A 72,089-nucleotide genomic window follows, 5' to 3' on the forward strand; every position below is an offset into this window, starting at 1 on the left:
TCTCTGTGTACAGCCCACTGTTTGTCAATACTCCACTGTGTGCATATACCATATTCTCCGAGTCTCATTATGTGTAAATAATCCACTGTGTGTGCATGTCATGTTCTCTGTATAGCCCACTATGTGTCAATACTCCAGTGTGGGCACATATTCTGTGTACAGCCCATGGCGTTTAAATACTCCACTGTTCATACATGTGATGTTCTCTGTGCACAGTCACCTGCCAAGGGGTCCTTAGGGTGCTTCTGGCTTCATTGACTATGGTGAGCAATGTAGTATGCACATAGGTGTGTGTCACTGCCTTCTGCTGTTGTCATGCACTTGGGAGCTAGAGGTGCATACCATCTCCCTGCACCGCCATTTGGAAAACAAGCCTCTGCTCTGTAAACCTCCAGGAAACTCTAAGCACATCACCTCTTAGAATCTAGCACAATCAGTCCTCTCTGATTTTGTCACTTTAATGAATTTAATGTTAATTTGGATCCACATTTCCCTAATCACTGGTGTTGGGCATGTTCTCCCTGTACCTCTCATAATATCCACAGGGTCTTTTTTGACCTGTTGGATGAATTTTGCCTAATTTTTACCATGTTTCTTATTGCTACCTTCAAATAGTTTTACAGAAGAGTTTTGATTTATGTGCATAGCGCTTCTTCAACAATCATTCTCCCTCCATCAGTTTCTGTTCCTGCACCTATCCCAAACCCAAACTCACCTATCTCATTCAGTTTCCAAGTTCCATTTTCACATACATCTATTGAGACTGATATGTACATTCTCCCACCATTCTTCTCTCTATTCATTTCCACTCCCATTAGCATCCACCTGCTCTAGTCAAGACACATTTCAGTTTCTTGATAGTCATTTTTGTTAAACTATTAGCTTTTTGATGGGGTTATGGTATGGAATCTCACTACAGCTTGTACCATACTCTAGTCAATTTGGTATGACATATATATATATATATATATATATATATATATATATATATATATATATGTAGATATACATATATATCTACATATATATGTTTATGTTTTAGATATATGTCATGCCAGCTTATACCATAGTAAGTTTGGTAAGACCTGTATGTATTTATATATATTTGTTTTAGGTGTAAGACCCACATGTGTTCCAGGCACTAGTGGCTTATGGCCATAATTCTAGTCACTTGGGAGGCTGAGGTCTGATTGTAGTTCAAAGCCAGTCAGGCAAGAAAGTCTGTGATATTATTATCTCCAATTAACCAGCCAAAACCTAAGAATGGAGTTGTAGCTCAAGTGGTAGAGGGCTAGCATTGAGTGAAAAAAATTAGGGACAGCACCCTGAATTCAAGGTCCTGTATTGGCAACAAAAAAGAAGTTTAAAAAGATTTGCATATGAGAGAAGACATGAGCTCCTTATCTTTCTGAGCCTGGTTGCTGCACATCAGATCCATCCATTGCCCAGCCAAAAACAAAAATTCTTCTGTATGTGTGTGTGTGTGAGTATGTGTGTGTGTGTGTGTGTGTGTGTGTGTGTGTGTGTGTGTGTGTGTGTGTGTGTGTATGCATGTACGTAATGGTCCTGGGGTTTGAACTCAGGGCTTGGGTACTATCCCTGAGCTTTTATACTCAAGGTTATCATTCTACCACTTGACTCATCTCTGCTTCTGGCTTTTTGGCGGTTAATTGAAGAGAAGAGTCTCACTGACTTTCCTGCTCAGGCTACCTTTGAACCACAAGAAGCATCAGATCTCAGCCTTCTGAGTAGGTAAGATTACAGATGTGAGCACCAGAATCCAGAAGAAGTATTTATGATTTTACTGTTTTTTTTTTTACAGGAGTCTAAAGTTCCCTGAGCCTTATAAAAGACTTTATATTTAGACTCTTGACCATTGTTGGAACTGTTAAGACTTTGGAGAGTCTTGGAGAATTTGCCTTGTGAGAGGAACATGAGCCTGCAGGGCCCAGGGTCAGAATGTTATACCTTAATATGAAATGTCCCCCACCAGCTCATATTTTCAAGGCATACTGCTCAACTAGTGCTGCTGTTTTGTGAGACCATGGAATCTTTGGGAGGGAGGACTGCCTGGAGGAAGTAGGTTACAGGGGAAGTTGGGCAGCGCGGAGGCTTTGAGGTTATACAGGGTCTCCAGTTTCCTCTCCTTTCTCTGCATCGTGGCCTTCGTGATGTGGGCTGCTCTACTCTATCCCACCCTCAACCATGATGAACTAACATCTCTAATACCATGGATATAACTACACAAAAATGACCAACGCAAATATCTCAGCCGTACATGATGATTGGGCTCCCAAAAGATGGTTCTGAGAGATCCAAATGCTGACTTTGTATTTTTTTGCTCTAGCTAAAAGCTTCTCAAGTTTTACAGAGCAATGGAATTTCCTAGGGATGTTATAAAGTATAAATTCATATTTGGCAGCTCTTAAGGTAGGCCTGAAATTCTGCCGGTCAACAAATCATCCTTGGAGGAGAAAGGTATTAGCTTACTTCTGAACACAAATTTGAAATAGATGTAGAATGGCAGCTATATTTCAGCATCTTAGACAATCCAGCATTAGCAGTGACCTGGTATAGTTTTCAGATAGCAAAACAGTATTTTGGAGGATCTAAGTATCTTGTCTGTACCCACTAGCTCCTTTATATAATTTGGATTAATGATAGAATTATGGATCTATACAGAAGTCTGCTTTTAAGGTGTTTCTGAAAAACAGTACCTCCAGCTAACAATATTGTTTGTTCCTTGTTTACATAGGCCTTCCTCCTCCTCCTGCTCTTGCCCCTCCTTCTCCTCCTCCTCCTCCTCCTTCATTTCTATTTTTATTTTTGGTTGGTTGTGAGGCTTTAGCTTTTTTGTTCAAGGCAGTGTTCTACCACTTGAGCCATACTTCTTTTTCTGGTTAATTGGAGATAAGAGTTTCATGGACTTGTCTGCACAAGCAATCCTCAGATCTCAGCCTCCTAAGTAGCTAGGATTACAGGCTTGAGCACTGGTTCCCATTATTATTGTAAATAGGTCTTTAAGAAGAGCTTGCCCTACTAAAACCCCAACTTTTAGCTCAGTGCTTATCACTAAAACACCAGGTCAGGAGAGAAGACTCAGTACACTCTCCCTGGACTGACAAACCTAGCTCTTCTTCTTAGAACACTCATGCCACAGAACATGGGGAAATGAAGGCATCCATGTCATTAAGGAGATACATGGATTCCACGAGCAGGTCAGAAGTATGACTGGCACTTAGTAGGCACTGTATAAGATTCAGCTGCAATTACCAGCAAAAATAAACAGTATCACATCCACTTGATCCTGTGATGTATCTTGTTTGTCATATATTAATTTGTTGAATTTTTATGCTTTTTTTCTTTTTGCCTGTCCTGGGGCTTGAACTCAGGATCTGGGTGCTGTCCCTGAGATTTTGTGCTCAAGACTAGTGCTCTACCACTTGAGCCACAACTCCACTTTGGGCTTTTGGTGGTTAATCGAAGATAAGAATCTCATGGCCATTCCTACCTGGGCTAGCTTTGAACCTTAAACTTCAGATCTCAGCCTCCTGAGTAACTAGGATACAGGAATACGTCACAGGCACCTAGCCCTTTATATAATTTTAACACATTAAAAATATTTGCCTTGAGCAAAGACACACAAACAAGAAATTCATTCATCCAGAGAATAAATAATTACAGAAAGAAAGGTGACTTTCAAGGCGCTTGAAGCTGCTCTTCGTTGGCTTCACCAAAATGTAATTGCAAGGAGTAACTATTGAGAGTTGAACTCTCAATTGAATTAAATTCTAAGTCTATCTGAAGATTTTGGCACCAAGGCTTTCATGTAAGGCTTGGGCACTGCCTCTAAGCTTTTCAGCTTAAGATTTGAGCCATGGCTCCTCTTGGGGCCTTCTTTGTGGTTGATTGGAAATGAAAGTCTCATAGACTTTCTGCCATGGGCTGGCTTTGAACTACAATCCTTAGATCTCAGCCTCCTGATTAGCTACGACTATAGGCATGAGCCACTGGTACTTGGCAATTTTATATTATATTTAATGAAACTTTTGAAACTCAAAGCATTTTACATTTTGTGTACAGTTTACCTTAACTGTGTATCCATTGGTTGTAATAACCACTGGGATATATATAATATTATATATATATTTTCTACTTCATGGGGATGTGTGTATTTATTTATAATTACTACAGATCATTTTCACATCTTGAGTTATTTGATGTTTGCAAAATTGATCACATCAAACACAGTGTTGTGAGTAACTCATGCTAATGCAGTCTGATTGTATTTCATGAATGTATTTAAGATTGCAATCTCCCAGCAGAAAAATGATCATTAAAATAGGTGAGACCTATTATTATAAGGTCTACAGTAAATTCAGAAACCAGTGACCAGATAATATCAGCAAGAGACAACTTATCTCCATTTCAGCCATCTTAAAGCAGTTCTTAGTTCTGAAGCAAATAGGATTGGTTTACTTACAGTTATTATGGTCCTTTGTGATTTGGACATTAAGATTCAATGCTCATAGGACAAGCCCTAAGAACTTGTATGCTAACCTTGCTGGAAGGAAAATAGGAATAACTGGGGGACGTTGTCTGATTCCAGAAGTCCAATAGTAAAACAATAACTCCTTCTCTCAAGTGGATGGTTTTATGGTAGTATAGTGACAGCTTAAAGGTACCAGAGACAACATTGGCTTGCTACCGTTCTTCACAAAGTATGGTCTCTTGTACAGGTATTAATGTTGTTGCATAAAGAATCTTCAGGATGGGATGTAGCTCAGTGGCAAAGTGATTGTCTAGCAAGCACAGTGTCCTGGGTTCAATTCCCACAACCAAAAAAGAACAGACCAAAAAAATAATCTTCTGGTAGTTCACACCTGTGTTCACACCTGTGGTCCTAGCTACTTAGGAGGCTAAGATCGGAGATCAAGGTTAGAAGCCAGCCTCTGTAGAAAATCGTGAGACTATTATATCTAATTAACCAGGAAAAAGCCAAAAGTAGAGCTGTGGTTCAAGTGGTAGAATGTCAAACTTCACAAAAAAAAGCAAAGCAAGAATGAGAGGACCTGAATTCAAGACCCAGTATCAGCACAATTCAAAAAAGAAAACTTCAGAATTTGGGTGCTGGTGGCTCACACCTCTAATCTTAGCTACTCATGAGGCTGACGTCTGAGGATTGAGATTTGACAATGGATGGGCAGAAAAGTCCCCATGAGATTTTTATCTCCAATTAGACACTCAAAAACTGGGAATAGAGTTGTGTCTCAAGTGGTAGAACACTAATCTTGAGCACAAAGAGGTCCAGCGACAGCGCTCGGGCTCTATGATCAAGCCCCAAAACAGAAACAAAAACAAATCTTAAGAAAATTTAAGATGACTCTATCTGCTATTAAGTCTGACTGAAAATTATGTGATCGATGATGAATGACACTAATAACATTTAATAACAAGACTTCTCATGATGAGTTATTATGTGATGGCACTGTGCTGATCACTGTATATGAATGATCTCATTCCAACTTCAAAGTAGCCCTTGGAGGTAGGGACTGTGATGTCTCCATTTTATGGATGAGAAAACAAGGCCAAGAAATACGTGTCCAAAATCACAGAGTTAATGGGTGGCAGGACAGGGTTCAAATCTTGATCTGGGTACAAAGTACATTTTCTCCTTAAGTTGTGGTTAAAAATTATTATTTTCACAATGTGAAATGTGTAAATCAGTGACATTTAGCAATTCACAATTTTGTGTTACTGTTGCATTATTTCTGGAGTATTTTTATTACCTTACAGAAGACCTATTAAGGAGTAATTCTCCAACATTACATTGCTCCTAATTCCTGTTAGCACCAATCTACTCTGTCTCTATGGATTTGCCTGTTCTACACATATTTTATATCAGTGGAATCATACAATAAATGGCCTTTTACCTCTGGCTTCTTTTAGTTAATACAGTGTTTGGGAGGTTAACTATGTCACTGCATTTATCAAAACCTTTTGTCCAACCAGAAGGCAGTGGCTCACTTCTGTAATACTAATCATAAGGCTGAGATATGAGATTCTTTTTTTTTTTTTTTGGTGTGGTCATGGGGCCTGAACTCTGGGCCTGGGCACTGTCCCTCAGCTCTTCAGCTCAAGGCTAGTGCTCTACCACTTAAGCCACAGTGCCACTTCCTGCTTTTGTCTTTTTGCTTATGTGGTGCTGACGAATTGAACCCAGGGCCTCATGCATGCAAGGCAAGTGCTCTACCACTGAGCCACCTTCCCAACCCCAGTCTATGAGATTCTTATCTCCGATTAACCACCAGAAAGCTAGGAGTGCCAGTATGGCTCAAACTGGTAGAGCACTAACCATGAGAGAAAAAAGCTCAGGGCAGCAAGCAGGCCCTGCATTCAAGCCCCATGACCACAAAAAAGTAAAAACTGAAACACGCCTTCTGTCCATATTATCTTTTTCCCACTTTATTTTATTGGTGAACTTATTTAATGACAAGTAGGGAGGTAGGGAGGTTCCCAAGTGGGTTAAGTTGGAAGTACCAAAAAATTCAGGATCTAGGCTTTCTCCATATGTGTAGTTGCAATGAAGGGTTAGTTGGAGAGAAGAGTTTTTTCAAGACTTGTCTGCCCAGGATGGTTTTGAACCACAATCCTGACATATTAGTCTTCTCAGTAGTTAGGATGCTAGGCATACCACCCGTACCCAGCTTCAATTTCTTTTTACGTATAAGAAAAGCTTGCCCTGAATTTTCCCCCTCCAATCTGCTCTGCCAGATATTCAAGGCAACCTATTCCTCAGCAGTTGCTGGCAAAGAAATGGAATTACAATGAATGATGTAAGATTAATGAAGGTTGAGGCTGGAAGGGGCCCTGTTTCCCCTGTGGTCCACAGTTACCTGATACCTGAACAAAATCCAAAATGTAAGAGAAAGTGATGTCTGTAAGATGGGGCAGCCACTAGTATGTGGGAAAGATTTCCTGAAAGAAACCCATCTGTTCTGAGCTCCAGGCCTTAACTGAATGTCTGAAATGACAAACAAAACTATCCAATCACCAACCTCAACATGCCCAAGATGAAACTCATGGTCCCTTCCCAGTGTTGTATTTAGTTGTGACAAGCATTCCCATTTCAGATGCCCATGCCAGCAAAAGAATCATCACATCAGCTTTATCATCCATACCAAACACAGTCCCAAGTCCTGCTGATCTAGTCACTCTTACTTATATCCACTGCTACCATCCTAAGTCCAAGCGACCTCATCAGTTCTTCCCTGGATAATCCACTGTAGTTTCTTCACAGCACAGTTAGAGTGGTCCTTTCAAATATAAATTGGTTGTGTTTAAGGCACTGCTCCTGGAAGAAAGACTAAAATTAGGTCTTTGTCTAATCCTTCTAGTCCCAGTCACACTGCTTTCCTTTGAGCTTAATAAGGTTTGCACTCCATCCCACCTCAAGACGTCTTCATCTGCCCCTTATCACTTTTCCCTTTCACCTTAACCTTCATTTCCAAAGGAAAGCTTTCCCACGCATCCTCATGGTAAGACCCTTGCACTAGGAATCACATCTTGATGGTCAGATTCTTGTACTAGAAGTCATGTCCTCATGCTCAGACCCTTGCACTAGGAGTCACGTCCTCATGGCTAGACACTAGCACTTGGAGTCACATCCTCATGGTCACATTCGTGCATTAGGAGTCACATTCTCATGGTCAAACCCTTTCACTAGAAGTCACATCCTCATGGTCAGACACTTGCACTGGGAATCACATCCTCATGGTCAAATCCTTGCACTGGGAGTCACGACCTCATGATTAGATCCTTGCACTTGTGCTGGGAGTCATGTCCTCATGGCTATTTCCTTGCACTAGGAATCACGTCTTCAAGGTAGAACCTTGGACTGGAAGTTAGAAAGGATTCCTTCTTTTTTCTCAGTATGCAGACTAAGGTCTAAGGTCCATAACAAGAAGCAGCTGGTGCTTCTTCAACAACACACTAAATGCTAAGTACATGGCTGTTGAATGGCTATGTTAATGTGTAACCTTAACAGAAGTGTGGCAGACATGGAAAGTACCCCAATTCCATGCGGTTACAGGATAGCCAAGACTGACCCCCTGGTTGGCAGTGCAAGTCACCTGCGTCCATCTGTTGTGGTTTCACCTCTGGCCCCACCTCTCCGGAATGGGCCGGGGGTGGGGTGCAGAGGTCAAGTGAAGTAACAGCCACCGGCCTGTGATTGGGCTCTCTGGCTCGCCGGTTGGGAAAGGGGAATGTCTCTGGGTGCTGATTGGCTGTCTCACTGCGGTTGGGTAGGCAGCGGTAGCAGCAGTGGCAGGGGCAGGTGCTTGGAGGGACTGGACAGAGCCCAGCAGAGAGGGAGGAGGCAGGCGGAATGGGTCCTTGCCACAGGATGTGCTGAGCGTTGCTTGTGTGGGCTGCCAGCCTAGACCTGCAGTGACCAAAGCTGGATAAGGGTGTTCTGGTGCCCTGTGACAACCACCAGCGATTCTATGCAGGAGAGCTTTTGCTGGGTCGTGGCCAACCGCTTCTACCAGCTGCTGGAAGGTGAGTAGGACCAGTTCCACATCCTGTGCGATGCCAATCGCTCTCGCCAGCAGCAGCAGCTGCATAGCCGCAAGCAAGACAAGACCGCCATGGTGGCTGCAGCTCCGGTGGAGCTACACAGGAACTTAGGTTCCCAGGCCGGACGCTGGCGGCAGCCACAGGGAGTCTCAGAAGGAGCTCAAGAGCCTCCCGGTGCCCGGTGAGCCTTGGCAGTACAGCCCAGGCCCTCAGCCACCAGGTACATGGGTAGGAGAGGAGAGGAAGGGCACCGGGTGCAGGACAACCAGGCCAGCTGCCTAGATCCTCGGCATGAGACCAAGGCACTGTGTGCAGCGAGGGTGAGCGCCCTGGAGGCATTTCATGTGCCAAGAGTGCTCTTGGCCAGGAAGGTGGGAGCCTATGAAACGTGGAGCCTGGCTGGCGCCCCAGGTGGTCCTGGGGTGCCACCGAGCCAGCAAGCAAGTCTGGAGCGCGCTGGTGCTACCAGCATGAAGGGAAGGGGGTGGCCGGTGGGGGGCCACAGAGGACGGGGGGTGGGGTTGCCTTTCTCTAACTGGCGCTGGCCTGGCTGCACTTGCATTCCTGAATCACCCCTGACTGCTCTAAGACAGGCGTTCCTAACCCTGGCACCTCCAAGCTTCTAGATGTCTCCTGCCTCATCAGACCATGGCCTGGTGCAGGAAGAGGAAGGGCACCTCAGAAAACACTTCCACCTGACCCGCCCTGGCCTGAGGCATCTGCACCTGCCTCCCACTTCTTCCCTGAGTGCTGAGTGAGGCGAGTGGTTGTCATGAGGTGAGGTGTGTGGTTGTCACTCTTCTGATTGTTGAGGTTAGCTGTGTGGTTGTCACTGTCCTAGGTGTTGAGGTTAGATGTGCAATTGTAACTGTTCTGAGTATTGAGGTTAGGTATGTGGTTGTCACTTTTCTGAGAAATGAAGTTAGGTGTGTAGTTGTCACTGTTCTGAGTACTGAGGTTAAATGTGTAGTTGTCACTATTCTGAGTGTTGAGGTTAGGTGTGTAGTTGTTACTGTTCTGACTGAGATTAGGTGGGTAGTTATCTCTGGTCTGAGTCGAGGTTAGGTGTGCGGTTGTCACTGTTCTGAGTACTGAGGTTATGTGGTAGTTGTCACTGTTCAGAAAACTGAGGTTAGGTGTGTATTTGTCACTGTTCTGAGTATTGAGTTTAGGTATGTAGTTGTCACTATTCTGATGACTGAAGTTAGATGTACAGTTGTTGCTTTTGTGTGTATTTAAGTTAGGTGTGTGGTTGTCACAGTTCTGAGTGCTGAGGTTAGGTATATAGCTGTCACTGTTCTGAGTAGTGAGGTTAGGTGTGCAGTTGTCATTGTTCTGACTGTTCTGATATTGATGTTAGGTGTGCAGTTGTCACTTCTGAGTTTTGAAGTTAGGTGTGTGGATGTCACTTTTCTGAGTGTTTGAGATATGCAGTTGTCACTGATCTGAGTACTGAGGTTAGGTGTGCTATTGTCATTGTTCTGAGTATTGATGTTAGGTGTGTGGTTGTCACTGTTCAGAGTACTGGGGTTAGGAGTGTAGTTGTCACTGCTCTGAGTGTTGAGGTTAGATGTGTAGTTGTCACCATTCTGAGTGTTGAGTTTAGGTGTTCTGTTGTCACTGTTCTGAGTATTCAAGTTAGGTGTGCAGTTGTCACTAGTCTGAGTATTGAGATTAGATGTGCATTTGTTACTGTTTTGACTGTTCTGAATATTGATGTTAGGTGTGCAGGTGTCACTGTTCTGAGTACTGAGGTTATGTGTTTGGTTGTCACTGTTTTTAGTGTTGAAATGAGGTGTGTACTTGCCACTGTTTTGAGTAGTGAGTTCATGTGTATATTTGTCACTTCTGAGTATTGAGGTTTGGTGTGCTGTTGTCAGTGTTCTGAGTATTGAAGTTAGTAGTGTGGTTGTCACGATTCTGAGTATTGAGTATAGCTATGTAGTTTTCACTGTTCTGAGTATTGAGGTTGGGTGTGTATTTTTCACTGTTCTGAGTACTGGGGTTAGCTGTGAAATTATCACTTTTCTGAGTATTGAGATTAGGTGTGTAGCTGTGTCTGTTCTGAGTTGAGATTAGGTGTACAATTGTCACTGTTTTGAGTGTTGAGGTTAGGTGTGTAGTTGTCACTGTTCTGAGTGTTGGGGTTAGGTGTGCTGTCATCACTGTTCTGAGTATTGAGGTTAGGTGTGTGGTTGTCACTTTTCTGAGTAGTGAGATTAGGTGTGCATTTGTCACTGTTTTGACTGTTCTAATTATTGATGTTAGCTGTACAGTTGTCACTGTTCTGATTACTGAGATTAGATTTGTAGTTGTCACTTTTCTGAATGTTGAATTTAGGTGTGCAGTTGTCAATGTTGTGAGTACTGAGCTTATGTGTGTAGTTTTCACTGTTCTGAGTATTGAGGTTTGGTGTTCTGTATTCAGTTTTCTGAGTATTGTAGTTTTGAGTGTGGTTGTCACTGTTCTGAGTATTGAGATTAGGTGTGCAGTTGTCAATGTTCTGAGTACTGCAGTTAGGTGTGTAGTTGTCAATGTTCTGAGTAGTGATCTTAGGTGTGTAGTTGTTATCGTTAGCAGAGCTTGTTTGCCTATTCCTGGCTTGGTCAAGACTCATCCACTGCTTTCTAGGCAGCAGAAGCTCACGCCTGTTCTCCTAGGTCTTCAGGATGCTAAAACGGAATCAAGGTTCAAAGACAGCCTGGCAGGAAAGTTCAGGAGACACTTACCTCCTGTTAACCATGGTGGGGCTGCAGTTCATTGGTGGAGTGACAACCCTGAGCCAGAAATCTTGAGGGACAGTGCTCAGGCCTGAGCATGGACATGCGTGCACACTCACATATACATGTGTGCACATACACACACAAAGTGTGAGTTCATGCCCTGTCAGAAAATTTTAAGTGCTAGCACCTTGACTTGTGCAAATCGCGACTCTACCTTTATCTGTGTGGAGAAGATTTGTTGCTTGAGAATCAGAAGTCTGTAAAATAAAGTCTGTAAAATAAAGATGCTGAAAACCAAATGCTATTCGGTATGTCAGTAAGTGTATGACCTTACTTAATCAAATGAGATAATGCACTTTTACCTTACTTTTTTTCTCAAATTAGAGAAATATAAAATTAAATGAGGCAAGGATTCTCCATTTATTTACTGATCTACGTAGTTTTTGCTGTAATAGTTTGAACTGATGGCCTCACTAATTTTTAGATATAGCTGTCTCCCTATGCTTCCTACAAAGCTGAGATTAGAAGTGCATGCCATCATGACTTCATGTCTAGCTTCATTTTTTTAAACAAATGAAAATGTTGTGTCCTTTAGAAGAGTGTGACACTGCAGCTAGTATTGCTAATAAGCTGACTTTTCACAGTTTTCAATTTTAAAATAAATTTTTGTCATTTTTTTCTTATAGTATTGAGGATCAAACTTGGGGCCTCAAGCAAGCCAGGCCAAAGGACATTATCAATGAACTATAGTCCTACCCTGTGGTGGAAATTTTAAACATGTATGACATTGAATGAACACCCTTTATTTTTCCTGACATCAGCACTGTGAATTTATATACACAAATTTAATTACATAAATGCACAGTGCTTTTTCTTTTTTCAAAACTTAAGTGATATAATCTGGGATGCAGTCCACTTCCTGCCTGACAGTGCACTACCAACTTTTCTGTCCATTTAGAGTCTAGGCAATCTGGCTTTTGAGATATATATTTACAAATCTTGAGGTAATTTTATAGGTAGAATAACATTGTAGTTTTTTTCAAGGTGCATAATAGAAGAAAGCACCTCATTAATTTCCATTTATGTAGTTACTGTACTAAATTTATCTGTAATGAGTGTTAAAGTTCTACACAAATTTCTGTAAGCCCTGTTATGAAGGTCTGTGATTTTCTCTACTTAAATATTTTATTTATTTATTTTATTGTGAAAAAACCATACAGAGGGGTTACAATTACATGGGCAAGATAATGAGTATATTTCTTATGAAGCCTTGTTGCCTCCTCCATTGTTTCCCATTCCCGTCCTTTCCCCTTTCCACCCCACCCCCACCCCTGCCAAAGTTGTAAAGTACATTTTTCAACATAATGTATTGTAAATCTCATTGTTGCAATGGGTCCACCTGTATCCCTATTTAAACGATTTGTTTTTTTCCTTCCCCTTTAAAATTATACATGTTATGCCAAGGTCACAGGACCCCCACCAAGAAGAACTCTACAGCTGTTTTATTTAAACAGGCTGTAGCTTGGGCCTCATCTTACACTCTGACACAGTGGCGCTCAGGAGGAGAGCACTGAGCTAAGGATGTGCAGGTCTTATAAAGGTACACACCCAGGTGGTTTATCACCACCTATTGCTCTGCTACAAACAAGCAACAAGTGGTCACTGCCTCCAAATTTTACCCCTTCATTTCCTCCCCATTGACTTATAGTTCTGAGACACAATCTTGTAGCTCTGGGCCAAAACTAAATTCCAATACCTCTCGAACTTGAACGGGTATAGTCCCTCTCTGACCTTAGCCATAATATTAAACAATAATATCAATAACAATCAGTTTATTTTTCTTTTCTTGAGGTGTATGCGGAGTGGTTGGGTAGGATGCTTGCAGACTTCTCATGTTTCCCCACGGTCATCCAGGGCAAAGGGTTCAGCTGGTCTGGCATGGGAGCAGTGGATCCAAGCAGCAAGGGCAGGAGGAGTAGTCAGTAGCACCATGTAAGGTCCCTTCCACCGTGGTTCCAGAGATCTCAAGTTGTGCCTTCGAACAAACACCCAGTCCCCTGGTTTAAACAAATGGGGGGTAGGAATAGAAGCAGAATCATAATGCTCTAAGCTGGGGCCACATACTCTTATGCAACAGCTGTAAATAGTCAAGCTTACACAGAAATTCAGTATCATCCAAATCAGCAAGCAATTCAGTCTGAAGACTAGGGATAATGGGTGGAGGGGGTCCATGCATTATTTCAAAAGGAGTAAAGCCAAACCGATAGGGTGAAGTTCTTATTCTAAACAGGGGCAAAAGGAAGGAGTGATACCCAATCTGCGCCAGTCTCCAAGGACAATTTATTTAAGGTCTCCTTTCTGATTCATTCTTTCTACCTGCACTGAACTCTGGGGTCTATAAGCACAGTGCACATTCTAATCCATCCCAGGTGCTGTGGCTATTCCCTGACTTACTTTTGAGATGAAGGCCCATCCATTATCTGTCCCAACAGTGGATGGGAAGACATACATGGGTAGGATTTCTTCCAGGATCTTCTTAGCCATGATTTTCACAGTCTCATGTTTGTTGGGTAGGCTTCAACCCATCCTGAAAAAGTGTCTACAAAAACTAGCAAATATTTATATCCAAATTTTCCAGTTTTAATTTCTGTGAAGTCTACTTCCCAATACACACCTGGCCTATCTCCACGGAGGCAAGCTCCTTTTGTAACCAGTTGATTGGGGGCATTGGTGAGCTGACAGGCTTCACAATTTTTTTTAAATTTAATTTTATTTTATTTGTTAACATACTGTACAGAGGAGTTACAATTACATGGGCAGGATAATGCATACATTTCTTACCAAACATTGCAGCCTCCTCCTTTGTTTACCCGTCACATCCCTTCCCAGCCTCCCCCCTCCCCCCCATCCCAATCCTATTCCTTCCCCCCCCCACACCGACGTTGTAAAGCTCGTTTTGGACATGACAACTTGTACTTCTCATTGTTGCAACAGGTCCACCTGTATCCTTAAACAACTGGTTTTTCCCCATCTTCTCCACAAGTTATACTGACATCAAATATAGTGAAAGCAGGGGTTATACTGTGGAGGAGGGACATACAAAGCAACAAAGAGATAATCTTATAAATGCGTTAGAAACACATGCATGGAAGAAAAAAACATTAAAATACACATCTAAGGGTTCATTTTCCTGACATCACATTATCTGACCTTTTCCGCTTGACTCATATATATACTAGATATTACAAATAAGGGAAACCATGGGACCTATGTTTCTTGGGCCTGGCTTACTTCACTTAATATAATTTTTTCCAAGTTTTTCCATTTTCTAACAAATGGGGCAATGTCATTCTTTCTGATGGAGGCATAGAATTCCATTGTGTATATATACCACATTTTCTTGATCCAATCATCTACTGAGGGGCATCAGGGTAGGTTCCATATCTTAGCTATGGTAAATAATGCTGCAATAAACATAGTTGTGCTGGTAGCTTTAGTGTGGTCTTGTTTGTATACATTTGGGTAAATGCCCAAAAGTGGGATTGCTGGGTCATAGGGGAGTTCTATGTGAAGTCTTTTGAGGAACCTCCATACTGCTTTCCAAAGTGGTTGAACAAGTTTACATTCCCACCAACAATGAAGTAAAGTTCCTTTCTGTCCACATCCCCTCCAGCATCTGTTGTTGTTAGAGTTCTTGATTTTTGCCGTTCTAACTGGAGTGAGGTAATATCTCCATGTTGTTTTGATTTGCATTTCTTTTATGGCTAGGGATGTTGAACATTTCGTCATGTGTCTATTGGCCATCCTTCTTTCTTCTCCAGAGAAGTTTCTCTTTAAATCTTTTGCCCACTTATTTATTGGGCAGTTGTTTCTTTGAGGATTTGTTGTTGGGGGGTTTAATTTTTTGAGTTCCAAGTATATTTTAGATATGAGACCCTTGTCAGTTGTATGGCTAGTAAAGATCTTCTCCCAATCCGTGTGTTTTCTATTGATCTTGCTAGCTATGAGGCTTCACAATTTTTAACAATATCCTTGATGAGTTGATTTTTACTTTGGAGTGTTGGAGCATGTCCTGCAGTCTTCGTGTTCCCATGTGAGGGACGCAATGGATTCTCTTTAGAATCCCCTTCCCCAATCTTTTTAGCAAGATAACTTTCCCCTCACCAGTTTTCCTTCTCTGTCCAGAGGTTTATAGGCCATGGGAATTTTCTTTATCCACTGCAAGTCTTCTTGGGGGTACTGAGGCTCAGGAGGCAAAGCTCGTGGCCCTGGGTCTACTAGAGTCAGCTCTGGGCTGGAGGGCCAACTCCTTAGCTGCCTGATCGGCCAAGTTATTTCCTTTGGTTATAGAATCAGTTCCCTTTTGATAGCCAGGGCAGTGCATAATGGCAATATTTGCTGGTTCCCATCTGGCCGAGGCTTAAAATTTCTTGTTTGTTTTTAATATATTTTCCCTCAGCTGTCAGCAGCCCCCTCTCTTGGGAAATGGCTCCATGGCCATGCACGTTGGCAAAAGCATACCGACTGTCTGTGTAAATGTTTAGTCTCTTCCATTTTCCCATTTGTAGGGCTTTTGTTAGTGCCACTAGCTCTGCTCTTTGTGCAGACATTCCCTGGGGGAGTGCTTCTGCCCACACTATCTCAGTGTCCATGATGATTGCTGCGCCTGCGTATCTTGTTCCATCTCAAATGAAACTGCTGCCCTCTGTGAACCATGTATGCTCAGCATGTGATAGTGGCGATTCCAACAAGTCTGGCCTCTTTTCCTTTACCCAGTCGCTCTTTTCACGCTCAATTTCATGTTTTCTGTCCTTCCTTTCCTGTTTTTGCCACGGCTACTAGATCCCTAATAGACCTCTCACCGAGAGTCAGATTCTACAGCTGTTTTATTTAAACAGGCTGCAGCTTGGGCCTCGTCTTCAACTCCGACACAGTGGAGCCCAGGAGGAGAGCCCTGAGCTAAGGATTTTCAGGTCTTATAAAGGCACACAACAGTGCAGTTTAGCCCCATTTGTTGCTTTGCTACAAACAAGCAACAAGTGGTCACTGCCTCAAAACTTTAACCTTTCAATACCAACATCAAATACAGTGAAAGCAGGGATTATACCATAGGGGAGGGACATAAAAAGCAACAAAGAAATCATCTTATAAATATGTTCGAAACAACCGCAGGAGAGAAAAAAAAAAAAAAACATTTCTTCATGTATCTATTGACTATCCTTTCCTCTTCAGAGAAGTTTCTCTTTAAGTCGTTAGCCCACTTATTTATTGGGCAGTTGTTTCTTTGAAGATTTGGTTTTGGGGGATTTAATTTTTTAAGTTCTAGGTATATTTTAGATATGAGTCCCTTGTCTGTATAACCCATGCTTTCACTGTATTTGATGTTGGTATAATTTGTGGAGGGGAAGGGAAAAAACAAATCGTTTAACTAAGGATACAGGTAGACTCATTGCAATAATGAGATGTATAAATCGTTATGTCAAAAAACGAACTTTACAACTTTGGTGAGGGGTGGGGGGAGTGTCGGGTGGGGAGAGGGGGGAGTATGGAAAGGGATGGGAAGTGGAAACAAAGAGGAGGCTACAATGCTTGATAAGAAATGTACTCGTTATCTTGCCCATGTTATTGTAATTCCTCTGTACGGTATTCTCATAATAAAAAAGAAAAGAAGAAACATTTGAATCCTTATCTTGGGGTTCCAATCCAGATGCCCCTCAATAGATGAATGGATCAAGAAAATGTGGTATGTATACACAATGGAAGTCTATGCCTCCATCAGAAACAATGACATTGCCCCATTAGTTAGGAAATAGAAATGCTTGGCAAAACTCATATTAAGTGAAGTAAGCAGGGCCCAAAGAAACATAGATCCTATGGTTTCCTTTATTTGCAACAACTAGTATATGTCTGAGACAAACAGAAACTGTCAGATAAGTTGATGTTAGGCAAAATGAAACATTTTAAATTTAGTCTGAACATTGAGTGAATGCTTAGCATAGAGAAATGTCAAGCATTTGGGAATACACTTTTTGACATACACCAGAAACATTAATCCTCCAGAATGTGGGAATTAGATGCTTGCCCCGTGGAATTGGAAGTTTTACTGTACTAAACTATCCAAAGCTGTACAGAAACCTATGAGAGGCCCTTTGCTCAGTATATTCTCGAACCATCAGAGACTCTTTCAGCTCGCTTTCCTCAGCTTTCTTCAGAGCCTAGAAACCCTTTGAGCCAAAATGCAACTATTTTATGGGAACTCTTGCTGGAAATTTTACTGTATTCTTTTCCTTTTCTAAGCTTGTGTTTAGATCAGTGATCAAATGCTAATGCAAGCCTTTTATTGGAAAGGGCTGGTGAAATGCAAGCTGCTGTTCTAGTGTGGAAAAGCAAGGTGGGTTCAATTGCAGTTTTGACCTCTTACAACTGATTTGGGGGGAAAATGTCTGTCACTATTAGCTTTGGTCTTTGGAGATTTAGAGGGAGAATATAGTATTTGCAGGATATTGGTAAATATCCTAGTAAGTAGCCAATTCTATTTAACACTTCAATTTACATACAGAAATGATGGAAATGACTTTACTATAAAGCAAGTTTAATTGATATAGTTAAAAATGAGATAGCAGAAAGAAGGTAGAATAATCAATGAAGTAATTCTGTAGTTGAATGGAGATACTATAATGGTAAAACACAAATGCTTATGGGTTGCAAATAGAAAATCTAAAGCAAATCTTTTAATTTTTCACTTTGCTAACTTTATTTATGTAGGTGCTAATTCTAGGAATTGAACTTAAGGCCTGGGCTCTGTCCCTTAGCTTTTTCTTTTGCTTATGGTTAGTGCTCTACCACTTGAAGCCACAGCTCCACTTCTGGCTTTCTTAGAGATCACATAACTTTTGTGCCTAAGTTGGCTTCGAACTCTGCTCCTCAAATTCCATTCTTACATGTAGCTAGGACTACAGGAATAAGCCACCAGTACTCACCTTCAACTTGTTTTTTTGTTGTTTTGTTTTGTTTTGTTTTGTTTTGTTGTTGTGGAGCTTGAGCTCTGTATCTGGATTTTGTCCCTCAGATCTTCTGTTCAAGCCTAGCACTCTACCGCTTTGAACCACAGTGCTAATTTCAGTTTTTCTGGTGCTCAATTGGAGATAAGAGCCTCATGGATTTTCTGCCAGGCTGGCTTTGAACCATGATCCTCAGCTTTTGACCTTCTGAGTAGCTTGGGTTTCAGGTGTGACCCACCAGTGCCTGGCTCAACTTATTAACAACTTAGTGACATTTTCCCCCTGATTTCAACTACCCCTTCAATTTTGGTTGATCTGATTTGTTTCTACAGTAGAAGTATAATCCTCTATGAAAATATCATAAAGTGATGTAAGTTAGATTTAAATAGTTATTGATATTATAGGATATTAGAGCCATAGAGTGAACTTAAATCCCTTGTGCAATATTTGACACTCAAAAACATTTTATATTCAAGGTAATTACATAATTTTATGTTCGTGATGTACAAACAGGATTTTTATTTTAAGACTTGATAGTACTTACTTATTTGTGTTAGAGTATAAAGTTTAGTTAGGAAATAATAATGAGAAAACTGAAAAAAAAATCCCTGTATTTTTAAAGTTTGTAATTTTTGCCAGTCCTGGGGCTTGAACTCAGGATCTGGGCACTGTCTCTGAACTGCTTTTGCTCAAGAGTAGTGTTCTACCACTGAGCCACAGTGCCACTTCTGCCTTGTTCTGTTTATGTGGTACAGGGCATCTTGCATGGTAGGCAACCACTAAGCCACATTCCCAGCTCTATGCCTGTATTTTTATTGTGGATACATGAGAGGAATTTAATGAGATGTACATCCATTATTTGAATAAATTTTAATATTTTTCTATATGTACTATCAGCGTGGTGTAATTACTCCTAAGGAAAATCAAAGAAGTATAGCAAAAACTATAAATAATATTTGAGGACCCTTCTAAATCTAAGGGGAAAAAGACAATTTTGGAAGACAGTTTAAGAAATGACAAAGTTCAAATTTTATTTACTAACTTATTAGATGGCTTAAAATACAGGATTTGATTGCATATTCTAAATCAGCAGAAGAGAAAAGACAAAAGAGGGTTAGCACTTTGTCCTTGTTTCACCTGGATGCTGGATTCTCAAATGGACAAAAAAAAGATACCTTCTTGAGTGAGTTGAAAACTGAGTTGAGGCCCACACTAGAGACATATGGCAAATATATAAATCCCATCCAAGGGAAGGAAAATCTTTTTAAAATACAATGTTAAGTACAATCTAATATTGTACTTTAAACTACAATCAAAGGTATTGGTATGTACTAATTTCCTGGATGAGGTTTAAAACTATGGTTTCATAAAGCTGCTTTTGAAATGTGAAATGTAGTTAGTTTATTAAATTGTGTTAATAGAGGTCATCTATAATTAACCAGGTGTGGTGCATGCCTATGATTTTAACCCTCAGGAGTCTTGATACAGAATGATTGTGAGTTCCAGGCTAATCTCAAACATATGTAATGACCTTATTTCAAAACACAGCAACAACAAAAAGAAATAAAAAGATACCTATAATTATATGGTTTATTGTATACTCTCTAAAACATAAGTGAAGTCATAATAGTAATAAGGTTTTATTAAAATGAATAAATTCTAGAAAATAACATCAGCAACTTTTTCCCCTGAAATTCCCATTTATCCAGTGGTATTCCAACTGGTTTTTGGAAAAATGAAATCTTAAGGAACCTATAGAATTGTACCTAGTGTTTCATGGATGTTGTGTTTTAGCCCTCTGCTTTGGTTTTCTGCTGGCAGGCCAGAAATGGACTCCTAGAAAAGGGGAGCAACAATGCTGGAATGACAGCTGGAGAAAAGAGGTGATACTTAATAGAGCTGAGCAGAGATCCTACAGGGAATATGGACCATTTGAGGCCAAGAGGCAGGCCGACTTTACAGCTGAGAAGTTTTCAGCTGAAATGTATGTACAGTCCTCAACTGGGTTGGTTGGGGAACCAGAGGATTTTCAGAACAGCCATAACCCTTTGTGACCTTTCCATATTACAGATCTTAGGAACATTTTGATAGTTTAGGCAACAAGTCATTATTATTTTAGATGACACCTGAAAGATCTTCATGTATTTCAGAGATGACCTTATATCAAGATTCAGGGCCAGTTGTATAATTAAAACTAAATGTGGAGCTGGGTTCTGTTGGCTCATGCCTGTAATTCTAGCTACTCAGGAGGCTGAGATATGAGGATCGTGGTTCAAAGGCAACCCCAAGCACGAAAATCCTTGAGACTCTTATCTCTAATTAACCACCAGAAAACAGGAAGTGGTGCTATGGTTTAAATGGTAGAGTGCTAGCCTTGAGATGAAGAGCTGAGAGATATCACCCAGGCCCAGAGTTCAAACCCCATGAACAACAAAAATAAATAAATAATAAATTAACCATGGGCTTGGAAGGTACTTTATCAGTAGAGCATTGGGAGAGCTCTTTAGAATATACAAGGCCCTAGTATCAATGTCTAATTCCACTGCAAAGGAAAAAAATATTTTCCATAATATGAGAAGCACACAGTGCAGTGTTTCACACGAGTTAACATAGCTGTTTTGCGAGACACCACCTTAACTTATAAAAAGCTGAGTGTCCTGGTACATGCCTTTCACCTATGTGGGAAGCATAAATATGGGGTCCAGGCTGGCCTAATCAAAAGCAAGTATACAAAAGTAACAAAATAGCTGGACTCTAGTGGCTCACATCTGTAGTACTAGCTACTCAGAAGGCTAAGATCTGAGGATCACAGTTTGAAGTCAGCCCAGGCAGTAAAATCCATAATATTTTCTCTCCAATTAGCCAGATTAGAACTGAGGCCTAATACAGCAGCAGCTGTAAACAACAACAAAAAAAGGTAAGTAAAAGCTCAAGGTCCTGAGTGTAAGGACCAATACTGACACCAGAAAAAAATAAACAAGTAAATAATCAAAAGGAACTGGAGGCATGGTTCAAGTAGAGTGCCTTTGTAGCAAGCATACAGTCCTTAACTCAAGCCCCAGCACAGCAAAACAAAACAAAACCAAAACAGGTGAGTATATTGGATTCTTTAAAATTTTACTTTGAAGTTTTACACTAAGGAGCTAATTTTAGAGTAGGGATATAATTAGGGTTTTGATTTAGCATTATGAATTCAGTCTCTTAAATAGATTGAAACAGATTCTTAATTCTATGATCAGCTAAGTAGGCTATCATGAGACATGTGAAGAAAAGTCTAATATGATACATGATACCAAACTCTGGAAAGTTCTCTGGTGTGAAGTAATGCATAGGACTGGTGCATTCTACCATGTCTCCTGAGTCAGAGCAAAGCCTTCTACAAACGTAGTTATTATTTTGCTTATGCCTCCTGTTAGTAAGATAGTTCTGTATTCAGGGAGTCAAGTTTCTCAAAGTGTTTTGACTTCCTGCCATCCAAATTCATTTAGGACCCTGTCCGAAACAAAGTCTTAGTCAAAGAACATGGCTTTATAAGGCTGGAGTAAGGAACCATTTTCCACCAAGCGCTATTTGGATATTTATAACCTGTCATGTACTAAATGATTTTTCAGGCCTTATAGGGCCCATGGGTCAAGTGTATCTCATCCCTGCTAGAGTCAATTAGAAATAAGTAAATAAAGGACCTGTAGCAGAGAGTAGCACATCTGAAGTGGTGTGCATATGGTGACTAACTAGAAGGGACACATAAGAGAGCAATGCACAACCTGGTGGATCTCTCACAAGGTTAGAGAAAGTTCTGGAAAAGCTCACTTTATTTTTTATTTTTGGTGATTATTTCAAATTTTCTCTGTAATGGCCACTTTTATATGTAAAGCTTCTTGGAGCAGAACTAAATTTTTGAAAGGTTTATGTATTTTTTCTCTACTCAGACTTTTATTCTATGGAAAAAATGAAATTTTTGTTCAAATGCAGAAACCGTCGTTGCCATCATTTTTAAAAAGTATGGAACTTTAAAAAGTATAATTGAACATGTCAGTTTTTCTTTTTTTAATAAGTATGGTAGGCTTAAAAAGATAGATTTTTGTGACATGAAAATCTGTCTGTGAAGTGAAATAACATATGTAATGGTAGGGGCACAGGGATATGAGACAATGAAGTGACTTTTCTTTATTTCTTTTAAAGTAATTTGATTTATAAAAACATGGCAAGAATTACATAAAGTATTCTCTTATACCCTTCATTTGGATTCCCTGAATATCAACTTCTTAACATATTTGCTTTACCATTCTCTCCTTTTCTACAGTTTTCTCTTTGTCATTTAGAAATAAGATTTGTGAGTGTTCCTTTATCCCTAAATACTTTACGTATTTGCCCAAAACCATGAGAGAATTATTAAAGTAATTAATATTGATATAGCACTATTATCTGATTCTTTAAATTATTTAATTTGCATTCAAATTTCACGAAGTGTTCTATCTTCTTTAATCTGGAATAAAGTGTAGACCAGTTATTTTTGTAGCATACGTATTTCTCACATGACCCATTGAGAGGACACAACTTCTGATACTCCTACCAAATGTAAATGGCAGTGTTCTCTGGTTTTCTGGTGGTTAATTGGAGACAAGGGTCTCACGAACTTTCCTGCATAGGTTGTCTTTGAACCACAATTCTCAGATCTCAGCCTCCTGAGTAGCTCGATTACACGTGTGAGCCACTGACACCCAGCTCAGGTTTCATGATCCATATGTTAATCTTCTGCATTTTGTGTTGGAGTTTGTCAAGAATTAAACTTCTTGAGTACAAGATTATTTAATTTTCATCAAGTTTTAAAATACAGAAGACCTGGTGTGCTGCTTCACACCTGTTGTTCTAGTAATTATGAGGCTGAAGCAGGATAATTGCAAGTTTGTATCCTGGGTTAGATTAGGAAGACTACGTTTCAAAAAATGCAAACTCAAAACAACAACAACAACAACAACAACAACAACAACAACAACAACAAAGGAAATGGGAAAAATATATGGAATATATACTGTTTTCAAGGATTACAATATACACAGGGATGATTTTAGGCTTGGTTTCTATCATTAATATATTTGAGAAGACTTTGGTGTTTTGTTGTTATCTGATCTAGATTTCTATAAATGTAGGACTGATTTTCACTGATGTTGTTTCCCATGTATGTGTTTGCTGTTCAAGTATTGTGTAGACTTTTTTTTTAAAGATTTGTGTTACAAACAACCGAGAATAGCCAAAGCAATTATAGGCAAAAGAAACAATGAAGGACAAATCACGATACCAGATTTCAAGCTCTTCTACAGAGCCATAATAACAAAGACAGCTTAGTATTGGCACAAAAACACACCCGAAGAGCAATGGAACAGACTAGAAGATCCAGAAGTAAAATCACATACCTATATTCATCTGACACTTGACAAAGGAGCCAAAGACATACAGTGGAAGAACTAGTGGTGCTGGGAAAACAAGGTGGCCACATGCACAAAACTAAAAGAGGACCCCAACCTGTCTCCATGCACTAGCATCAACTCAAAATGAATTGAAGACCTTCCCATCAAACCTGAACCTGTGAAACTATTGCAGGACAGAGTAGGAGAGACAGTTGAACTTACAGGCACAGGCAGGAACTTCCTGAACAAAGTCCCCGGGTCACAACAAATTGGAGACTCGAAGAATGGGACTATCTTAAAACAAAATTTCAGCATCGATGAAGAAATAGAAACCAAACTAGAAAGATAACCAAGTAAATGGGAAAAAATATTCACCAGCAATAGATCAGAGAAAGGCCTAATATCCATTATATACAGGGAACTCAAGAAACTAAATCCTCCCAAATATAACCAAATATTAAATGGGAAAGCAGCTAAAGAGAAACTTCTCAGAAGAAGAGATACAAATGGCAAAGAAACACATGAAATGTTCATCATCCCTGGCCATAAAGGAAATGCAAATAAAAACACTGAGATACCACCTTACACCAGTCAGAATGGAACACATCCTAATGTCAGCCAATGAAAAATGCTGGAGGGTATATGGAGAAAGAGGAACCCTTGCATTGCTAGTGGGAATGTACACTAACACAACCACTTTGGAAAGCAGTCTGAAGGGTCCTCAGAAAGCTAAATATAGACCTCCCATATGACCCAGCCATACCACTCCTAGGCATCTACCCTGAGCAACAGGAACCAGGATACAAGGACACATGCACCTCCATGTTTATTGCAGCACTGTTCACAATAGCTAAGATATGGAAACAACCCAGATGCCTCATTACAGATGAATGTATCAAAAATTTGTAGTACATACATACAGTGAAATATGCAGGCATTAGAAAGGATAAAATAATGGTATTCACCAGAAATTGATAGAATTAGAATAAATCATTTCAAGCAAGGTAAGCCAAGATCAGAGAGACAATTGGCACATGGCTTCCTGATATGTGAATGTTAAATCCAAAATGCAAAGAGATATGACAAAATAAACAGGATTCAAGAAACAAAGGACCTCTACTTAATTTGTCATATCATTCCTAAATGACTCCATGTTCTCGACCTTATATATGGTAGATAGATAGATAGATAGATAGATAGATAGATAGATAGATAGATAGATAGATAGATAGATAGATAGATAGATACCATATATATGTACCATATATATTTACCATATATATGTGCACATCTGAGGGGAGCTAGGAGCAGGACACAGAATCAGAGGAAAATAGGAGACTATATAACAGAGGGGCACATCAGCTACATTGGACATTGAATGAAAATGAACTAAGGAATTCAAGGGCAGCAATGGAAGGGAGAGAATTAGAGGGAAAGAGGGAGCAGCTTACACTAAACAAAAGGAAAGAAAGGTACATATCAACCGATTTGGAAGAAATAGTTGTATTGTCAAAACTTATAGAATTCACAAACTTTATAGACCATGATAATGACAATTTGCCTTGTAAAGGTTAAAATGTGTATATGACTTTAAGTATTACTATCCCACAATACTGTGAAATTTGTGAATTTTATGTAATCACTGAATCTCAATAAAAATTATTTTAAAAATTATTAGCCTTTGGACTATATTCTAACAATTCATAATGTGCTATGATTTTTTTCTGTATTTCTATGTCTAGTCTAATTTACGTAAGGAATTTTGATAGGTTTCCCTTATTTGCAATATCTAGTATAGGTATGAGTCAAGCGGAAAAGGTCAGATAATGTGATGTTAGGAAAATGAACCCTTAAATATGTATTTTAATGTTTTCGTTTCTTTCATGCATGTGTTTCTAACGCATTTATAAGATTATTTCTTTGTTGCTTTGTATGTCCCTCCCCCACAGTGTAACCCCCGCTTTCACTATATTTGATGTCAGTATAACATGTGGAGGAGATGGGGACAAACAAGTCGTTTAAGGATTCAGATGGACCTGTTGCAACAATGAGAAGTACAAAAGGTCATGTCAAAACCAGCTTTACAATGTCGGTGTGGGGGGTGGAGGGGGGTATAATTGGGTGGGGGGAGGGGGGTAAAATTGGGTGGGGGGAGGGGGGAGGCGGGGAAGGGAAGTGAAGGGTAAACAAAGGAGGAGGCTGCAATGCTTGGTAAGAAATGTATGCATTATCCTGCCCATGTAATTGTAGCCCCTCTGTACAGTATGTTCTCAAATAAAATAAAATACAATTAAAAAAAATAATTTCTCTTTTCTCAAAATTACATTAAATGCTAATAAAGAAAATTGGAAAAGAATAGAATTTTAAATCAGAAAAAAATGTTCTGTTTTAAAATTGGTTTGGGTTTTGTTAGAAGGTAGAAAAGCCAATGTAGAGAATTTATTTAGCATAATGTTTTATATGAAAAATGTAAGATTAATCTTCATTTCTGCATTTGTTTTCAAAAAAAGAAAATTGTAAATTCGATCTTTTTTTTTATTGTGGTAAGAATGGCTTTTCTTAGCCATGAGAGAATGGTAGGATAATTTACTGGTGCACGTATTGAAGCTATTAATAATCCGGATTACTTGATTTCAGGATCCGTTTTTGTTTTGGTCAGTCATGGGGCTTGAACTCAGGGTTTGGGAACTTTCTGCGAACTTCTTTGCTCAAGGCTAGTGCTCTACCATTTTAAGCCACAGCTCTACTTTCAGTTTTCTGGTGGTTCATTGGAGATAAAATGTCTCTTAGACTTTCCTGCCTGGGCTGGCTTTGAACTTTGATCCTCAGATCTCTGTCTCCTTAATAGCTAGGATTATAGGCGTGAGCCACCGGCGCCCAGCCAGGATCTCTTTTAAATAAGTAATTTGTTGTTAGGGAAAATGTTTTGGAAAGCCTATACAAATTTAAAAAAGTTAATAAACAAGGTGTTAAAATGATTAAAAAGATGTATTCATTTAGAACTACATCTTGGAGTCTAGTAGAAAAAAAGTAGGTCCTCAGAAAGCACAAGGATGGGCAGAAGGGAAAGCGGGCAGGTGATTACACCACCAGATCCTGGTAGTGTACCACACCATACAGGAGCCTGGATGAGGCAGAACACGGGCAGAGGCTTGGGCTCTCTTATCATATTGCATTGTCATCTTTGACTAGACCAGTGGACAGGTTTGATTGAGACAGGCCGCTGAAAGGATGTGGAAGCCCAAAAGGGGGCATGAGAAGCAGAGGGAGAGGCGGTCCCAGGAATAGAGGTTTTGATGCATTTGACCACACACGGAAACAAGATTTTGAAACATACAGTGGGAATGATAAAACGTAAGTCATTTTATATGTGCTATTTTCTACATAAATTTCAATAATATATGAATCTGTTCATTATGTATGAATATTTAGCCAAATTCATATCAGTATGCTATTAAGCTATTACTTTTTGAAAGGCTATCTTGGGACAACTTTTATGATCGCTTTTTCTGATGTAGAAATTGACTAGAGCGTCAGTAGTAGCTTAAAGGAATACTATTCATTTCCTTAGAGCTATTAGAACTGAAGACTGCATAGGTAGATATGGAGCTTGTACCTGGGGATTAGGTAAAGAGACCAGGTAAGGGGTGAATGTGTGTCTTCTGAGAGCCTACGATGTAGTGTAAATCTATGTACCTTTATTTGCTTTTATTGAGAATTGTGATCACTGAATTATGCTTTATAATTATGTATCCTTAAGCAGAGACTGATTTGGGGCTTTGATTTACTGACATAATATTTTTGGTGAAGGACCTAGGTGATAACTTTATATTTTTGGTTGTGGGGCTTGAACTCTGGGCCTTGGTGCTATCCCTCAGCTCTTCAGCTCAAGGCTAGCACTCTAGCCACAGTGCCACTTCCAGTTTTCAGTGATTTACTAGAGATAAGAGTCTTACAGACTTCCTTGCCTGGGCTGCCTTTGAACCATAATCCTCAGATCTCAGCCTCCTGAGAAGCTAGAATTACAGGCCTGAGTCACCGGTGCCCAGCTTCTAGGTGATAACTTTTTAAAACAAGTTTGCTCTGTTGCATTTAGATTTGAAACTGCTTTTAAGGATCTTTTCGTATTTTATATTAGCTAATGATTTGTGACAGATGTCTACATACTTGTTGATGCCCAAACAAGTATATGGCCTGGCATATTTATGTATGTCTTAATAAGCTTTCTTAATTCCCACATATTATATACTTTTTGGAGACCTTTCAGAGTCCTTTTAGCTTCTTGGTATTGCTTCTTACTTTATAGTCATTTGTAGATGTGGGTTGCAGCTCCAAGAGAATTTTCTCCTGTATCTTCCTCCTGTTAGACATTTCTTTATGGTTTAATGATACTTTCGATCTTTGCCAGTTCTGCTAGAGTAGGTATGTATTTGGTTTTACAGGAGTGTTGACCTTCATGGTGTCTGCTGACCAAGTGGTAGGATTTACTGTAGGGTAAGGGATGATGTAGAGCAAGGAACTGTGCAAGACCAGCTTTCCATAAATTAGAAACTTGATGCATCTGTACTTCTATTCTTCTTCTTTTAAAGAGTCTAAGTTTTTATGCAATCTTGTTTTTATTTGTTGTTAGTATTATTCTGGATACAGACAGTTCCACGGTGACCTGGAGTTCTCTGTGTCCCAGGCTGGTCTCTAAATTGTTAGCTTACTACTGCCACCTCCTAAATGCTAGCATTACAGACATGTGCCACAATGCCAGGCAGAACTATACTTCTTTGAGTATCTGTTCTAAAAGACAAATGTATAAAATAATAATGCCAAATGTAACATTAGTTTTACTACCATTCTCTTCTATAGGACCTGAAGAGAAACTTTTTGAGTGGTTACTCAATCTGGAATTCCATATTCTCAATGATCTTTTTCTTACTTCAATTGTATGTATGTATCTAGATATACATATATACGCATATACACATAATATCTATATGTATGTATGAAGAGGTGGCTGTGTCACTTGTGGGGCTTCCAGGAGTGGTGTTGGAAAGACGTGTCTCATGGCATTCATTTTGGGTTTCTTTGTGACAGGAATTTAGGTGTTGATAGTTAATAAATCAGTCTTAGAGTAAGACATTTTAATGTGTGAAGGATCTGGGGCTTGAACATAGGGCCTGGGTGTTCACCCTGAGCTTTTATGCTGAAAGCTAGCACTCTACCACTTGAGCCTTGTCTTCACTTCTGGATTTTTGGAGATAAGAGTCTCACTGATTTTCCTGCCCAGCCTGGCTTTGGACCACAATCCTCAGATCTCCGCCTCCTAAGTAGCTAAGATTACCAGTATAAGCCACCAGCATCAGGTAAGACTCACTTTTTGTGGTTTTGAGTTTGATTGTTGTTTAATTGTTTCTGTAGTTTTCAGAGCTGAAGTCTGAACTTAAATCCTTGCACTTGCCAGATGAGTTCTCTTACACTGAGCAAGTCCCCAGGCCCTCCTGTTGTTTTTAATCAGCTAATGTGCAGTCAGTGCTGTCATGTGAACTTTGGATCCATGCGGAAGTGAAAGCCAAGAGATGTGCAGTTCATCCCTTGTTCATGCTGAAAACACTGTAATGACAATTTGGAGTTTCTTAGGGCTGTCAGCTATTCAACAAATAAAGGATTGATATCCATCCTATATAAAGGGCTGAAATTAGACAGCAAAAAAAACCAGAAATAATCTAATTACATAGTTTTCAGAAGAAGAAAAAGATGGCTAATAAAGTCATGAGGAAATGTTCAACAGCCTTAGCTATAATAGAGAACATGCAAATTAAAACTGCAATAAGATTAAATCTACTTCAGTTGGAATGACAGCCACCAAGAAAATGTGGTAAGATGAAATAGAAAAGGAATCTTTATACTCTTTTGGTGGGAATGCAAACTAGTGCAACCACTATGGATATCAGTCTAGAAACAGACCCTTCCAAAGACTCCATTATACCAATATGAGGCGTATGTCAGTAGAATATATCAATATACCTGAAAGATGCCAGCATAACTCATGTTTATTACAGCACTGTGCACAATAGCCAAATGATGGAATCAGACACCTGGAATCTTCTTGAACTGATAAAGAAGTAATATAGATGTACCATGGAATGTTACACAGCCATGAAGGAAAATGAAATCATGTCGCTCTCAGAAAAGTGGATATAACAGAGGACATCATAATGAACCAAGCTAAAAAATAAAAATAAAAAAAAACACAAGATATGTGTTTGTTTCCGATATAGAAGCTAGGCCTAAAGAGCATATATATTCATAGACATGATTGTACCTTTGTGTATATGGGCAGATTTACAAATTGAGTCTACAGGACTGTTTAAGATGGGAAGGGAAAGGGAAAAAGAGAGTGAATAATTTTGAGATACATTATAACTATATATGAACATAACATGAAAACTGTTGATCAATGGAAAGTTGGGGAGAGAGAGAGAGGCTGAGGCAGAGAACTAGCAAGAAGGTTGGCTAACTAAGGGGAAAGAGAATGAATATGGTTAAGTAGATTTTTGTCAAAGTAAAACTGAAACTTTTTGAAATTGTTTTAAGAAGAGGGAGAAGGATAACATTGTGTGGAAATGTCACAACAAAATCTCCCCTTGTATAACTAATATATAATAATTTTTTAAAGGAAGGGACTTGTTGCTCACATCTATACTCCTAGCTACTCAGGAGGTTGAGATCTGAGAATTAAAAGTTTGAAACCAGTTCAGGCAAATGAAACTGAGATAGATATTCGAATCTCTAGTTAAACAAGAAAAAAAAAAATAAAAAGCTGGACGTGAAAGTGTACCTCTAGTGATAGAGTGCCAGCCTTGAGAGAAAAAGCTGAGCGAGGGGAGAGAGAGAGAGAGAGAGAGAGAGAGAGAGACCCTAAATTCAAGACTCGGAACCCGTACAACAAAAGAAAAACAAAACTAAAGTAGAATTTAATCAAAGTTCATGGCAAAAAGAAACTGTGAGGTTAAAAAATTGTTATTAAATTTTTTGTCAGTCATGGGGCCTGTAACCTTAGCCTAGGCACTGTCCCTCAACTCTTCAGCTCATGGGTTGTACTCTACCACTTTAGCCACAACAACACTTCCAACTTTTTCTGCTTATGTGGTGCTGAGGAATTGAACCGAGTGCCTCATGCATGCAAGGCAAGCACTCTACCACTGATCCACCTTCCCAGCAACTGTTATTAATTATTAAAGAGTTGTATAGAAGGGTTACCATTTCATAAGCATGTAATGAATTTTTTCTTTGGGGGCAATTTCACCCCTTCCTTTGTTATCTCCGTTTCCCTCTCCCATCTCTACCTACAAATTGTATAGTTCCACAGTTCATTTTCCTGTTAGTGTCTACTGAGTACCACTGCTGCATTTTTTCACCATTGGTTCTTCCATTGCTTTGCCTCCTATTACCCACCAAAGACAGCTAAAGGAAAAACAGGCAAAAAGCAAGAAACAAAGACCAAAAAGAAAAAAGAAAAAAACACCATCTTCATCAACAAGAGGAAAAAAAATATTAAAAACTTGTTGCAATTTCCTGAAATTCCTGTTGATAAGTATTATTTTATATGTTCACTGGCACAGAGGCATTCATTGCACCTTTGGGTCCCTTCCTTAAGAATACCTCTTTTAATTGTGAGTGTTTTTAAAAATTGAATGTTGTTTCTACATACTTAGAACAAAAAATATTTAAGTTGAGATGTATTTTATTAATGCAATATAATTTATATGTACTTTTAAACCTTAAAAAGCCATCACTGAAAATTTTTTTTCTGAACCAGGTTGTAAAAAATGCTGCATTCCATATGTGACTGTAAATTTTTTACAACAGTGTTGGGAATTGAACTTGGCTTGTTATAACAAACACTCTGTCACTTAAGCCACAGCATTTTGTTGGTCTTCTACTGTAGTTCCAGGCCCAACATAGTCTTATTTTTAGGAAGTATTTTTAATACTTGTCGTTTAAGAATATTTATGGTTGAGGCTGGGAATGTGGCTTAGTGGTAGAGTGCTCACCTAGCTAGCATGAAGTCCTGTGTTGGATTCCTTAGTACCACATAAACAGAAAAGACCAGAAGTGGTGCTGTGTCTCAAGTGGCAGAGTGCTAGTAAAAGAAGCTCAGAAGCAGTGCTCAGGCCCTGAATTCAAGCTCCAGGACTGACCAAAAAAATAATATTTATGATGTCCTCTCTGTTTCCCTCTCTCTGTCTCTCTTTCTGTCTCTCATGTTGACCATGGTGCTTGAACTCAGGACCTGGATGCTTAAGACCAGTGCTTTACCTCTAGAGCCACCATTCTACTTCCTTTGTGGTGATTAACTGGAGTCTCACAAACCTTCCTGCCTGGACTAGCTTCAAATTGCAGTCCTCTGCTTCCTGAGTACTAGGATTACAGGTGTGAACACCTCAGTTTATGACTCCTTTAAGTAGCTGGAATTTTCTAAGATAAGAATTTTGATTTATTTATAGTCCATTCTCCCTCCCCCTCTCTCTCTCTTGGTTGTAGGGCTTGAACTCAGGACGTAGGCTAGTGCATTAAAGCAAGTGCTTTACCACTTTGAGCCACAGCTCCATTTCCAGTTTTCTCGTGATTAACTGGAGATAAGACTCACACATACTTTCCTGCCTGGATGGCTTTGAACTGTGATTCTCAATCTCAGCCTTATGAGTAGCTAGGAGTATAGGCATGAGCCACTGTTGCCTGGCATATAGCCCATTCTTATTTTATGGAATTTTCTAGTGATAAAATTAATTTTCATATTCTGGAAATTTATATGGATGAAAAATTCATTTTACTGTGGCAACTGTATGTGCACATAACTCCTTGAAAAGCAAACACTTAAGAAATAAGACACTAAATTTGAGCTCAGTGACCCCCACTTGTAATTTCTAGAAACTTGGGAGGATCATGGTTTGAGGTTATCTGGGGGAAAAGACTGAATATCAACAAGCCAGACATGGGGATATACATCTGTAATCTCAGCTATGCAGAAAGCATAAGTAGGAAAATTTTGCTTCAGTGCAATGCTCTTAAGTTTAAAATTTAATAAAGCATTTTTTTAGAAAAAGAAGAAATGGGCCATTAAAATTTGCTTTTGCAATCTTATGGTTGTAAAAGCATTAGTGTAAACGCATTCATATGACTGCAGAGGCTTTTGCTGTTTTTCAATGGCGTGGAGTTAATGGCCTTGAAGGAAGAGGACTCAGTGGAGGAGACCCTGTGTGTCCTGGATGAAGAGTCTCCAACTAAGTAGGGTGTTTCACGTATTTTCCTCATTAGGTTGTAATCTTTTCATACATCTTAATGTATTAATAAGGAGCAATCCAGCTCAAGCTATCTAATGAGTAATTTTTTTAGCATAATCATCTTATTTGGGTTCTAAAACTTGCATTCCCATTTTTTTCTGTCTTAACAGTAGATAGCATTGTGTCTTGCATTATGACCATAGTCATTCTCAGTTTCCTTTTAAAAATATTTTTGTTATCTTTAGGTAGTTGTACAAAGCAGTTGATAAATACAATGCGTCTTGATCAATGTTACCTTTTCAGCATTCTCCCACAATTCTCCAAGCCACCCCTTCCTTTACTTATCTTAATTCTAGGTTATGTATGGAAAGTTTTGCAATTTACCAAAGCTGTTTTTGTGTACTCTGCATCTTGATTTGTGTCACATCTTCACACACACCCTTTTGACACACCCTTTCCCTTATTATGTCTCAATTCTGTGGCTTGGATTCTTGCCTGCATTCTCCAAACTTCCCCCTTCATCAACCCCTTCCTTCTCCTCCCCTCCCCCTTCCCTTCTTACTAGCACCCATTTCCTGGTTCTTATTTTGCTGGGCTTTGACTTAAAATCTACACAATTGCTAATGAGTGGTTTTTTTAGGTACTGGGATTTGAACTGGAGCCTTGAGCTCTTGCTCAGCTTGCTGACAGCTAGTGCTGTACCTCCTGGTTTCTGGTGGTTATTTTGGAGATGGAGTCTAGTAGACTTTTTGCCTGGGCCAGCTTCAAACCGCAATCCTCTGTATCTGTCTTCTGAAGAGCTAACATGAAGCATGACTCACTTGTGTCTACTTCTAATGGGTTTTAATGAAATTAATGGGTTAAATTCAAATATTCTGTTCTTTACCCACCTCTTTCCATCAGTAGCTGTTCAACTCATTTTTTTCTGTTCCTGTTATTATCACCAAGTCCCTCTTTTCTCTCTTTACTTCTTGTTGCTTAGGTGCCTGGTCCGTATCTAGCAGGTTTATACCTTAAGTCCACTTTTCCTTTGGAGTTCGTATGGGATCTCGCTTAGCCAAACCCCAGCAGGATGACTTCTCACAGTTGTCCTACGTGCCTGTACCCACAGGCAGGCACTGTAATCATTTTAAATCTCTGCAAGGCTTGACCCCCAGTATTCTAAAATGAGTCCTCAGTTCCACATAGCAATCTGTTTCAGGGTTTCACTTTTACCACCTTACAGCTTAGTCCTTCTTATCTACTCAGAACTCTGACACTACCCTTTCCCTTTCGCCCCACACCTCCTCTTTCATTCTCCCTGTGCAGCTTTGTGTGATAAACAAGGTGGGAGTCATCAGATGGGAACTTCACAGTTTTTTCCCTGTCAAAGGTACAAACCTGTCTATAGCCACTCATCTCCTAAGTTCCTGCCTTCCTGGTAAAAGCCCATCTTCTCACAGCTCTTAGAGCTTTTGGTCTTCTCTCTCTACTTCATAGAAGCTTCATATGTCAGGTTTTTCCCTTCTGTATTCATCTCATTTCTCCCAGCTCTGGTCTTGGAATCAACAGTTTAAACACAGTCATTCTCATGCTGGTTCTGGGACTTGAACTCAGAGATGCGTGTTGTCACTTGGATTTTTGCTCATGACTGCTAGAGCCATGCCTCCAGTTTTGCTATTTTTGCTGGTTAATTGGAGATAAGAGTCTGAAGGATTTGTGTACCCAGGCTGGTTTCGAACTGTGGTTCTCAGATCTCAGCCTCCTGAGTAGCTAGGCTTACAGGTGTGAGGCACTGGTGCTTGGCACTCAGAAATCTGCTGACCCTTCTCTTGAGCCTCCATTCTCTCATGATTCCCTCTTTCTGAGTTGTGTGCACTCTTTCTTCATTTACATACCCCATCTTCATTCCTCACTTCACTCTTGCCCTCTTTGTGTTCTGGAAGCTGTCACCATGTCTCCTGATGTAATGGATGTTTCAACCTGAGTCTTCTTGGTTCTCAGAATCATTGGACTTTATTGATTTCTTAAACATGTCCTCTAACTGGCTTCTGATATCACAGTACTGGTTTTCCTTCTGTGTCTCAACATCTCCTTTAAAGGCTCATCCTTGCCTTGTAGGTCTTTTAAAATGCCATCTCTTTCAGCTTCTCTTCTTCTAGAGCCCGTTTGTGGGATCTTATGTATCCTGTGCCTTAAACTGTCAGGTATATCTCCAGAATTATCTCTGAGTCCTTCCTTCAGTATAATTCTGGCCACCTCCCCTGATCCCATATATTCCTTGTACTCCACATCTCCAGGATTTAGCAAATTACTTTCATTACAAGCCTCTGAGCCTCCTCAGTTGTTTCCACAAAGTAGAAGCCTAGGAATAACCTATGGAACTCCCTTTGTGACTCCCTCTCCAAAATTCAATCCGTCCCTCTGTTCTGTGTGATTTGTACCATACCTCCAACAGCACAGTCATCTGGCTGTCACATGGCTCCCTGCATTTTCACCTTGTGTACCAAAGTGGCATTCAGACTGCTGTTCCCTCTACCTCACTGCATACCTCCCCCCAGTGATTTCCTGCTCTTTTTTAGTTTCTGACCTGACCTACACAGTCCTACATGGTCATTCCCCCATAGGACCCCCAGTTCCACCCGTGCCTTCCCTGGGTTCACCTCATGTCTCCTATTTTTAATCTCAGACATATACCTGTCCTCTCCTACTATCCTCACATCTGACATGCTTTCACAAGTATTGATTTCCTGTTCTCTATACTTCTTCCACTCATCTTCACCTTCAAACCATTAGAACTTTTAAGGAAGCGTGTCTAAAGAGCATAGACTTGGATGCAGAGTGCTGAGTACAAATTGTAGCTCCACCACTCACCAGACTGGAAAATTTATTTAATCTTTCTTCAGTAGTTCTGTTTTCTTCATCTGTAAAATTGTAATAATACAGTACTTATGCTACAGAGTTGTTTTAAGGAGTGTGTGTATGTGTAAGGGAGAGAATGTAAACATAATGCCTAGCATCTGGTTAGCACTATAGAAATATCACTGTGAATATATATATATATATATATAGATAGATAGATAGATAGATAGATAGATAGATAGATAGATAGATAGATAGATAGATATAGATATAGATATAGAAATAACAATGTTATCACTGTGACTTATAAGAATAAAAAGGCCACAATGATTGGTGATTATCAGAAGAATTAATTTGCTATTCAAAGTTGATGGGAAGCTGCTTTGTTCTCATAACTCCACATTTCTCCCATGATCACTCACCTCCCACCCCTCCCACCTCCGGGTCCTTCCTGGTTTTCAGGAGTACTTCATCCCTGACCCCATCTGAAGTGCAAGACCAAAGCCGGGCACTGATGGCTCACTCTTGTCATCCCAGTTACTTAGGAGGCTCAGATCTGAGGATCACAATTCAAAGCCAGCTCAGGCAGGAAAGTCCATGAAACACTTATCTCCAATTAACCACCAGAAAACCGGAAGTGGCACTGTGGCTCAAGTGGTAGAGAAGTAGCCTTGAGCTGAAGGGCTGAGAGACAGCACCTAGGCCCAGAGTTAAAGCCCTATGACTGACAAAAGAAAAACAAAGGGAAGTTCACGACTAGGATGATACCTCAGTTAGAAAATCCCAAATGGAATATAAATTCCAAACAGAACAGTTTGGATAATAAATCCCCAATAGGACCAGATGAAGGATCTCCAAGAAGAGTATAACAACTCTTTCCTGATCTCTTCTTCCAGCCCAATCCTTTTATCTATCCAAAGACCTATATTAAGGACTTACTTCTCCCGTCTTGTCCCAAACTTCTTATATACCTAAGGATGGAATATGAAAGATTGACCACCCCCCTACTGTCCCAGGTGCATATGGACACCAAGCAAAACCCAGGTATGTGTGGACTTGATGTGCAGGCAGGGCAGTCTGACCCAAGCCTGGCCTCCAACATTCCACTGTGAGCTGATTGAATGTCCCCATCTCTCAGCCCTAATAGCCTTTTGATAACCTCCTTGATAACCTCTGCCCCCTGACTGAGACTCCACAAAAGTCCACCTCCAACCCCACCTCCTTGTAGCCTCCATTCCTCCAGGAAGTTTGGTTGCCCCTTATTGATTCTCAGTAAGTAGTCCTAGCCTGTCAAGATGGAGAGTCCACCACCATGCCATACCACCAGCCGACAAGGAGTGGGTGAGGCTGTAAGAGCTGTTATAAGTTTATATCAGCTTTTAAGATTTACTACATTCTTTTTTCTTTTCTATTTTAAAGATTTTATTGTGAAAATATCATACAGAGGGGTTACAATTACATGGGAAATGTAATGAGTATATTTCTTATCAAGCATTGTTGCCTCCTCCTTTGTTTCCCCTTCCTATCCCTTCCCATCTTGCCCCTCTGCCCGGCCAAAGTTGTAAAGATAGTTTTCAACATAATGGCTTGTATATATCATTGTTGCAATGGGTCCACCTGTATCCCTATTTAAATGGGTTGTTTTTGCCTTCTCCTACACAATTCATACCAACATCAAATACAATGAAAGCAAGGGTTATTCCCTGTGGGCTGGTGGTATGGCATGGTGGTAGAACTCTTGTCTAGCATGTAAAAGTCCCTGAGTGTTACAAAAAAAAAAAAACAAACATAAGCCTCAATCCATTGTATCTGGCCAGAATATATTGAATTTTGCATGCCACTATAAGAAACAATTTTGTTTTGAGGTTGGAAATTGGTTATATTACCTAAATGATTAGCAGATATCCTTTTATTTATTACACATGATGTTCTCATTTCACTTCTTTTACTTGTATGTTTTGATATAAAATCAGAAATATGAAATATTCAGATGATGTGGGAGAGAAAGGATGTTTTAATTTGGCACTGATTGGAGTGGGAGGAGATTGAAATCAAGTGAATGCATGGCACATGTCAGTTTTCATAATAACCTAAACATCTCCCCAGTTTGTACAGAAATTTGACACTCAAGCATATCATAACTTTGCATAATACATATTTTCATTGACGACTTTCTTTCTGAGAATGACTAAACATGAAAATATAGTACTGACTTCTATCAAGGATCTTTCTGTTTTACTTCTAAATTAAACTTCTGAAAAATTTTAAAGGCTAAAACACATGAAAACCTGAGAAAAACTGAGTTCACAGTCACTGAATTATATACAAGGAAAGAAGAAACAACATTTTTAAGTATCAGACCTAAATAAATAGGATAACACAATAGATTTAAATTGTACAAAGGAAACCATTAAAAACAAAGACATCAGAGTAAGGAAAACAACTATAAAATTAATCTTTAATTCTTATTACTTTTTGTATATTAAATATTGTAAATATTTTTTGAAAAGATGGAGAGTCCAACCTGCTCCTATCTCTTTTTCTATTTTTCTTAACAAAAACTACAAAATATGTTGGAAAAATAGGATTAATATTTAATATGATGAATTAAGCCATGAGTTGTCTAAAGAGATATAAATTTATATGAATGTTGGGAAATTATGTGAACTGGATACCTCTGGGAACACATAATATTCTTTCTGAACCAATGAACATTTATATATAGTTGGGTGATATAAGGGTGAGTAACAGAATGAATTATAACATCATCCTAACCTTCATATTTATGGAGATACTGTAGCATTCATAAAAGACTAACGATTGTGTGATCTATCTGAGAGATGGCAATCTCCATGAGGTCTAGTCAACAAATCTCTGCTGACTATAGCTGTTACTAAGCATCTAGTTGAACTCCTGGTGCTGCCCTATAGAGTAGCCATGTTGGACAACCATGCTGAGAAATCCTTGTTTCTGTACTCCCTTGTCAAGCTTTTGAAAGTTGGAAAAACTATATCAAATGACAGTAACACTGGCTGATCTCAGTCTTGCCTAATACTGATTTAACATTGCTGCTTTCAATAATATATAATGTGCACTTCTCAGTTATATAAATTCTAGATGGATACTGTTTTCTTTTTACTGACAATCACAGTTGCTCTTCTTTTTTGATGTTGCTTCCTTAGAGGAAGTTGAAATGTTCCTTGTCCCATATGTTCAATAATATGTGAGGATAACTGTCACTACTTGTATTTTGTTATAAAAAATAACATTTCCTAAGTATTACTGTGTGCCAACATCTTCTCTTTATAGAACTTCTGTGTATTAATTCACTGAACTCTGGATTGCTCTGAGCAGTTAACTGTTAACTTTCTTACATGGAAGCACAGGGGTTAAACAACTTATTAGTAAGTACTCAGACAAAATTTGAGTCTAACAGTACATCAGACAGAGAATGGTAGGAATCGTTCATTGGCATTCAGATGATCATCCTGTTAGGGACTTCCCTTAGCTGGGCACAGGTTGCTCAGGCCTATAATCCTAGCTCCTCAGGAGGCTGAGATCTGAGGATTGATATTCAAAGACAAGCCCAGGCAGGAAAAGTCCATGAGATGCTTATCTTGAAGTAACCACCAGAACTGAAAGTGGCAATTTGGTTCAAATTGGTAGAGCACTAGTTTGAGCAAAAATACTCAGGGTCAGCTCCCAGCCTCTGAATTCAAGCCCACAATGGACACACACACACACACACACACACAGAGAGAGAGAGAGAGAGAGAGAGAGAGAGAGAGAGAGAGAGAGAGAGAGAGAGAGAGAGAGAGAGAGAGAGAGAGAGAGAGAGAGAGAGAGAACTTCTCTTAAAAAGAGAAGATATCGGTTCTGTCATCTTGGGGATTGCCAGAAGGATCACTGATTATTTCCCTAGATAAGATTGATGGAACAACCACCTCATTCCTTCCCTTCATGAAAAGAAAATGTTGGGAATATGTTTCCTTCCTTGTTAGCTTGTACCAGGGTTTGAACTCAAGGATTCAGCTTGCTTGCTTGTCACTCTACCACTTAAGTCGTGCTTCCAACCTAGCTTTTTTTGTTGGTCATGGGGCTTGACCTCTGGGCCTAGGCGCTGTTCCTGAGCTCTTCAAGTCAAGGCCAGTGCTCTACCACTTGAGCCACAGTGCCACTTCCGGTATTTTTACTGGTAATTTGGAGATGAGTCTAACATACGTTCCTCCCTGGGCTGGCTTTGAACCACGATCCTCAGATCTCAGCCTCCTGAGTAAGTAGGATTACAGGTATGTATCACCAGTGCCGGTCCAGCTAATCTTTTCCTGGTTATTTGTGAAATGGAATTTTGTATACTTGTTATTCACAAAAGCTCAATTTTCCTATATAGGACTGTAGTTACGAGCCACCGTGGCCTAGCTGAGTAAGTATTAATACAAGGTATCTATCTTCTATTGCATTTTGTTTCCAAGTGTATTCGTATAAACAGTGCAGATTTTGCATATTTATGTGTTAGGTTAAATTTGCTTGCCTCAGTCATATCTGGTTAGTAACATTTGCTTAGTTCTAGGGCCCACTTTCTTTGGTTCACTGTATTTTCCCTATATTCAGGTAGAAAGGTACCTTACTGAAAATGTGGATTTGTGGACTGGTGTTTTAGATATTCTCTTAGAATATCACAACTCTTTTTCTAAGCCCCATTACCCTCTTACTCCCTAAATCTCAGTGTAGTACAAAGGTGAAGGCTTTAGAGATACAATGCAGTATCCTTGTGGTACCCTGGAGCCCCTGCAAGGTCACCACACGGACCTCTGATGGGTCTTCGTGGGCTGGTGATGGGGACCTTCCCAGGACACACATTCAGAAGTTCCACTCCCCTTCTTGGGACCGGAAGCAACATGTGCCACATATACTTTCTATTTTCTAATATTTTCCTTCAGTGATATAAACAGAACCAGAACATAGAAATATTATGTTTTATTACAGCAATATATATTAACTATATTATTTCAACCTTTAAAACCATGGTTTACTTTGAACCATGATTTTTTAAATTATATTTCTATATATTTCCGCTAATTTCAGGAGGCTTGGGTCTCCTTTCTCTTTTATTTTCTCCTGTATCTTTTCTTGTTTGGGAACAAATGTCATGGACTGTCCATCCATTCAAAACTAAGATCATTTCATTAATTTAATAGAAAAGGAATCCAGCTTGCCTGCATCTCAGGGAAGCTTTGCATATAATGTTCATCTGATAATTCACATCAGTGAATTTTCAAAGTCATGTTGATAATTTTTTGTAAACCATTCACTAAAAAGGTCCCAAAAAGCAAGAATAAATAATAATGTTCTGATTTCTAACAAGGTTAAAAAAACAAGTATTTCAAGAAAACACATTCTAGTCTTCCCAGATTCCATGGTGAAGAAGTCTTTAACACTACCCCCTCCTTTCAAACTTGTAGCTTTATTCAGTTTTACTAGCTTTCATTTCGGTACTAGCACCAGTAATCTCCTTGTAGTATTTGACAGTGAAATTCCATTTGTTAATAGCTCAATTCATATTGACAATGGTAGACTCATGAGTTAACTATCATAGAACATAAAATATTGAATAGCATTAATTATATGCAACTATTCCATAAATTAATATAAGTACCACATATATGCATCTTCATCAATTTTTAAAATGCAAAAGTTGCATATCTGTGTCATAAAATAAATCAGATCACTAGTATGAGACTAAGCTAAACCTATTTCATCATCCCCAATATTCTTTGTAAAATTTTCTCTTCTCATTAACTTTTACCTTAAGGCCTTCTTTTCCTAGCAACCGATGATATGTTGATGACTCTACATTTTAGTCACCTCCGTATAACTTTTTTCCCTTTCCACCTGCAGTTAGTAGCTCATGTTAAATACCTGAGGAATAATTGGTCCCAATGTGCCTGAAAGATGCCAGGAGTACCAAAGTCGACTGGCTGTGCCCACTCTGCACTTTTTTACTTAGGGAATGGAGTATCAGTGTCAAGGGTGTCAGGGAATCAGGTGGCTGGAGCCATGGTACTATGAATTATGGGTAGTAGAACAGAGTAGCAGAAACTAGGATACCAGGGAAAGAAGAATTGTGACTATAATCATTGAGTTGCAATGACTGGGCGTAGGAAGCACATCTGGAGTTCACTGCTCCTGCGGCACTGAGCCCAGGACAGCCGGGGAGGTTCCAGCTCTAGATCAGGACCAGGCTTTGTGGACAAGACCAGATAGGGCATCTGGGGACCTGAGCGGTGGCCGTCTTGTGTGGGCTGGGAACTTCATTCGTGTAGTCTAGGTTTCTCCATGGAAAAGCGCATTCACTCCTGTGCCTCTCCTGTCTTTAGGATTCCTGCTATTCTCCTGCCTGCTGCCATGTCCAACTACAGGTGTCAACTTCTCCACACTGCTGAAAGGCCATCCCAGACATGCTCACAGGGTTTCTCATGCATGCATGCAGAGCTCTGGGGTGCCATCCTCCAGCCAAACTGTACCCGCTGTTCAGCTTGGCCTAGGGGTCCACGAACTACAATCTTACACAGGAAGCCAGGGGTACACAAGGCCATCCTGCAGTCTCAGGAATCCTTTCCCTCCTGCTCAGGTGTGGGGTGGCTGTGAAGCCAACCACAACATCACATTTGATTATTTAAAAGGAAGAATAAAAAAGCTTCACTGTCCCAGAAACAACTGCCCCTAGGGTTCTTTGTGTACATGAGGGGTGTGTGTGTGTGTGTGTGTGTGTGTGTGTGTGTGTGTGTGTGTGTGTGTGTGTGTGTCTGTGTGTGTGTGTGTCTGTGTGTGTGTGTGTGTCTGTGTGATGTGAGAGAATCAAACACAGCTGAGGTTTGGGGTAAAACACTTCTTCACTTCAGCATTGAGTTTTGGTATCTAGTGGTTGTCCCCCCCCCCCAATTCTGAGTCAACGTTCTAAAGTTGTCTTTCTTTATAAATTTTTTTTTGGGTCCGGTTGTGGGGCCTGAACTCTGGGCCTGGGCACTGTCCCACAGCTCTTCAGCTCAAGGCTAGCGCTGTACCACTTGAGCCACAGCGCCACTTCCGGCTTTTTTCTTTTTTCTTATGTGGTGCTGAGGAATCGAACCCAGGGCCTCAGGCATGCAAGGCAAGCGCTCTACCACTGAACCACCTTCTCAGCCCCCCTTCTGTATACTTTTATCCTTGGATCTTCTGGATGTTCAGATTCCTATGGTCTGCTTGTGAACTGCACCATTTGCTTGTTGAAGGTGGTGCCTTTTAAAAAATTTATGAAGCCCTTTGATCACTTGAAATGCTGTTTTTACTGTGTAAGTGCATTTTACTTAGCCCAACTCTTGGGGCCTTCCCTGTGACTGGTAATTCTGAGATTAGCTTAGGGCTAATATGAGATACTATCCTTTCAATCTATCTTTCTAGTGAAAGAAGTTGGGCGTCTTTATTGAAATAATTGCCTGGTTGTAAAAAAAAACAAAACAAAAACAGTGTTATAAATGTACAATCGCTTGATTTTAGTAAATTGTGCACTGTAGTGATAATTTTTTTTTTACTAAGGTGAATAGTTGGAATGGGAAAAAAATCACAAATTCTAAAACTTAAAAATTGATCAAATAACAAAAAAAAAGAAAGTCACTGATTAGGAATGTATTACAAATATAAATGTTTAATAAATAAATGAAATATTTGAAATTCTTATCCACAAAGGAAATATGTATCAAAAAGTCACTGAGATTCCATATTACACATCAGAATACTTATCACAACTCAAACAAATAAAAACAAATGCTGGAGAGGTTGAAATAAATCAGGAATATTCAGTTGTGTGGCATTATAAACTAGTGCAACCCATAAGCAGCTCAGAATGGAAGTTTACACAATGCCAAAAAAGACACATATTTTAATGACCTTTACAACAACTTGGATACATATTGAAGGAATATGATTCAACATGAATATCCATGTTCATGGCAGGAGCATTCATAACAATCAATCTCTGCAGTCCACCTAGGTGTACCAGAAAGAGGGAATAAAGAAAATGTAATATTCATAGCTATAAACATATACTGGGATATAAGAGAAGTGAATGCTTCTACTATTTCATTTCAAAAATATTTTTGGATATACACAATTTTAATTTCACTTGGTTTTATGGCATTGTGTTTTTGCTTTGGTGAGGAACCTCCATAATGATTTTCAGAGCAGTTATAGCAGGTTAAAGATATCCTATAATATATGGATGGTAGACCAAAATTTAAATATATCAGTGAACACATACAGGACAATCATATATAGTTTATAATTTGAGGCAATGTTAAGAAGGCAACAATTGGGGGAAAAGACAATTTTAGAAGCTTAATAAGAAATTATCTTGAGAAGTTGAATAAAGAGGTACAAAATGAGATTCATCAAAAGCTGTTGAATGATAGAAGATGGAAGAAGGTTAGAAAAACAGATTCATCTGCATGGTCAACTCGACTGAAGTATATGCATATTTGGTGTACATTGATGAAACTCATTCCAAAACTGTGAGCTATTCTTTTGCATCTCTTGCATTTGAGGTAGAATAGGTCCAGGCTCAGCTCATGCCAAGAGGTAGATGCATTGTGACAACAAGTTCAGGTTTGTACTGAAGATCATCATATTGAAAAAAATAACTGAAATTAATGGCACCCTTCTAGACTTGCATCTATACAAACAGACAACTTCCTGGTTGCTCACTCTGTAGCTTCAATTCTTTAGTAGCAAGAACAATTCTAGGAGGTCTTTCCTTGCCATACTTTTTGAGGTTTTCACTGAAAATTGAACTTATTAGAATCTCAAACGTTTCCGTTTGGGGGTGGTGGATACTGATGGCTTATAACTACAATCCTACATATGCAAGAGACGGAGATCTGAGGATGGGGGTTCTAAGCTAGCCTGAGAAGAAGGTCTATGAGATTTCTCTCTAGTTACCCAACAAAAAATCAGAAGTGGTACTCTGTACCAAAGTTGGAGAGGGCTAGCTTTGAACCAAAGAGCTGAAGGACAGTACTCAGTCCCTGAGTTCATGCGCTGTGACCAACAAAAAGTAAGTTTCATTTTTTGACTCTGGTTTCCTCTTCTAACTTACCATGTGCTTTATCAGGAAGTCTTGCTTAAGGTTCCTATGTCTCACTCAAGTAGATTTTGTCTGTCAACAATAACCAAGTCTACAAAGTCTACCTAGAGTACAATCAGCAAGTTTAAAACAAATATAATATTTTTTAAGTGTGGATGTGCAGACCTTTGACTAATTCTTACTTTAATGAAACTATGTTGGCCTTCCTTCCACTTGAACAATTGTGTGTAAAATAGATGCATCCCTGGATTTAATAGGTTCTTCCCAGAATCCATTTTTTCAAGATTGTTTTTCCATTGATGCATAAAAGTTCCAAGTTGTGGCTACTATTATTTATTGTATTGCTAGTTTTAAGCATGGGAAAATATATCAAAGGTATTTCAAACTTGATTTGTATGAAAAATGTTCATTCATTATCTAAATTCAAAAAACATAAATTACTAAATGCACTGTTTCTTTGGTGAAAAGAAGAGCATGCGGGTCAGAGATAGTCTTCCATGTAGGAGTCTTAGAGGATCTGACTATCTAGTGGTCTGGCTTTTAGTAGTAGGTTGCCATGATGGGTCTTTCCAACACTTCTAGTTTGGAAGTAGAGGCCTGGTGAAACAAACACATTTGTCTCTGACTTACTCTCTTTCAGGATGTCCAAGGCTGATATTGATTGTGAACGATAATAATTGTCCTCCTACCATTTCCTTCTAAGTAATTTAACTTATATTTGGGATTTTGCAACTTGTAGCAGCTTATATGTAACAGTCTCCTGTGGAGCGATTTAAGAGCGAACCTTCAGTATCTGTGTTACAGTATAGTGGTGTCATAACAGTTCCTTATATTTTATAATATAAGATAAATAAAAATGGTTTTCTTAGGAAATCTAGCTAAATTATGTATCATTAAACATTATGATAATCGTGTGTCAAAGTTTATAGATCACTTTATTTTCAAAAGAAAATCGAAGTAATCACAATATTGATATTTTTGAAATGTATAAGGCATGTATATTTCCAAAGGCAATATTACCCATATTTCCAGTTTCCTATTTTGTCATGTAGTTTATTAATTTTGTATTTTGTCCAAATTATAGCTTACTATATATTACTTGTGCTATAAGAAATGGAATACAAATTCAATTCTTGTGTTTGTTTTCATTCATTTGTATTTATCGTAAAGTTGTTGTGCAAAGAGGTTTCAATTCAATGAGTTTATTAGTATAATGCATCTTGATTAGTGTTACATTGATCTACCCCATCTTTCCCAACACTACCCATCCTCCAAGTTACCTGGTTCCATTTTTACATATGTATCATTAATATTATGATTGTATTTGCTATCCCTTCCTGTTTTCATTAATCTGCCCCATCTTAAACTTCTTCCCCAGCTGAACATGATTTCCTTTCTGCTACTTACTTTCTTGAACTCTTCGTTCTTGGTTAGTTATTCAGAGAACCACCATCACTGTAATATTTCCATAAGCATACCGAATATTGGGCTTTTAAAGTTTATTTTGATTTCAACATGTACATAGGAGTTGACATTCAATACATGAGTACATGAGTACACTGGATCTTGATCAATGTCACCTCTTTCATAATTTTCCCCAATGCTCTCACTACCAACTTTTCCTCAATTTCTTCATTTTATGGGATATGCATTAAGTTAGATCATTGCATTTATCCCCACTTTATTGCTTCATATATCTATTTCTCCCTACCTTGATCCCAGCCCTACTTCTGAGTACTTGATTCCTGGTGTTTATTTTGTTGGAAGGTTAGTTAGCTAGTCTAAGGAATTACATTATTTAAATTCTCTGAACCAACCATATTTCAGTTCATAACTAGGTGTATACTTGGATTCCACCCCAAAGTGTGCATATTGTATTGATCCTGATCATGTCTACCTTCCTATATAAAAGAAAACATATCTCCCTGGGTTTGACTTTCTTCCCATATTTCACTTAACATGATTTCCCCCAATTTCTTTCCTTTCTTTGCAAATGATGCATTATCATTCTTTATAATGGATAAATAAAATTCCACTGTGAATGTTTATACACACATATGCATATTTATATGCATATAGCTATCATATTTTCCTGATCAACCTGTTTACTGAGTGGCATAGTCCATATCTAAATGCGATTTCTTGTACTATAAGACTTAGTATCATTTGCCTAATCTTGTGCATACAGTCTATTCTATAACAAAAATCATTCTATTAATTTCCTAATCTAGTCATTTACATTTCTATATATGTTGGCTCCTATAAATCACAGGGATTCATAATTGTGTATGATTCTGTTTTTAAGAGCAAGACTAAATGCTTGATTTATATAGTTGACACTTGCAAATAATTTATTATATAATTATATATACATACATATACATATATAATTTACATATTGACATACATATATATACATATAGTGTGCGTATATATATATATATATGTATATATATATATATATATATATTATCTATGTGCTAGAGCTAGGACTTAATTTCAGGTCCTTTTGCTTTTCTTTTTTGCTCAAGGTTGGCATTCTTCCATTTGAGCCACAGATCCACCTTTAGCTTTTTGGTTCTTAGTTGAAGGTAAGGGTACCATAGTCCATTTCACCTTCTCTGTGAGTACCATGGTCCATTTTAGCTTGTCTGTCTTGAAACTATGATCCTCAACTTTCAGCCTTCTAAATAGTAAGTCAAGCACCACTAAACCCAACCCTATTCTATTTGAATTAAAAATTAATTTAAATAACAATAACTTGTAGTATTTTCTTTCTTTTCTTTCTTTTTCATTTTTATTGTGAAAATACTCTACAGAGGGTGTTACAATTACATGGTCAAGATAATAAGTACATTTCCAATCATGCATTGTAGCCTCCTCCTTTGTTTCCCTTTCCCATCCCTTCCCATCCTCCCCTCACCCCTCCCCCAATCCTAGTCTCCCCACCCATCAAAGTTGTAAAGTTCGTTTTTCCACATAACTACTTGTACATCTCATTGTTGCAATGAATCCACCTGTATACCTATTTAAACGATTTGTTTTTTCCCTTCCCCTCCACAAATTATACCAACCTCAAATACAGTGAAAGCAGGGGTTATACCATGAGGGAGGGACATACAAAGCAAGAAAGAAATAATCTTATAAATGTGTTAGAAACAATCACCTGAAAGAAAAAAAAACATTTGAATACATATCTTAGGGTTCATTTTCCTAACATCAACTTATCTGAACTTTTCTGCTTGACTCAGACATATACATTTTCAAATAAATGTCTTTTCATTTAAACTAAATTACACTGCTTAATTTTTTTTCTTATTCCAACTTACCTACCAAGAAAGAAAAGGAAAAATTCAAAACTAAAGAACCTCTGAATCTAACAGTTCTCAAGCCTTCCAACCACAGTTTCTTTGCTGGGAAATAGAACAGGATGATGTTTTCTACAAGCAAAGCAGCAGAAAATACTCTTTACTGAAGTAGCTGCAAATCTGATAAGGATGAGGACAAGCAAATTTATTCAGTAAGTATTACAATGTGTTTGCTGTGGTAGGCTGACTCTAGTGGATAAGTTTAGCCTATCTTAGAGGATGTTCATAATCATGTGGAGAATAATCAAAGGTGAATATGTAATTAGAGAGGTGTGATTTCTGGAAGATGAATGTTTATATTGTAGTTTGTATACTGTTGAAAATGAGACGGTTAAGATAGGGATGTTTATGTAATTTTTCTGCTTGTAAGACAAAGAATTATACTAGCAATACCTTTGAAAACTGATTTTAAAGTAAGGGTCCTTACAGTTTCTGTTGCAAAATAAAATTTTACCCAATAAGTAGTTGTTTATTCTGAATTGGTTTAGAAATGAAATATCAAAATATTATTGAACACTCAATAATAATGACTTAAGAACATGCCACGGATAATCACAGCTACTTAGTAGGTAGAGATCTGAAGATAGCTGTTTGAAGCTAGCCCAAACAGAAAATAACTCTGAGACTCATACAGACAATTAGCCAAGAAAAAAGTATGAAGTTGTCCTGGGGTTCAAGTTTTAAACTGCTAGCACTGAGCAAAATGGTTCAAGGAAAACACCAGGCCATAGTTCAAACCTCAGTACTGGCAAAATAACTTATGCACCTAAAACATACAAATATGTTTATTTAAATAAAGTCATTCCTTGTATCCTTCACAGTATAATAATAAAACAAATTTTATACATATATAATTTATAGTAGTAATAGAATATCAGTAATTATACTATACATATATCATTTATATATTATAATAACATTACATATATTATACATACATTATAGTAATAACAATACTATCCATTAAATTAATACATGTTTTAGAACAGTGAATAGATTTTTTTAGTACAACAAAGTACCTATTCACAAAAAAATATTCCTTTTGGATTATATATCACTAACAAACTATTCCATGTGCATTCAAGGTACTTAATGATAAAAGCCTGTGTTCATAAGCATAGGTGTCGTTGACATGGATTTGTTACTCCTTAAACTATTACACCAATTACTTCCACAAACATTGAAAGCTGTATGATGTTCATTCAGCTATATCTCTAGAAATTAAACCGATCTTTATTTGATACAAAGATCATTTGATACAAAGTCATTACCCATACCCTTTTCATTTAAAAATATTTATATTCTGTAGCAATTTTGTTGCCATTATAACCATAATGAAGAAGATAATGTGGCTTCATCTACTCCATAGTTCTTAAAAGGTAATGAATGTGACATTTAAAAAATTGCCTCAGATATGCCTTGTGGAAAACTGGATTTGAATTATGGTCAGTCTTAGGTACTTGGGAAATTTGCTTGGCCTTGTTGGCTAGGTCTTTTTGAGTGATATATTGAATTCCTTTCCTAAATTGCAGAACTGTCATGAGGACTATAAATACTCTAGTGCAGGTGCAGTGCTTGGAATGGTGTTTTGAATAAGTCCCAGATAAATCTGCTTCTCTCACCATGGTCACAGCATCCTTTCTGAATGCCTTCAGAAATATTTACCCAATTGATGGTAATATCTGTGAAAATTTGTCTTTACTAAAAAAAATGTTCTATTCTTCACATGAAACAATGAAAGTAATGTTGGGGCTGTCCTGTGGCTTTTATTCTGAAGGAGGTTTGCCTAAATTTATTTACTATATTAGTGGTACCAGTAGCATTCTTTAGTGCTGCCCTTCATGTTTCTAGTCTGTGTTCCATCTGGAATACAATTGTAACTTAGTTTATAATCTTTGTTACCAGAATAAAAAATACAAGTGTCTTTCCAATAACAAGACAATTTAGGCAAACATTGCATATTATATGCTTAATACTTTCCTGAAGTATATTTCTAATTTCTTTTAGACCCATAAAGGATAGCTCAGAACAGGGAAAGAGCATTGTAAGGAATAATAAAAAGTACTATTATGGTGGTCTTAATGACAAAGTGTAAGGAATATATAACAAAACTGATGGTAGGTTAATTTGCTCTTTTTGCTATTCTCTCCCCCTTCTTTGTAGAAAGGTTCTCACTATGAAGTGACAAATGATCTAGACGTTTCAAGCCTTGTCTCAGTGACAGAAGAGATGGGATTAAGGATATGTGCTACTATGACTGCTTTTAAGGAAGTTCACAATAAAGCAATAATAACACATATAAAGAAACTTTTGTAAGTGATGTGTATTCACTTCCTCAATTGCCAAAATTAAATTTATATGTCAAAACATCAAATTATTTACATTACAATATATGCAGTTCACCTGGAATCACTAACACCTCCAAAAAATCAAATGCAAACTAAAAGCTCGATCTCAAAAACCAACATCTAATCAGTATCTGAAATACAAGAAGATAAACAAAAAACCTAAATGAGTGAGACCTTTCACACTGGTAAGAGCATTGATAGCTGGATTTTAAACCAGGGCTTGAAATGATCAGATGTCATTAAATATGTGATTAAATTGCAGGATTGACCTTGGTCTCAACATTGGAGGTACAATTCAAAGGCAGCTAAGGTTGCTGCAGTATTGTTGCTGCATATTCAGTGTGACCCTCCCTAATAATGGTAGTGTACAGAGTCGAAGCTAAGTCAGTAAAAGTTATAGGAAGTATTCTCCACTGAGAAAAATTGCAGGGGTGATCCTCCCTCTTGCGTTGAGAATGTACAGCTCATCTCATTTTACTTTAGGCTCTAGCATATTTCTGATCTGAAGACAATTATAACACTTCTGTGTGCAATGAGTGTGAGCAGTGAGCAGGGTAGGTGTGTATTACTCTAATACACATATAAACCTTAGAGGTATGGGATGACCCGACCCTCAAACTTCATTCTATGTTGTTGAGTTTCATGGAGAAATATTAATAATTAACCAATTCAGATTAATCTAAGTCTGATTCAGGCAACTGAGATAAGACTTTAGGGTCATTCACTCCAGTCAGTTTGTGACCTATGAAATAAATCATATTATTTCACAATGTATATATTTTTGTGAAAATTTATGCAAAACCACATACCAAATGTATAAAAGGGACACTTATCCATCTCTTATATTAGCAGAAGTAACAATACTCCAGAAATGTACTTCCTTGCTAGTGTATCACAGGATGACTGCTTTGGTGTCTTTCCAGATGCTCATATAATTTTATGTATCTTCTTTGGGAAAAAGTGTATCAACAGTTTGTTTAGAGGTGTTCATATCATTACTGTTGAGGATCTTCTTTGGAAAAAGAAAAGTTGGGAAAGTGTGTTTCCACAGTTTGTTTTGAGGTGTTCTGAATATCAGTACTGTCACTAACTGCAACAATAGAACAGCACAGATGATGGGATACCTGGACAAAGAACTGAGAAATCACAGAGAGGGATAGGAAAGAAGACACCTGGGGATCAGAAGGCTTATTGTTCTGGATCCCAAAATCCTTCTTAATATGCTTTATATTCATTTTATTACAGGGTTTTGGTCAGTGGTTAGAGGTATGTGCACAAACTATGGCATAATCTCGTCATTAACATGAGGTATTGTTTGTATACATAGTTGTCACTGTGTATGTAACTCCCTTACTGTTAGGGTGCAGAAGGGAGCAATAATCATATCAACCGTAACACAGACAACAATATTATCTCCAAGGCCTTAATCTTTTAGTGTCCTAACAGCTCTAACTTAAATAAATTTAAGGCAAAAAATTATGTGTCTGTCTTCACTTGACTGTTTGACCCTTCCAGGGCATAGCTTTCATTCTTCTGAGTGCTGTTAGAGATGGCTTTTCGATCTCTTATCCCTTTCCAGGTCTCATGACTCAACTGTAGAAATCCTCACATGTATTCTTACAGATGTATTATTTTGAAAATGATATTTTTATAGAATAGATTCACTTTATAAGCTTAATATTCCCTTTCTCTCCCTCTGCCTCTCTCTCCCTCTTCCTCTTCCTTTCCTTCTCTCTCTCCTTCCCCCTCCCTCTATTCTCTGTAGTAAAGAGAGACTCCAAGCCTCAAATCTGTGTGTGTGTGTGTGTGTGTGTGTGTGTGTGTGTGTGTGTGTGTGTGTAGTAATGAGATTAGACTCCAAACCTCAAACTCTTGCTTGTTTTTTTCACTCATGACTGAAGCTATACTACTTGAGCCAAGGTTTCACTCTGCCTTTGTCTGCACAAGTGAACATAAATGTTTCATGGATTGCTACTGCAAAAGGCTGTGAACCTTGATCTTTCAATCTTAGCCTCCTGTTTATATAGGAATATTGATGGGATACTGGCATCCACCTTTATTATCAAGTGTTTTTGTTTTGTTTTGTTTCATGCTGTTGTTTTTGTTCATTCAAAATCTGTAAAGAAAGCAAATTATTCATAAACAGCACTCTTCAAATAAAATACGTATTGTTGAAAGATTACCTTAATTATGCTATTCTTCTGCATTACTTTTATTACTTGGTATGTACATTACTTAATTTGATTTCTTGAATTCTATTGTTTCACACAGTAGAGTCATATATATATATACATATAATTTTCCTTGTCTTGGTTTATAATGTGTTAGTTTTTTCACAATAGTTTATTAAAGTTTATCTCTGTACTACTGAAGCAAGACCTTTATGATTATTCAATATCCTGTAATTCATAAGTTCATCTCTTCTTGTGGCACTATGTGGGTACCAGGTAGTTTCCTGTAATCACTCCACATGTTTTAGAAGTCACTGCCAGACACATTTCTGACCATATATGCGTTCACTGTTCTGCCAAATATGCAAGGGCATCCTTTGTAATTCTCCTTTGATTTTCATTGTTGTAAATCCTATGATGGTCATGTTGATTTTCTCCCCTGTTGCTTTCATCACTGTATTTGGGAACTACTGATATATACTATTTTACTTCACTCCATTCTCCTTGTGACTTGGCCTGTACCCCTCTCAGAGCAGAGGGCCAGATATTGGGAATATTAAATTTAGTCTTTATTTCATAAATATATCTTTACTTTCTAGCAATACATTCATTGAGTTCATTCTGTACATTTAATATCTTGATAATGATTACTGTATTTTCGCTGCTTTGCCTGTTATTTGCCTTCAGGGAAGAACATAACTCAGTACTGTACCCTAGGTAAATGAAGGGTCTCAATCATGCCTCAGTAGATGTTGTTCATTGGATAATGTTTACATCATGGTCTGCTTGCCTGATTTCTTTACATTATTTTTCAATATAGACCTTTCTTCTGGAAAATATTTGTGGGCCTCATGAAGATCAATTCCTAGTGGAAGCAGTCATTAATTTTATTCCAAAATCATTTTATGGTGCCCTCTGAGTTTCTTCAGGGTCTGCATAGTACTGCTTTATATTCTTGGATACGTTTTAAGTATTGGTGCATCCAATGATAATTGCTCAAGTCACCATTTGGATGATTGAAAAGAAAACCATACTGCAATCTCACCATATGACAATTTTCTAGTTTTAAATTCTTTTAGATTAAAATTAATGCTGGAAGATTGAACATTCTGTATATTTTATATTTTGCTAAGTATTTAGTTTTAGTTTAGGTTCAATATAGAAGCATAAAGTTAAATCATTACTATTTAATTGATTTTAGTATTTCTAAAATATTCAGAGGAAAAATTCTATTAATTCATAATTTGAGGACAATAGAGTGTCCATTATGACTAAATGAGACAGTTTATAGTTTTTGTGTTCCAAAGGTGGTGGTGGGGAATCAAGTCCAGTGCTTCATATGTCTTAATCTACTTTGTTCCCCTGAGCCTGATGTGATCTGTGGTTTTATTAGAAAAAGTTCACTAGGAAGGAATTACTTGGTTAGTTTATCCAGTATCTCTCTCATACATAAAAGTAATTTAATTCTACACTGACAGAAAATGGTAGTCTTATGTTGCATTTATTAGTACTAACTATTTTTTTCTAGCCCTTCTCTTCACTTTCAATGCATTACCAGTTTCCTATCCTCCCCTCCCAGGAAACTTGACTTGATCCACTGGAAACGCCCTTCCAGTCATCTTCTTCCTTAGAAAGCCCACCATTAACTAACCTACTCTCTGGTAGTCCTTCTATGAATTCTCAAAGCCCTGACTGCAACCTGACCCCTTCCTGAAAGTCCTGCTCTGCTACAGGGAAATCCCTCTTCCACTCCACCCCTTCCTAGAAGTCTGTTCGGCACTACCAGAAACCAGTCCACATCCCTATCTCCTCCCTTTATGTACTGCCTTAGTTCACCAAGAATCCCTCCCTTATCCACTGGATACAACCCCCTAACTACCCTAGCCCCTCCCAGTCTGGCCCCTCCCATATAATTGTCCCTCCAAGACCCTCTTTTCCTTTCACACCCTGTCCCCAACCAGGCTTCCCCCTGGAGTTCCTCCCAGTTTCATCAGAAACCCCCTCTATTACTAGCCTACTTCTCAAAGCCCAATAATGAACCTACCTCCTCCCACAAAGCCTACCATGCTACTCCAAAAACGTTCCATCTCCCTATACCTGCTCTTGAAACTCTGCCTTGCTAAACCTGAAGTTTCTCGCACAGCTCACCACCTCCCTGGAAAACTGCTCCACCACATGCCTCCCCACCTCCCACATCCACTCCCTCTATGCCTTGCTCCCCAGATAAACCTGCCTTCTGGGCTCCTCCCTCGGATCCACACTCTGCTCTATCAGATGTCCTGCCTATAATTATCCTGTATCCTTGAAACCCTTCCACTCCTTCCCAAAGCTCCACCTCCAGCTTGCCCCAATGCTTCAAGCCCTGCCCTGCTCCATCAGAAAACACCCACCACTCTATCCGATCTCTCAACACCCAAATTGCTCCACCTGAAACCACTGTACCAATTGGCTTCCCTCTGGAATCCTCGTCAGGCTCAATTGGAAATCCCTGTCCCTCCCTAGTCCCTTCTTTTAAGGTTGCCTTGCACTACTGGAAACCCAGCCACAGTAGGTTTGGTACTGCCTTGCAATACTGAAATACCCACCCAACTGTACTCCCTGTCTGCAAGTTGTGGCTGGGTTCACTGAAAACCTCATCCTCACTAGTCTAGTCCATTGGATTCTCGCCCTGTTTACACAAAGCCCTCCTAATAAGGCTTGTCAACTGCTACCACATCCTGCTCCATAGAAACATCACTTCCACCTTACCACATGCCTCAAAGTCCTACCATGCTCTACTAGAAACCCTACCCCTTACTAGCCCACTCCTTCGGAGCACCGCCCTTCCCTCTCAAAGCCACACCCCCAAAAACCTCTCACTGATAGCCCTGTCTTCCTCCACCAGAAACACTGCCTTCTTTCAGCCTCTTCCCTCAATTCCCCTCCCTGCTCCACGGGAAACCCCACCCTGCCTATCCCGTGGAGGCTCTCAGTGCTCCACCAGAAATCCTCCTCCCCTGTAGCCTTGTTCTTCCATTTCAAAGTCCTGTCTGCAAATAACAAGCTCCCCTTTTGCCCTGCCTTCTTATACTGAAAAACAGGCCACCTGTCGGCCTTCTTCCTAAAGCCATGCCCTGTTCCCCTGGAAACTCCACCCCGAACAAGTCTAGTCTTTCCGGTCCCCTCCCTACTGTCTCATAGCCCTACCCATACTGACCTCTCCCCTCAAAGCCCTGCCCAGTTACACCACAGAACCTTTGTAAGTACCAGCTTCTCGCTTGAACCTGACAGGGCCCCACCAGGATCCCCACACAACCTTATCCAGGAAGGTCTCACCTAGTAACTGTTTTATTCCAAATGTGATTTTATATTGGTCATAGAATTCACACTAATCAATAGGATAAAATAGCAGTGTTGCAAACAGGAAACATAAAAATGAGATAGCTATTAGATGTCTAAGTCCAGTTTGGGGTTTATGTAGGCTTCACACAAAATGTTTCTGCCAAATAAATAAATGATGGCATAATAGCTAAAAAGATTTAGTGTCATTATTAACATCTAACACATGCTGAGATTTTTATTTATACCTCTCTTTCTCCCTTTCTTTTTTCCCTCCCTCTTATTTTCCTCCCTCCCTCCTTTCTTTTCTCTTTCTTCGTTCTTTTTCCTTTCCTTCTTTAGCACATGACTATGAATTTATTTTGTTTGCTAAACAACATTCCTTTTTTGATTTACTTTGCTCATAGGTTATCAGTTTTGCTGAGGGCCAAACAGAGTCTAAATTCCTCACCTCTGTCGGCGAATTTGAGGGATCAAAAGTGCATTCCAACATGCCTGGTTTTCGATGTGCAGATCTTATTAATTTCCTTGCTGACTGATGCTGAACAGTGATCATCTCAAATTCTATCTCTTCAGTTAATGATGTGAACTCCAGTAGCCTGCCCTACTACAGATTGTCTAAATGAGTGATTGAAGGCAATTTGATTTTAATCTCTTTTTTGACATTCCTATGGCTTGAACTTTGGCTTGAACTAGGATGCTTTGGCTCAAGGCACTTGAGCGACAGTGACATTTTTGTTTTTTTCTGTGATGATTTGGTGACAAAAGACTCACAGACTTTCCTGCTCAGGCTGGGTTTGAACCACTATGCTCAGGTCTCAGCATTCAAATAACTACGATTACAGATGTCAGGCACTGTTGCATGCCTACAATTTGAGTTTAATCACTGACATAAATATTAAAATAGGTTTGTTCCTGTTAAAATATAGGGTAAGTAAGTGTGAAAATATAGTTTCACTAATCAGATAATGTAAGGAGTTATTTTGCTGTTTGTCATTTTGAATGTAATTTTTGAAAACATACTTTATTTCTTGAAAATGAGATTAAAGACTTTGAATTGCCTGATATGCTATCTCACATCTATGATCAATATTTGTTAGAAGTCAGAGATCTACGGCATCATAATGTGAACATATCCTCGCCAAAAATGTATGCATACCAATCTCAAAAACAAGTGAAGCATGAATACTCATACCATTAATCTCAGCAACATAAGAGGGATAGGTACCAGTGACATGGTCCATGCATTGCCTACATAAAAGAGATTGAAAGATGACCTAAAAGTACAAAAAGCAAGAGGCATGTAAAGATTAGTTATAAAACTAAATGCATGTATAATTAAATGCATTTTAAAATGACATATTCATTCATTTTAATTATGAATTTGATTTTATAACTGTATTTCTCCACCCTTCATGTGCTCAATAATGTGCCTTTCAGCACTTGATTCAACTCCCACATATGAATACTCAATTCTGGGTGCTTATTTTGTTGGGCTGTGAGTTAGCTTTTCTAAAAAAATACAGTGTAGTTCTTAAAGAGAAACTTCTCTGAAGAGGAAAGAAGGATGGCCAGTAGACACATGAAGAAATGCTCAAACTCCCTAGCCATAAAAGAAATGCAAGTCAAAACAACATTGAGATACCACCTCACTCCAGATAGAATGGCTATAATCAAGAACTCTAATAACAACAGATGCTGGAGGGGATGTGGACAGAAGGGAACCTTACTGCATTATTGGTGGGAGTGTAAACTTGTTCAACCACCTTGCAAAGTAGTATGGAGGTTCCTCAAAAGACTCCACATAGAGCTCCCCTAAGACCCAGCAATCCCACTTTTAGTCACTTAACGAAATGACCACAAACAAGACCATACTAAAACTACCAACACAACTATGTTTATTGCAACATTATTTACCATAGCTAAGAAATGGAACCAACCAAGATGCCCACAGTAGATGAATGGTCAAGAAAATATGGTATATATACACAATAGAATTCTATGCCTCCTTCAGAAAGAAAGGCATTGCCCCATTTGTTAGGAAATGAAACGACTTGAACAAAATTATATTAAGTGAAATAAGCCAGGCCCAAAGAAACCTAGATCCCATGGTTTCCCTTATTTGCAATAACTAGTATATTTCTGAGACAAGCACAAAAGCTCAGATAAGTTGATGTTAGGTGAAATGAACCCCAAGATAAGTGTTCAAATGGTTTTTCTTTCTTGCTATTGTTTCTACCATATTTATAACATGATTTATTTGTTGTTTCGTATGTTCCTCCCTCACGTTTGAACCCCTGCTTTCATTCTATTTGATGTTGGTATAATTTGAGGAAGGGAAGGGAAAAAAACCAAATCATTTAAATAGGGATACAGGTGGATCCATTACAACAATGAGATGTAGAATTAGTTATGTTGAAATGAGAACTTTACAACTTTGGCTGGGGGGAGGGGCAGTGAGTGGGAGATGGGAAGGGATGGCAAGGGGAATTAAAGGAGGAGGCTACCGTGCTTGATAAGAAATATACTCATTACATTGCCCATGTAATTGTAACCCCTCTGTACGGTATTTTCACACACAAAAAAAGAATTATTGGTATAATTTGAAAATATATTTGAGTAATAAATAGAATAGAAAAAATATTAATTCACTTTTTTATCACTACATATCTTTTTGTCTAAATATAAATCCCAGACTTAAACTAAGGGCCTAGAATAAGCAAAATGGCTTCTAGATCATTTCTTTCCACAGAAGATGACAGCAGCAGAAGGAAAACCGGTCCACAACCTGCAGAAGGAAGAAAGAGTTTAATGTCTCCTTAATTCTTAGGTTTCCATGCTCAATGAGGAATCCTCAGTACAGAGGACAGTTTAAGGAACTAACAGTTCCTGTGCTGTTCCTCATAGGAAGCAGACACCAGTCTCCCATCATGCTTGAATGATTATCTTGGCTGTGTTCTGAGAGGGTCCAGGAGGACTCTGTCACGGTCACTGGAGATTCAGAATTGCTCTCTAAGACAATGACATAGAGGAAAGTGGTCACAAGACCTCAGTCTGGGTTTTGTCAGGTTTACATGATTCGTAACAGGCTCTGATGCCTTCTGACTAAGAATGTGAATGTATCATGAGGTTCCAGTACAAGAATTTATCATGACATGTGTTAGCTTGCACCATTTCCTAATGAAAGCCAACAAAATATAATGCCCTCTGGGCATATTCTCATCAATATTTATTAGTTTAAAAGTTATAAAATCAAGTTGATGATGAGGAAAAAACCCAGATAAAAACAAAATTTCAGGGGCATTTACAAAAATGTTGTTCTGTACATATCAAATATGACAAATTATTAAAACTTAATGAAGCTGCGTAAGTTATATTGATTTCTTTTGTTCTACTATTGCAAATTTCTTTTACATTTCAACTCCTTAATAAAAAGAAGCTAGGCCAAGCACTACCAGTGACTCACATCTAGCTGTAACTCTAGCTATTTAGAAGGATTTGACCTGAGGAAAGTGGATTTAAGTTTACCCCAGGTAGGAAAATCTGTGAAACTTTAATCTCCAATTAACAGTTCAAATTCCAGAAGTGGAAGTTTGGTTCAAGTTGTAGAGTGTCAGCCTTGACTAAAAAAAGCTAAAGGTCAGCTCCTTGAGTTCAAGTCCCAGTATACACACACACACACACACACACACACACACACACACACACACACACACACACACACACACACACACACACACACACACACACACAATCTACCTCAAAAATAACCAGTGACCAGGAAACAGAAACAAGATAATAATTTTCTTTATTTTCTTTCGTTTTTGCCCCCTCCTTTGTTTCCTCTTCCCACCCCTTCCCACCAGCCCCCCCTCTCTGTAAGACCCCCCCACTGGCCAAAGTTGTAAATTTCATTTTTCGACATAACGATTTGTACATCTCATTGTTGGAATGGGCCCACCTGTACACCTATTAAACAATTGTTTTTTCCCTTCCCCTCCACAAATTATACCTACATCATATACAGTGAAAGCAGGGTTTATACCATGAGGGAGGCACATACAAAGCAACAAAGAAATCATCTTATAAGTATGTTAGAATCAATTGCATGAAAGCAAAAACATTTGAATCCTTATCTTCAGGTTCATTTCACCTAACATCAACTTATCTCACCTTTTTGCTTGTCTTAGACATATTTGTCATTTTTTTTCATTTATTTCTCTTTGGGAAGGTAAAGGGGGCAGAGAAATGGAGGCACAAAAGATGAACATATGGAGCAGTGGTACTCAGTTGAGACTATGTTGAAAGTGCACTATGCAACTTGTTGGTGGGGAAGTGTGAAGACTCAGGGTCTATGTTGAAGGGGCAGAATGATGCAGGCTTCAGCCTCAGGATTATCTGAGGACTGTGTTTGGGATTAGGAAAGCTCTTGGTATGCCGGGCTAGAGAAGGAAAATGTTTTCTCTCCCTATCTCAAAACACATGTCATAGACTCCTGGGAGCTGAGGAAGTAGATGTTCTGGCTGCTTAAGCATAGATGAACAGCTGGTCAAGCATTTTCCTGAGATTGGAGAAGTGGTTTGAGCTTGTTCTAAAATAGTTTAGATAATAATATATCAAGATATTGTCTCATAGGTCAAATAAAAATGTATCTGTTGAAATTTTTTGTATGAATGTCTTCTGACCAAATCTTGGCAAAGATCATGCTTGCTTGTCTTTAAATACCCACTAATAATAAATCACAGCATGCAGTGGCAATTGTTCTTTGCACTCTGCATCCCCTATGTCCTTTTGATTTCACGACCCTTATCCAGGGACCCCAACGCACTAGACGTTGACAGGGAAGTAGAGGAAAACTGGAAGAGACGAAAGGAAAGGGTGATATTGTCCACAAAGAAATGCACTCATGGAAATAGATCTGTGGCTCAAGATGAGTGCGATTCTTCAGCGAAAGGGCTCAGGGACAGTAACCATGCCCTGGGTTCAAGCCTCATGACTGACTATAACAAAAATAAAGACAAAAGAAATGTAGTCATTACCTCACTTATGTAACAAAGCTCTCTACATCACAATATTAATAAAATAATAATAATAAGGAAGTTAATTAAAAAAACAAACCAGTGGGAGAGAAAAACTGAGAGAGCAAGGGATGGGCTGATATTTCCAAAAAGAAATATACTCATACCTAAATTATATGACTATAACCTCTGTTTAAATCATCTTTATAATAACAATATAAAAGAAAAAAACAGAAATAGTGCTGGAGGCATAACTCACATGGAATAAGTTCAGACTAATATGTAATAGCAAGTTCAAATCCCATTATCAATTTCCTCTTCAAAAATGATTCTTCTCATCACTTTTATTTCCCTAGCTTATGAGAGGGGGTGTAAACAGTTAAAGAGTGAGGAATAAGTCATACATACAGGAGAAATTTAATCTATCAGGCAGAGAACAGTACCTGTAAAGAGCAGTACAAGCTAGAATACATGTTGACTAGAACACATGCTGACGCCATGATTTCTGAAATTAAAAAAAAAAAAACATAGTTGAATTTGAATACAGGCTGCACTGTATACTAGCTGGGGATGGAAAGTTAACTAAAGTCTCTGGACTTCAAATTCTTCATAGGTAAAGTGAGCATAACAATACTTATCTCACAGGATTATGAGACCTGGATGTCATCAAACAGGTTGTGTGTTAGTTGTGTGTGCAACACTCAAACCCTGCTGGGCGGGGGTATAAAATGGCATGATGTTTACCATATTACTTAACAGTTATACAACAACTACTACAGGCTCACACCTGTAATCCTACTTAAAAAAGAGGCTGACACCTGAGGATCTTGTTTCTAAGTCAGCCTGGACAGAAAGTGGATGAGACTCATCTCCAATGACTTCTAAAAAGGCTGGAGGTGGATCTTTGGTTCAAGTGGTAGAGTGCTAGACTTGAGCATAAACCTCAGGAACAGTGCCCAGGCCCTGAGTTCAAGCCCTAGGGCCCGCACACACACACACACACACACACACACACACACACACACACACACACACACACACACACACACACACACACACACACACACACACACACACACACACAATTGTTGGCTTTGTGGACAAGGACTTGCTGGGTAGCTCAGGCTGCTCTTTAACTTAAATCCTCCTGGGTACTGGGATTACAGGTATGTCTAACATACTTGAATTCACTCAGAATAAAATTCATTCAAATTCATGATGATACTATGGCTTAAAGCTGTTCACACTAATTTTCAAGTATACAAAATATAAATAATATAGGTGGATATGGTACTATGCTACCACATGGTAATTCCAGCCATTACTCAGGAACCTGAAACAGAGAAGAATAAAGATTTGAGGTAAGTCTGGTCTACACTGTAGGACTTAGTCTCGCAAAGAAAGAAAATTTTATAAATATTAATCTCCTGTGAAATATACAATATGTTAAATTTATATAATGGAACAAATAGATCATTATAATGGAAATAAAATCTTGGCACAAATTTTAAATACATACATATGTGTGTATATGTATTATATATTTAAATTTAAAGAAGAAAATTTTCAAGTGGTATTATCTGCATCTGTCAATCTGTCACCCACCTATTTACCAACAACAGTGATTTCTATTTAGTGTTCAAAAAATGCTGTTTTCTCACATAAGTACAAAAAAATTTCAAAACCAAAAATTCAAAAGTTGCATTATCATATGTACAAAAGTACTTTATTCCCTACCATAAGGATTTGGAGAAAATATGCATTAAGTTAATGGCATGGAATACTGCTCAAGAATGGAAGTCTAAGAGAATGTAGATTGTGTGTGTGTGTGTGTGTGTGTGTGTGTGTGTGTGTGTGTGTGTGTGTGTGTGTGTGTTCCATGAGTAAATAATGGAGTCTGAATTACACATATTACTCTTACTTAGTCTTTTTGCTCAAAGCTGCCATTCTACTACGTAAGCCACATTTCCACTTCTGGATTTTGATTTCTTTCTTTTTATTTGTGGGTCATGGGCTTGAACTCTGGTCTTGGGTGCTATCTCTCAGCTCTTCAGCTCAAGGCGAGCACTCTACTGCTTGAGCCACAGTGCCACTTCCAGTTTTGTAGTGGTTTATTGGAGATAGTCTCGCAGACTTTCCTGTTCAGGCTAGCTTTAATTGTGATCCTCAGATCTCAGCCTCCTGAGTAGCAAGGGTTACAGGATTGAGTCACCGGCACCAGCTTAGATTTTGGTTTCTTTCTTTCTTTCTTTCTTTCTTCCTTTCTTTCTTTCTTCCTTCCTTTCTTTCTTTCTTTCTTTCTTTCTTTCTTTCTTTCTTTCTTTCTTTCTTTCTTTCTTTCTTTCTTTCTTTCTTTCTTTCTTTCTTTCTTTCTTTCTTTGGGGGGTCCGGTAGTGGGGCCTGAATTCTGGGCCTGGACACTCTCACCTCTTCAGCTCAAGACTAGCTCTCTACAACGTGTGCCACAGCACCACTTCTGGCTTCTTTCTTTTTGCTTATGTGGTGCTGAGGAATCGAACCCAGGGCCTCATGCATGCAAGGAAAGTGCTCTACCACTGAGCCACCTTCCCAACCCAGATTTTAGTTTCTTAATTGGAGAAATATTGCAGATTATTTTGCATAGGCCGCTTTAAACCAGGATCCTCCATTTTTGGCCTCTACAGTAAAGAGTTAAAACATGAACCAATGGTGTACAGCAACTATGTTAACGTTTTTGTCATGTTTGAATGAATTTTAAATTAAGACATATATGTTACTTTTGAAAGTGGCAGGAAATAGTAATTAATGTTTAACAGAATTTAAAATATACATAGCTCAGAATGGCAAGTAGCTGGGAAGAGGATGGAATAAATAAAAAAATACTTATGACTGTTTTCAGACTGTGCATAGAAATGATTGAATTGTTGGAGAACAAAAATATCAGATAGTTGAGGTCCAGCTGGCTGCCATACACATGATGCCAGCTGCTACTTTTCACAAGATTGTGATGTTGCTGGTGACACAGCTCCGTTTCCAGTTGGGAGCCTGAAATATTTCTATTGATCTAGCAGGAGAAACACACCAGTACAAGAAATGTGATTACCAGTGCCGAATGCAAAAAGACATCCAGTCCAAGGAAGACAGAATAACTTTATTTCTGAAAGAATTCTCTTACAAAGAATCCTGAGCTGAATATGTTGGTGCATGTCTGATATCTCTGAAATTGAGAGGCTGATTTTTTTTTATTGTGAAAATACAATATAGAGGAGTTACAATTAAATGGACAAGATAATTTGTATATTTCTTATCAAGCATTGTTGCCGCTTCCTTTGTTTCCCCTTCCCATCCCTTCCCATTTCCCATCCCTCCCATTGCTCCCCGCCCCCTGCCACCACCCCCCGGCCAAAGTTATAACCGCTGTTTTCACTGTATTTGATGTTGATATAGTTTGTGGAGGGGATGGGAAACAATAAATCATTTAAATAGAGAGGCTAATTTAGAAGTTAGCTTGAGACCACCCCAAGTTTTAGGTCAACAGAAGGACACATAGAAAAACCCTATCTTAAAACAACAACAACAAAATAATTCCCAATGACTGGGAATGTGGTTAATTTTAGAATGGTTGCCTAGCCTGCATGAAGCACTTGATTTGATTCCTCAGTATGACATAAACAGAAAAACTGGAAGTGGTGCTGTGGCTCAATTGGTAGTGTGCTAGCCTTGAGCAAAAGAAGCTCAGAGAGATTGCCCAGGCCATGATTTCAAGCCCTAGGACTGGCAAAGTTTTTTTTTTTTAAAGAACAAGTGCAAAATGCTGTTTGTTGGAATAAATATGCTGAAGAGTTCTTTGTGCTCAATAGCAAATTGTGTTGTTGGACATTCATAATGAACTTTGTTAGGAAAAAGTAAAATAAATTAATGAAATAATATCTAGCATTGGACAGGACATGGTGAGATCTACAACTGATTGCTGCCTATGGTTACTTCATACAACTAACGTTACAGATACAATTGTCAGATTGTGATATTGTAAAGGTACAATCATGGGTTTTTGTCTTTTTCCAAATAATCTTACTGTTAGGAGCCAGTGGCTCACACTTGTAATCCTAGCTATTTGGGACGCTGAGAACTATGGGTCCATGAGACTCTTATCTCCAATTAAACGTTCAGAAAATGTGAAGTGTAATCTTGTTCAAGTTGTAGAGCACTAGCCATGAGCTCACGAGCTCAGGGACAACGTGCAGACCCACAGTTCAAGCCCCACAACTAACAAAAACTAATAATATTAATAATAATAGTAATGATAATTTTAAAGTTACTATTAAGGTGTTATATATAAAGACTATCATTTCATAAGTTTGTTTCTTTGATAATAGAAACACAAATCCATTTCCATTGCCAAGAGCCAGGATTTGGCCATCTGCTTTCCACCTGATCTTTGGGTGTAGAAGCAATCTATAATACAAAGGAAACCAAACCAATTCTGACTATAAATATTTTTTCTCTGCATATCTTAAAAAACCATGCTGTCAACATGAAATAAAAAATCCCAAAGTTTAAAACATTCTTCTAGACAAGTTAAATAATTACTAAGAACAAGTTATTTTAAGAATAATTTCAGAGATCTTGAACTCAGGGCCTGGGTTCAAATTCTGAGATTTATTACTCAAGAATAGTGCTGCCATGTTGAGCCACAGTGACACTTGTAATTTTCTCCTGGTTAATTGAAGAGAAGTGTCTCACTGACTTTCTTGTCCAACCTGGCTTTGAACTAGGATCTGGAGATCTCAGCCCTCTGAATAGGTAGAATTATAGGCATGAGCTACTGGCGCCTGGCTAGACTAATTGCTTAACTGAGAGATCAGTTAAAATTAAATGTTAATCATGTTTAACTTTGTAAAATAAAGTAAACTGAAATGCCTTCTACTAGAAATAAGGAATCAAATGTGCTCACTTTGTAGGTGGGTTACAAAGTTCTTACCAAAAGCTACATACTTTCCTTGTGTTCTATCCTTCCAAAATTGTTTGCTTTCCGGAATCATGCCTTGTCTTTCCTTTCTGGTTTCTTTAGCTTATTTCATACATGCTCACAGCTTCTTCCGCTATCATTTACTCATGTGAAGAGCTTGTAAATATCTATTTTCAATCCAAACTCCTTGTATGCCCCTCTCATCCATATATTCAAGTGCCATAAATACTTGTGAAACAGTAATCATGTCTTTCCATTACTGGATATTAATGTGTAAGTAAAATTTAGGAAAATAATGGAATAACATCAATAAATATAACTGATGTTTGTAATAGTAGTGCTAAACATTACTACAATGCTGATTATTTTCTGAGCAATTTAATATCAAGCTCAAGGAAAACAACGTTGTTGAATGCTGATATTGGGGTTTAAACTCGGGACCTTACCTTCTCACTCACGTGTTTTCCCTCAAGGGCGGTGTTTTGCCCTTGAACCACAGATTCCCTTCCAAATTCATTTGGGAGATTACTTAGAGATTAAAAAAACTCATCTTTCCTTCTTGGGCTGGATTAAAACCTGGATTCACAGATATCAGCTCTCTGAGTAGCTAGGATAATTATGTGTGCTAACAATGTCCAGTTTCAAGGAGAGGGCAAGGTACTGATTTCAAGCTCCAGGAACAGCACAAAATCAAAACCAAAAGTTATGACATATAAATATACTGATAAACTAGGAACCCAAACAAACCAAATGTGGGTATCTAGATGGGTGAAGGACTTAATAGCATTATCACTATTACCTTCTCTGGCATTTTGAAAAATCTGAAATTATGAGTTACACGCATAGCTTAGTTGATATAGTACTAGCTGAAGAGCAACAGCATCAAACACCAAATACAAGTCCCAGTCTCAGACTTTAAATAAAATCTGAAATAATTTGTTTCTAAATGAGAAATGACCATATGAAAACTGAAAAATTCGGGAAGACCGAATTTTAAATTTCAGTGATTACCATACAGACTAATCAGAGCATGTGTAACTTTATACTACATGAAGTGGGTTATATTAAGGGCTTAAAAACTGTACACATTTATACTGCTAAAAAAAGCACAACTTACCAGGACACTGGGAATTCACATCAATAATTCTAGCCTAGGGCTCTGCTACTTGAGCCACAAACTCCATTTCCAGCATTTTGGGTTTTTACTTGGAGATAGGAGTCTCACAGGTTTTCCTCCCATGGCTGGCTTTGAAACAAAATCCTCAGCTCTTTGCCTACTGAGTAGCTAGGATTTCAAGCTTAAACTGATACTCTTTTATTCCTCTATTCTCTTCTATTCTTCTTTTGCTCCTCTATGGATATTTAAGAATCACTTTGTTAAGTGGCTTAAAAACCCTGCTTTTGAACACAGCAGAGACAAATCAATGAAAATAGAAGCTGTGTCTGAATAGATCAATAAATGGACATATATTTAAAAAGACTGATCAAAATACATAATAACAAAGCAGAGAAGAAACCAGTTGCCAATAACCAAAACAAATGAGTACTTTATCAGAAATCCTACAGTTGTAAAATTAAAAAGTGAAGTAATCAATAACTTCAGATGATTTATTCAAAGATGAAACTTATCAAGCCTACTTAAGGAATAAAGAGACAAATGGAATCTATGCATATTTCATTATTTTACATTTAAATGCATTCCAATCAAGAAAACTCTAGGAATTAATAAATTTATTATTGATTTTTCCTAAAACTTTGAAGAGATCATTTTGATTCTACAAAATACTTCTTTAGAAAGTGAAGAAAGAGTAGTTGCCCTATTAAAGGTTCTTTAAAAATATACCTGGCTGAATTTTGTCTGGAATTATATTCCATGTCCTGAGCAATGAAGGGCAATTTTTTTCAGGACATTGAGTTGTCTAATCATTAAGTACTTGATTCTTCATTTACTCAGTCCTTGTTTTTTGTATAACAGTTGGAAGCTTCCATAAAATCCATTTGGAGGGTTTTTACTCAAAGCAGAATGACATACTGTAGACATCTCAGGATTTAGAGCAGTGAGTATGAAAGCCATGAACAGTTAACTTGTCTTTGAATAAGTTTTTAATACATAGAGCATAAGTAAGAAAGAACATTTTAGGTGACGAGTAAGGGAGGCCAGGAGGTGGTTGAGCACCTCCATAGGAAGACAAAAGCTTGGGATACACCCTGAGGTAGAATTGTCCTATTCTGTCCTGTCCTGTCAAGGTACTTGTCATGAATTGGGTGCCTGCATAGGGAGGGCTGGCACTGCTAGCACAACAACATGAATATGGTCAGTTTGCCACCATCCATGGTCAGCAGCAGAAACCAGATGAAGTGGAGCAGGGATTATACAGAGGCTGACCCGTGCTTGATGGATGATGCTTCTGTGCATACATGATGAAGACCACAGTCCAGCTTTTGTTTTTCCAATAGAGAAACTGCAGCGCTGCCTGGGCCATAAGCATGTCCACTTGCCTTGGAAGCTGTGGGCTTCCTCCACCAGGAGTCCTCCACCAGGATGTTGGTGCAGCTCACACCGTCTGTGGAGGGTAGGAAGTAAAATCAAGATTCCCAGGAGTTCTCTCTTTCCATAGGGTCAGTGCCCAAAGCGGATGGAGCCAGGAGTGTAACTGTTTCCAGGAACCCAAACGGGAACACTTCAGGGCTGTGGAGAAGTGGGGTCCATCAAACAAAACCCTAGCCAGACATCACATACACTTCTGCCTTCTTTGGGGACTCAAACACCAGCATGTACAGTGCTGCTGTGCTGTTGTGCTGGCTGGCCATGAGGGAAGAATAGCAGTATGCTTATGAGCACATGAGCTCCTGGGCCTCAGAGGGACATTTATCTGAAGAAGAGGGTCCAGTACTTCTGGTGTGCTGTGTCCTGTCCGCCCTTCTCCATACACCTTACCTTGCATGTGATTGTGGGCTTCATTGTGGGAGCTTTCCTGCTGCACCATCACTGCTGCCAATGTTGCCCAAATTCTATAACCTTTAGAAAGACTAGGTCAAAGCCTGAGAATATTAGCAGAAATTGGCTACCTCAAAGAAGAGGGTAGGGAAAAGGTAGATAAATGAAGGGAGGAAGGGGCAGAATGTAGTTGAGCTCATTGGGAGAGAGTGAGTAAACAGAAGATGCTTCATGAAAGGAAATGTTCTCTTCTGACTCATGCAATTGTATTCCCTCTACACTACCTCTTTATCATAACTATCAACTAAATTAATTTTCTAAAAAGGAATTCATTTCATATACTACAAAACTACGAAAAATAAGGGAAGGGGTGTGTCAGAGGGGGGTGGGAATGTTATAGGGGTGGCATGGATTAATAGACACTGTATTCATAAACTGCTTTGTCACATGGCACCTCTTTTCTACAACTACTTAAAGATAATTAACAAATAAAAATAATAAAGGAATAGATGTAAATTAAGGTGAACACAGGAGAAAGAAATGGTTGATATATACTTCTGATATAGAATAGGGCTTCCTATTAGGTTAGGAAGGGTCCGAAAACTCTACTATTTTTGTAGTATTTCAGAATAAGATGAGATTCATAAAGCATGGTTCATTATATTTGTCAAAAATAATTTAAATAGTTGTTAATAAGCCAACAACATTAAATTCCTATATTATCTACATGAATACATTTAATTTATGACCATGGTTTGACAGAAAAATCTAAGGAATTGTTTTATTTATCTTTTTGGTCGGTCATGGGGTTTCAATTGTGGGCCTGGGCACTACCCACCATCTCTTCAGCTCATGGCAAGGACTCTTCCACTTGAGCCACAAAGCTATTTCTGCTTTTCTGGTGATTAATTAGAAATGAGAGTCTCATGGAATTGCCTGTCTGGGCTGGCTTTGAAGCCGGATCCTTAGATCTCAGCAAATTGAGTAGCTAGTATTACATGCAAGAGCCACCGATGCCTGGCTAAAAATCTTAATTCCAATTAACCAGGAGAAAGCTAGAACTTGAGGCATTGTTTAAAAGGTGGAATGAAGGCAAAAAGTGAAAAGCAAATACTAGCAGAGAGGCAGACAGAGAATGAGAGAGAAAGAGAGGGAGGGGAGAGACGTAGAGAGGGAGGGTAAGAGATGGAGGGAGAGAGAGGGAAAATGTAAAAACCTGGGAAGAGACAGGCAAAAGAGGGTAATGAAAGTGAATATTATCAAAATATGTAGTATAAAAACATGAAAATATAATGGAGTCCATTATTTGTCTAATAATAAGACAATATGTCTAATAGAAATTCAAGTTTGAAAGCCAATTTCTCAATTTATAAATTTTATTTAGACAGTGATGAGAACGGATGTTAGCTACTGGGGAAGGTATTACTTACATTCAATTCTAAGGCCGCGACCACAATCCCTGAAGATGCTCCTACCCTAACCAGGCCAATGAAGTGCCAACTGCCAGTTTTAACAGCAAAAAATAGAGACGTGTCATTCTGAGAACCAGAGGATTATAATGACCAGCCATCTGTGGCTCAAGCTTGTAATCCTAATTACTCAGGAGCCTGAGTTGTGAGGATCCATGTCAGAACAAGCAGGAAAGTCTCTGAGACACTAATCTCAAGTGAAACACCACAAATAGGAAATGGAGCTGTGGTTCAAGTACAAAGTCTCCAGGACAGCACTCAGGCTCTGAATTCACTCTCAGGTTCAGAACACACACACACACACACACACACACACACACACACACACACACACACACACACACACACACACACACACACACACACACACACACACAAAGTTAATTATGTATTAGAAAACTCAGTCATGTGTCAACATTTAATGTTCACAAATGTTAAGTCCCACTGAATTTCACATTTTCTTAAAGGGGACTATTTCCTTGGCAGAATGTCCTACATTTTTAAAAAGAATTTATAGCCATACTTCTTTGGCAGTCTCTATCACAAATTAGAATGGTGGGGAAGGGTAGGGAATGGGAAACTATAGCCACTTTCCTTATGCTCTAATGATATTCTTACACTTCACTAGTGGAAAGACATTAGCAGTAATGAGATGTGTCTAAAATAATTTAAAACCATTGAAATTTCCACTGATCATGTACAGGCTGATTAATTAAGTTCAATGTTTCATATATAGTGAACACCACAGGTTGCTCGGTCAAGTGAGAAGAAACCTATATATGATATAATCGGTAAAATCTTATGTGAGTATGTTATACTCATGGACACTTGATGTTTGTATATGCATGGGAAAGGTTCTGGCAATATATATCTGGCAATGGTATTCTTTTGGGAACGGCATATATGATTGTGCAGATAGAGTGGGGAGAATAATTTAAACCCTAGATTTCAATTATGACAGTTATATACAACTAAAGTCTGTTACTTTAAAAATTAAAAAAGACTTACTAGCGTATGAGATAAGAAAAATAGCACGTATATCTGTAGTAATTTTTTCTCACTTTTTCCAAGGGATTTGATTATGACATTTTTGTATATTCAAACAATGTATCTTTATGAGACTCATCTCTCCATCACTCTCACACATCTTCAGCCTTTCTCAAGTCAATGTCAACATGCCTTGTTGTTTATTTTTCACACCTATTTAAAAACTATATATTTTGAACATGTTTGCCTACTTTTGTATTCTGTTTGTCCTTCTCACTTCCATTAAAACACGCACCTATGATAGTAGCTGTTTTGCATTCCTATCTCTCATTTTATTTAAATTGCATGAAAATAGTATTTAAGAGATTTCACCATAAAAGTTTACAAACTCTTATTGAGTAATCTTAATGATATTGATGACCTCAGTCTCCCTTTCCCCAACTAGCCTACTCATCAATATTCAATAGATTTCGGTGAGTTTCCTTTTGTCAACATTGCCATGCACAGATGACAAATAAATTTATTTATCCTTCCCCAATCCTACTAATCCTCTTAAAAATTCCTAAACGTACAGACAG

The 72,089-nt window shown here is 38.5% G+C and overlaps 1 protein-coding gene across 4 annotated transcripts; it reads left to right on the forward strand.

Annotated features, from left to right (window-relative positions):
• The first annotated feature begins 8,389 nt into the window (after positions 1–8,389).
• Positions 8,390–50,580, forward strand: LOC138820532 (intracellular hyaluronan-binding protein 4-like). 4 transcript variants are annotated; one of them, XM_070012200.1, is made up of 6 exons: positions 8,390–8,562; positions 20,126–20,288; positions 21,171–21,221; positions 25,662–25,775; positions 26,905–27,066; positions 29,763–31,747. In XM_070012200.1, exons 1-4 carry the CDS (start codon positions 8,508–8,510, stop codon positions 25,732–25,734), a joined length of 342 nt encoding a protein of 113 aa, XP_069868301.1. In that variant the 5' UTR covers positions 8,390–8,507; the 3' UTR covers positions 25,735–25,775; positions 26,905–27,066; positions 29,763–31,747. The 4 variants fall into 4 exon arrangements, 3 of the variants coding, with proteins under 3 accessions (XP_069868301.1, XP_069868302.1, XP_069868303.1); XM_070012201.1 differs by lacking the exons at positions 25,662–25,775; positions 26,905–27,066; positions 29,763–31,747 and adding exons at positions 48,284–48,466; positions 50,478–50,580; XM_070012202.1 differs by lacking the exon at positions 21,171–21,221.
• The last annotated feature ends 21,509 nt before the right edge of the window (positions 50,581–72,089 follow it).

This window comes from Dipodomys merriami, unplaced genomic scaffold (assembly GCF_024711535.1).
Source record: "Dipodomys merriami isolate MVZ:Mamm:240054 unplaced genomic scaffold, mDipMer1.0.p SCAF_897, whole genome shotgun sequence".
Taxonomy (NCBI): Eukaryota; Metazoa; Chordata; class Mammalia; order Rodentia; family Heteromyidae; genus Dipodomys; species Dipodomys merriami.

Coding starts and splice junctions, on each gene's coding strand:
- LOC138820532 (XM_070012200.1), top strand. CDS start 8,508: ATGCAGGAGAGCTTTTGCTGGGTCGTGGCCAACCGCTTCTACCAGCTG. Junction 20,289..21,170: donor GAGAAGTTTTCAGCTGAAAT/GTATGTACAGTC, acceptor CCAATTAGCCAG/ATTAGAACTGAGGCCTAATA. Junction 21,222..25,661: donor GTAAACAACAACAAAAAAAG/GTAAGTAAAAGC, acceptor CCTCCCCCACAG/TGTAACCCCCGCTTTCACTA.